This window comes from Achroia grisella, unplaced genomic scaffold (assembly GCF_030625045.1).
Source record: "Achroia grisella isolate CSIRO2021 unplaced genomic scaffold, CSIRO_AGI_Agris_v1 utg567, whole genome shotgun sequence".
NCBI lineage: Eukaryota > Metazoa > Arthropoda > Insecta > Lepidoptera > Pyralidae > Achroia > Achroia grisella.
The window spans coordinates 1649220-1705805 of NW_026712947.1; the positions used below are offsets into that span (position 1 = coordinate 1649220).

A 56586-nucleotide genomic window follows, 5' to 3' on the forward strand; every position below is an offset into this window, starting at 1 on the left:
TTCTATAAGCTGTCAAGCAGCCAAAAACAAGCTGTGCTTAGCTTGGGACTATATAGTAGTGTTTGATTTGCCCTGAATTACTATTATTGTATACATAAACAGCACGTGTTACAGGTATATGACCTTATCATGGAATATATTTCAGAGGACTAAGATCTCTAGGGTCTTACCCTATAATTTCACTGCCTAATCACAACTGTTTTTTTTTGTTTTAAATTGTGAGGGAAGTTACCTCCGAATCGTTAACAGAGTAACTATAGTGGTGTTCAAGTAAATAACGTAGAATAAGATAAACAAAATATATTTCTAATCAAAATAAAATAATATAAAAACACATTTAATACAATATACAGATAAGTTATAGATACATCAATACGACGACAGACAAGATGACAAAAACACACTGTCTTTTCAAATATTCAAACATACTTCATCTGCCATACCAGCCAGTCTAGACATCGATTTCGTTCTAACAAAAATAATGTTAAAATAAGATTTCATATAATTGTATATGCAGTGTAGGAATTCATAATGTAACAATACAACACAATGTAATGAAAACTGTGAAATTAGTAGTAGTGTAAGATTTATATAATTGTATATGCATATTGGTAAATCTAATCCTCCTAATAAAGATGGGTGACACTGCATGTTGTCAACTCACCCGGCCGGCCAGCGGTGGTTCTGGACCAGACGGATAAGGTCTGCCTCGGTGTCACTGTTAGGCAAATTGTAACATCTCGGCTGGAGTTGTACAAAAGTGGAAATTAAATAAATATAATAATATTAAAGTAAATTAAAAAAGGCACGGACGAATATGTCTGTGGAAGATTGTATTTAAAAATAAAAAAAATAATCACAACTCATAACCGAGGGGATGGAAAAGGGGAAAGGAGATTGTTAGTGATGTGGACTGATGATCTTATTACTAATAATGGACCATGTCAGGTTGACCTCATCCTGGAAATTATCGTGATAAATTCTCGTAGGGCTAACTGGCCTGAGCTCATGCTCATCTTATCAACCACTGGTGTCCCGCCAGCGTTAACAATTATCGCAGGCATGTGCACCATTCCATTATCCTCCATAAAAGAAACCCACAATCGCAACACAATTTACGAAACAAGTTGCTTGCGGCTGAAATAGTATAGTATGTAAACGCACTAAACCAATCTCCAAAAGAAACCCCAAACATTTATTCCCTTTTTAAATAAATGGGTTAATGGGGTTCCAGCCGTGAAACCATGTCTGAAAGTATTTACCCATACAAATATATATCTGCATTCAAATCAGCCTTATTCCAAATAATTAGAGTTGTATTTCCATTGTGTGGAAATATAAAATGCCGAAGTTAAAAATACGTGTTCGGATCGCATCGGTTGCTTCCGTTGCCGATAGAGATTCAGTGGTCCACCGCCCGCCCGAGTAACGTGCGCGCGCGCATATTTGGGCGGCAAGAATATTTCTACAAAAAAAAAAAACTTTAACTTGTTATACATATACATATATTTACATAAATCATATTATTAAATGTGTTATCGAAACGTGTATACATGATGATGATAGAAAAAAATGATAGCTTTAATTTTATTAGAAAGTACAAACTGAGTTTGTGAATGTGAAAGTTATATATATACATTTATGTGTTGTGTACGTGTTGTTTTATGTTACGTAAATACATATAGTGAATGATTGCATTTTTTATACTAGTTTAATTATACACACCCTATATAATAGATATAAATATATTTATTATATGAAATAGTTAAATATAATAACAGAATGCATTCCGCTATCCCGTACCGTCGATCCGTCGGTTATAATGCACGTGCGTTTATTTTCACACATAAATAGATTACGCCCAGCTGCACCATGACGTCATCAAAAGAAAGTGGTGACGTCATTGAAGTCCAAACCGACGATAAGCAGAACCGGAAAGATGTGCCGAAAGATTTGTCTGAACTCCCACCGAGTGGCACATCCCTGCATAAGAGAAGAAGGGGTGAACCGCCAGCTACTCTATCTGTGAAACCTTCAACCGCTTCAGATGGGGAGGTTTCATCCCCATGCACCGCTGGTCTGTCGTATGATTACCGAGGATTTCCTGATGGTGAACCTCCGGATCCTGAAGCATTATGTGAAGGGATGCTCCAAAGATTAAAGGATCATGACGATCCAGCGTCAATAAGGGCTAAAGAACTTGCTTCTCAGACCAAAGACACTCTTGAAGCTGTAGATCAATTGGAGAAGTTACTAGAACTGCTAAACCAGTTTGTTACCTTAAAAGAACATAACTCTCGTCTACTCAAAAGACTACGAGACGTGAACTATTTAAAGAACCTCCACAATGCTCATAAGAGAATAGACCTAGAGAATGAGAGATTGAGAGTAGAAGGAAGGGAGTTGGATCTAATAAATGAGGCGTTAGATTCAGAGATGGAGTGTGAGTACGGTCAGGCAATATTTGACTCGCTAATGGCAAGTGGCAGGAGCATGAAGAGAACAGGGTCGAAGTGGAAAGGTCACTCGAGGTTTGGGAGCACGCTGCTGAGGAAACAGCGGTCGAGGTCGACCGGTGGTGAGGACAGCGACGTGCCCCCAGGAACCCCGTTGAGAAGACGTTCAGATGGATTATTTTCTAAGGAGGTGGAGAAATCGAAAGTTTCTAAGTGGACAAAAGTGAAAGCTGCATTTAGGTTAGTAATTAAAACAATTTCTAAACGTTTGTTCCTAATTGTTTCTAATTCTAGTCTTAATTGTTTTCTTAGTCCTGTTAGTCCTAATTGTTTCTATTTTCTCTTTCTAATTTTTCTTAGTTCTGTTAGTCCTAATTGTTTCTAATTTCTCCTAATTAAAATCGGTCAATATATTTTGACACAAAATAAAACCTTTGTGTGTCAAAAGACCGACCGACTTTCCCATGAAGGAAGCATCGATATCAAACTAAGAACTAATGCAAGAGACGGCAATCCGTTCACCCCTTTTCTTTACGGTGAGAATTGTTTAAGACAGAGTCCCACAGTATTCGTACGCACCCCGAATGGATGCTGTGAGAGTTTTAACCACCAAAACCCGGTGTTTCCACCTTCTAACCGTGTATAATAGTTGTCGTTCGGCGCGTTTCAGCAATCGTCCGCATGCTGGTCTCCACTGAAGGACTCTCAAATATGACCTCGTAGGAGCACCCGCTCACTTGGAGCTTCGGATGCCCCTACATCCTCCGCTCTGAGTATCCTAGGCTCGCGGCCTGCCACGTTGTATTCAAATATATCGAGTGAAATGTGGACATATGTCATGTACCACATCGACAGTTAACTATGCCTCTGACCCGATCTGGGATAAGGCGTCACCTCCTCGCGGACGATGTCACGGCTAACAATTAGTTAATACAAAACTGGATTAATTAACAACAATCTTAGTTAGTTTAAAAGTTTTAATTAGTCAGTATTGACCACTATAGGTGGTCCACAATTAGTATGTTGCTACAGTATATATATATATGTTAAAGAATAAGGAATTTTACAATTTAAAGGATTTTTTTGACAATATATAATTATCGACTTGAGATATCCTACTTTACTATTATTATTATCTCTCTCTAACTACATTAATCATTACATAGTATAAAACAAAGTCGCTGTCGCTGTCTGTCCGTCCCTATGTATGCTTAAATCTTTAAAACTACGCAACGGATTTTGAAGCGCTTTTTTTAATAGATAGAGTGATTCAAGAGGAAGGTTTATATGCATAATGCATGTACATCCGTGCGCAGCCAGGGCGAGTAGCTAGTTATATATAATTTTTAAACAATTATATTTTGCATGCCATTGCTATGGCAATACACATGATACTATGCTTTGATTATCGTCTTTTCTACTGTATTTTTGAGCAAATAAATTACTATTATTATTATAATCTATACATATAAATAAAATTGGAGTGTCTGTTTGTAATATTGAAATAAACGTTTTTTACTACATGCATATGAATATAAATACGGTACATACAAGAAAAAATCACTTTTTACAATTTTTGTCTGTCTGTCTGTCGGCCTTTTTGTTCCGGCTAATCTCTGAAATGGCTGGATCGATTTTGACGGGACTTTTATTGGCAGGTAGCTGATGTAATAAGGAGTAACTTAGGCTACTTTTAGTTTAGAAAAATAAAGTTAAATTCCACGCGGACGAAGTAGCTAGTCATAAATATATGTAGTAGGTGTGTAATAATAATAATAATGTCTAAAGTCAATTCACACGGCGCCAACTAGTTCCCAGTTAAGTAGAACTTGTATTATGTGTACAAGACGTAATATATATTTACTAGCTGCGCCCGCGACCTCGTCCGCGTAAAATGACAATACTTCCATAGGACCTTTCATATTCCCTTTCAACCCCTTGCAACCCTTTTTTCACATTAAACAGTAGCCTATGTCCTTTGTCAGGGTCTAGACTATCTTTGTACCAAATTTCATTTAAATCGGTTCAGTGATTTAGGCGTGAAAGCGAGACAGACAGACAGACAGAGTTACTTTCGCATGTATAATATTAAGTAAGGATATTATTGTAAAATCTATTCAGTAGTTTGTGTATGAAAGACTAACAAACATCGATCCATCCACACTCACAAATATCCGCGTTATAATATTAGTAAGATATATATAACTATAGAACTATAGGACCGACGATCTGGTCAAGATCGCGGGAAGGCATTGGATGCGAGCAGCGCAGGACCGATCGTCGTGGAGATCTTTGGGGGAGGCCTATGTCCAGCAGTGGACGTCTTCCGGGCTGCGATGATGATGATGATGATATAGAACTTCCTGATCGACATAAATAGTCACAAACGAATGTTTGCACCGTTCGAGTAATCGACAGTCGAACCTGCGACTATCAGAAGTAAGTTAACATTACCGAGAATGAATTTGAACAAAGTCGTCTTGAGTATCACCTAAATGTAAGATTAGCTCTGCCCACGGTTCCCCCACGTTAAATTTCAATCTATGCTAATTTGACAAAGCTAAAAAGTTTGTTTCTTTGAACCCGCCAGAAACTGATATACCATTCTGATCATCTGGATGAATGGCGGTCTTCCACAGTACGGTTTTCTAGAAACTTTTTGCCTCGCACAACCACATTGTGGAATCACCTTCCAGCAATGGTATTTCCGAACCGATACGATATTGAAACCTTCAAGAAAAGAGCTTATTCCTTTTTAAAAGGCCGACAACGTACTTGCAATTCCCCTGGTGTTGGGTGCTCATGGGCGGCGGTAATCACTTACCATCAGGTGAACCGCATGCTCGTTTGCCCCCTGTGTTATAAAAAAAAAATCTCAGAAACTACTGGTTCTAATTGAGAAATTATTTTTGTGTTGGATAGTCCATTTGTCGAGGACGGCTATATAACATTACGATACGACCAATAGAATCGCTTCTATCATCTATCTATCGCATCAGTGAAAAATGTTGCAAATTATTTATGTTTGAGGGCTTCCGTTGCGTGCACTGCTAAACGGTTCGAGTTAAAAAATATGTATGAAGGTTTTTGAATACCACGCGACGTCATGCGCGCAGCTAGTGTAAAATATAGTCTATATTACTGTAGAGTTTCATCAAAATCCGTTCAATAGCATTTGCTTGAAAGAGTAACAAACATCTATATAGCGAACTCCTTGGTAGGTTTTTATACCATTTTTAAATTTTATAATAATATTCTTTGACCTATTCCTTTTTTTACTATATATCGCTGTCATACTAGTCGCATTTTATTTAATCTCCGTATTTTCCTCATTAAAACCCTCAGCACCTCTCACTCATCAGACACATTTGATACCTCCGCTTCAATCTATACTTACAATCTTTTGCGTTTATAATATTATTAAGATATGTTAGAATATAAGAGGAGTGTGTGCACGCAATAAAATTACGATGTAGGTATTTTTCAGTATTCGTTGTATTTCTATTCATAAACCTTCAGTCTCCCCTCATCTAAACGCGATAGCAATACTTTCAATAGAAATTTTGACGCTTTTATTTACTTCTTACACTCTACTTAGATATGTAGCAAGCTAATTCAAATCTGTCATATATTCTATGTAAAAAGGCTTATTATAAAATTGAAGAATTTATAAATGATAATAATGTTTTTGTAGAAAATATCTAACTTAAAATTCATAGCGCTGACAATGTTATCTGATTGAACAGAGATTAAGTGCGTAGCGGTTTCTATGTTAACTGTCGCATGCCTACTCTATGTTAATGTAAATATAATTAAATCAATATTTATTTAAAAGAGCAACACACAAGTTTCTTGCTTATTCTTCTTGTGATGAATCTGCATTCCGAATGAGCGGTAGAATAAAAAAACTTGACTATTCAAAAGTGCTTATATTAAGTTTATTTGAATAAAGATTATTTCTATTTCTATTTATAAGTAGAGTTATTAAAGTAAATATAAAGGTAGTTTTATCGTTATTTTGAGAATTCATTGTAATTTCAATATTTTGTATATTTCTTCCAATTTTATACTGTTTTGGATTTTTCATCGGTCGTTGTTTTTGTATATATATACTATGTAATGATTCTGACAGTGTAAAACGTTGATATTAATGGCGTTATGGACAAAATTTCATAGAGTTTAATTATATATTGTAGAAAATTTTCATAGTAGCACGTTTTGTATGGATAGAGATCAGGGACATGCAGCCTTATGATGACGGCCATAAATTACAGTTACACAAAATTTTGATGTCAAACATTCCTTCACTAATAGAAACTCACTCTCAAATATTCACGACATATGTAATACATATAGGCAATATTACTCACGTAAATTCTAACGAAAACTGAAGATAAAAGGTAGGCGTGGGCGAAGTCGCGGAAAAAGCTAGTTATAAATATACATCCGATATATACTTCTACTAGCTGTGCCCGCGGTTTCATCTGCATGTAATTTATAATCTATGTCTTATTTGATGTGTAAGCTATATTACTGTAAAGTATTATTAAAATCAGTTCAGTAGTGTTTGCGTGAAAGAGTTACAAACATCCATCTAAGTATGTATCCATACTCACAAACTTTCGCATTTATAATATTAATTTATATTATTATAAACATGTTCCACTAATATTTGAAAAAAAAATACGAGCTGAGTTTGTCAGTTCTTCTCACCTCGAAATCTTTCCGAACTGACGGTAGATTTGACATATCATAAGAGTCTGTAATAGACCTACATAAATAAAGATATTTTGAATTTGAATTGAATAAGATAAGTTCTAATTTGAATAGCAAACAAATTGACTGCCCACCTGAGGATAAGTGGTAACTGTCTTTAAGTGATGATAATGGAATGGTGGACCCGCCTGCGCTAACGGTATAACGCTGGCGGGGCATCAGTGGAGGATGATAAGATGAGCATGAGGTCAGGTCAGTCAGAATTTATCATGATGGTTTCAAGGAGGAACCGCGTGGGGTTTACCCTGACACGGTATTTCACTTCAGGTATAACCACACCTAATAAAATTAGTAAAAACAATGAATCCACATCACTAATAATCCCCTTTCCTGATAGTGTGAGTGATAGCTGTCGTCTATATACATGGTATCACATTATCACGAAATTCCTATGATATCAGTCAACGTTGCATTTCCGGAGGACACTACATCTACTTCTTATCTTGCATTTCACTGCCCGATCTCTATCAACAGCCGAAACACAGGCTACAAGGCAAGCTGCTAAACTGCAAACAAAAAAGCTGCAAGAAATAGGCCAATTACAGAGATTTAGTTATCTCCAGCATTCCACTCCATTTTAATATCTCATAAATATTTGACAACCGATTGGCGCGAAAATGAGAACACAACGAACATTCATAAAAGAATGTCAGATTCCAAATTCAAATGTAATATTTGGTTTATTTTTTTAATTATAACAGTATGTATGGACAGAGTTTGTATACCTACTATGTCTTCATCATCATCATCTGCTTCTTCCTTATCCCATTTATTTGTGGTCGTCGTAATATGTTTTTCTCTTCCATTCATCTCTGTTCGCAGTCATCGCGTTATTTACTCCCTTTCTTACCATATCATCTTTCACACAGTCCATCCATCTCTTTTTCCGCCTTCCTCTGCCCTTTTAACCATCCATAGTCTTAAAATACTTTCCTTAAAATATTATCTTTATTACTTATTTATTTATAAAATTACATGCTCTTAGTGAGTATTACAGTACAATACCAATGCACTCACCAAGGAATAAACGTATGCAATACATACATTATTAGGTAGGGAAAAAAAAATTAGAATGTAAAAATTTGACGTTCATAAGCGGCTAAAATGTCCTACATGAATAAATGATTTTTGAATTTGAACATTAATAATAATAACAATGGTAACTATAAGGTCAAAAAAAAACAAAATAAAAAAAGAAAAACAGCAACTATACAAATTGCAATAATATTAATAATCTAGAAATATACTAATATATATACAGTGACTCCACAAAATTTGTTACCGCTCTGTGAAACTCTGTGGCAGTACAATTAAATATGTCAAGTGGAAAAATAGTAGATAACTCATTAAGTAGACGGAGTGCTCTTGGGAGTACACGATCAGCATTTAAGGTTTTACACAGGGGCAGGGCAAATAATTATTATACACCCATTCCATGATAGACGATTACTCTTCAACCTCTCCAACATCAGCGCCACTTTCATACTTCCTCTAATGTACTCATTTTTCATCTTATGGATTGTCACTTCACACATCCATCTCAACATTTGCATTTCAGTTGCAGGCAGTCGCCTTTCACTCGTCGCCTTTCCGGGCTAGCACTCTGCTCCATACAAGACAGCTGGCCGGATCATGTTCTTCTACCTTCAAATTATATAGGAGTACTAGCTGTACCGGCAAACGTTGTTTTGCCTTAAAATAAAAAAAAAATGTAGGGGTGGTCCTACCCCTAACATTTAGGGGGATGAAAAATAGATGTTGGCCGATTCTCAGACCTACTTAATACGCTCACAAAATTTCATGAGAATCGGTCAAGCCGTTTCGGAGGAGTATGGGAACGAAAACTGTGACACGAGAATTTTATATATAAGATATATTTATTAGTTTGTTTCTTGTAACAGGTGGGAGAAAGCACAATGGCCAACTTCTGCCATGGGAGGCGCAGCAGGTGCTGTGGCTGCCGGTGCTATGATCGGGGTAGTAGCTTTAGCTGGATCCACTCCATCATCAGCTACGCTCCCCAACCCTGATACCCGGGACTCCGCCAGCCTTACCCCTGGCAGCGCCTTATCTCTTACACCTAATTCTTCATGTGAAGAGTTGAGGATGGACTCAGGTAATTGTTTTTTTTAATTTCAGAACAAATCTCTTCGAGGAAAGAGGATTGTTAGTAATATGGACTCAAGTCCTTATTGTCCCTAGTTTCTTGTTAGTTCTACTTGTAATGAGACAGTTTTCCGAATGAGGGTAGTAAAAAAATAATATGACCATTTCTATAAATGATAATGGTATGGTGGTGCACCCACCTGCGCCAAAGGTTTACTTTAGCGGGGCCCCAGTGGAGGATGATAAGATGAGGTCATGTCAGTTAGATGAATTTATCACGATGGTTTCCAGAGGGAACCACATGGAACCTAACATGGTAATTTGCATAGCAATGGGGTTATCAGTCCACATTAGTAACAATCGTCTTTCCCCACTCACTATTCAAAAGTGCTTAAATTAACTGAAGTTAAATAAAAGATTTTCTATTCTATTACTAGCGTACCATGTCAGGTTGGCCTCTACGTGGTTCTCTCTGGATATTATATTGAAAATGTCCTGGAAAATTTGTCCACGATGGCCAAACTGCTCTGACATCATGCTTATCCTATCATTCTTAAACGGTGCCTCGCCAGCGTATACCGTTAGCGCATCATTAGATAATAAAAAAAAAGTAATAAGTCTGTTAGTCACCACGCGGACCACTTTCTTGTGGGCCGTAAATGTTTTATAAATAATACTGTAATTGTTATCAATATCTTCACGACTACTAATATTCTTGAGATGACCACATTTCGCATTTATGGGATCTATCATAACAGCAGTTGAGCCTACCACGTGGCGTTCTCTTCTCTTCTTAGATTAATTTGGTTATTTACCGGTGTTTACATCACCGAATAGTTAGTTACAATTTATAATTTCGTGTATGAAATCATGACTTTTTGGTTCAAATTCGAGTAGTAAAGAATTAAACTTTAAACCATAACACTGATCATCATGTTTGTTAACAGGGATGTCTCGCAAGAGTGGAATATTGAGATGTGACGAGAATGATAACACATTCTTGCATGCACCTGTGCAGGTAACATTTCTTCTTAACTTATTAACGTTATATTTTCACCAAGGAATAAATGTATGCAATAAATACATTAATAATGATAGTCATAATAACAATAAGGTAAAAAAAAAAACTAAGAAATAAAAAGAAAACAAAAACAGCAATGATATATATTATCTTAGGGTTACAGTCACTGGCACAAATACCCTGAACTTCATTTTTCAGCACAGTTACAACTGAACGACTTATGGAGCTACTGAAGGCTAACTCCCGACTGACAGAGACGATTTTAGTCTGAGAGCACCGCTACGGGTTCGAACCTCAGCTCAGGAAGTCGTATTTTCGAGCCCCGTGTGAATTGGGCAGGGGATCGATCGAAGGGGTATACTACGATGGTCGTAAACAAGCATAATGCCCATTAAATAGTAAACGTTAGTTTAGTTACTTAAAAAACCTTAATAGGATGTATCTTGAAAAACCTATATATAAAATTTCATCTTGTTTAATATTTATCTAAATATATATAACTCAAAGGTGACTGACGTAGTGATCTATCAAGGCACAGCCCAAACCACTGGACAGATCGGGCTGAAATTTGGCATGCAGGTAGATGTTATGACGTAGGCATCCGCTAAGAATTTTGATTAATTCTACCCCCAAGGGGATAAAATAGGGGATGAAAATTTGTATGATACTTTATCAATTTTAAACCGATCGGGCTGAGACTTTTCATGCATAAATCTACTATGACGTTGGGATCCCCTAAGAAAGGATTCCACCCCTAGGGGGATAAATTAACGCGAGCGACGCCGCGGGCAAAAGCTAGTTAAAAATATAGATATAATTGAAAAAGATTTATACATTAAGATTGCTACAGATTATAAAATATGTACGTACAATACAAAGAGTGCAATACTCAGCACTCAAAAATAACGGAATGTTATGGCCACATAGAAAATCCAGGAAAATACATATACAACTCACGACGTCGTGTTATTTTCGTTCATAGCTTTTAAAGTTTAAAAGAATTATTTTATATTACTGTAATCTGTATAGTAGAGTATTTTGTTTATAATAACATCTAGCAGTTACGCTATTTTTTTTTATTGGGTTGTTTGGGCTCTTGTCATGAGTTTGTAGCTCCTGTAGCATTGTCACCTACATAGATCTATTGTGCTCGCCCTTTTTCAGAGTTCGCTACCTAAACCCGTTAGGTACAAGAATTGAAGGATATTCTTAGGAGCGATGGTTTTTATCTCCTCGGGAAAGAGTGTAAACTTTCCAAAGGAGATATTTCGTTTCTGCATGAGTGGGCTATAACCACATAGGATGTGTAGTGGCGTTTTCTTTTCAGTTAAGTTAAGCTAGCTAAAGCTTGTGTTATTGGTACTAGAGAACTGATACGAATATATATTTTTTTCGTAAATACATATACATAGAAAACACCCAGACCGATACAAACAACCATACTAATAAAAATGTTTGCACCGTGCGAGGAATTGAACTTGCGACCATCTGCGGTAGGGCGGTGTGCTTATATTTGGAAAAACACGTAATATATACTTGCACGTATAAAGGGTCCCCTTGTTTCCTTTATTCCGGGATTTGGACTATTTTTAAATGCTATGACCTGTAGCACTGCGACCTGTATAGATCTATTGTGCTCGCCCTTCTTCAGAGTTCGCTACCTAGACCCGTCAGGGACAAGAATTGAAGGATATTCTTAAGAGCGATGGTTCTTATCTCCTCGGGAAAGAGTGTAAACTTTCCAAAGGAGATATTTCGTTTATGCATGACTGGCGTACAACCACGTAGGATGTGTAGTGGCGTTTCCTCTTCTGTTTGGCAAAATCTGCAGATTGATGTTAAGCTAACACTTAATTTCTCTATGTGTTTATTCAGTTTCCAGTGTTCAGTAAGGGCCGAGAAAATAACTAGTTACTAATTAATGAAGATCTTTATGAACCAGGATGACAGTTCCACCTCACCATCTCCCAACAAACTCCACAAGAGTCCATGGGACAAGATGCGTGACATCATCCAAACACATCGGGATTCTGTCAAGAAGAAGTCGAGGGGATCCAAGAGTTCTCCCGACGTGGTCCCCATCAGGAGAAGGTCGTTCAGTGATGGCGGAGACAGCGATGCTCCACCTGCTCTGACTCTCACCATACCATCTTCTGAAGAACTTGGTAATTGGTCTCGTTCTTTTGGTTTTAAATTTTACTAAGTAAATTTTACTTAGCTATTACGCTTGAGTTTGTCCGCAGTCTTTTTTGTTTTTAATTCTGGAATAAAAGTAGCCCAAGTTACTACTTGTAATATTTGCTATCTGCGAGTGAAAGTCCCATCAAAATCTCTCGGTCAGGTTAACTCACTGAACATTTGTGGTCTCACACATGTAAATGGTTTTTTTTTTTTTTTTTTCTCTAATGCTGTTGGCCGTAGCTGAACAGCTTCACCGGACGTTATGGGGCGAGTGCAGATGGCACTCCAAACCCGCGGAAGGACTTATGGAGCGGCTGAAGGCCAATGCCCGTTGTAAATGGTAGCGATAAACAAAATAATACAAATCCATTAACACTTATACTATACTTCAGTAAAATAACATCAAATTCGATAAAAGCTTATCACCTTGTTTAACATTCCAATTAGATATAGAAAAAAGTTAGACATTTGAAGTTTGTATTAATAAGAATACTAGCTGACCCTCTCAACTTCGTCCGCATCACCCTTACTTGACATTTATTATTATATTTAGCTAAATTTACATAATGTCTTTTTAAATTATAGCCTATATGTTATTCTGATGTATAAGCTAAATTACTGTAAAGTTTCATCCAAATCCGTTCAGTAGTTTTTGCGTGAAAAAGTAACAAACATCGATTACCATTCACGAACTTTCGCGTTTATAATATTAGCACAGATAACATAATAATATTAGTAAAGTTATTGCAAATATTATCCAGTTACTTCCATTTAAAGATAGGATTTCATCCTTCAGAATCTGAACCTTCTCATCCAGTGCTCCGGAAGCAGAGATCACTGGAGCTGGGCGCCCGTCCCCCGCAGCACAGGACTCCTCGCGCATCCAAGTGGACCAAAGTGAAGAGAGCGTTTCTAACATCAGCGTCTGCATCCGTCCCGTCAAGTCCGAGTCGCCATTCAGCATTTTTCACTGACGCTGGTAAGTCTATTTGTATTTCGTTTACTGTATATAAATTGCCAATGTTTTTTTAGTACGGGTCAGGTGCACCATTAAGAACTTTGGGATATAAATTAAGGTGCCCAATCACAAGAACACGACGTCTTTTGTCGATTATGAAAAATGAACTAAAAAAAGTTTATTTTCCAAAAAAAAAAGCAATTGGATTACAATAGTACAGTGTTCGGATTACCTAGTAAGCATAACAAAACCTGTATCAGATACTTCCATATTATATTATAAATACTATATTTACGTATTTACATCCTTCTTCTATAATTACGGTAGTCGCATCCAGAGGTCATAATAAAATAAAATAATTTTTAACTTGAACTGTGCGAAGCAGGGGCGCGTTATTAGTTAACAATATTAATTATTTTTATAATTATTCAATTAAAACTGTCTAACTGTGTAACTGTATTGAAATTGGGACATTTTATTTATTTATTGCAGTATCACAAATATATAATGCACATGCATATAGAGTATGGTTAAGTTTTTAGAATTTTTTGGGACGCTCTGAAAGGGTTTGGCAATAGAACACAACATACTACAAAGTTGTTCCTTCTTTCGATGATGATGGAAAGAATCTCAATTTACTACTAACTCAACAATAGGTGCTACCGTCAAATATTTCTCTCTTAAACTCATACTTGTGCATCTGTAACTAACACTAATAATGTAATACATATTGTTTGTTCTGTATTTTGGTGCGTTACTCATAAACTATTTAAGTGGTGCTTTAGTGTCGATAGCTCATATCGCGTCATTGGGAACCTTGGCATGTGTTATTGTCGGTAATCGATACAGTTTATCGATTCGAATGTTCAGTTACGATTGAAATGGTTGAATGATACGTTACGATCAGACTGTTTGTCTGTTGTTATTTATATCATGTACAGACGAAATTAGATTAATCGTATACAATGATAGGCTTATTTTATTTTAAACCAGACCTTACTTCCGTCTTTGTCCGTGTAGAATTAAACTTATTATTTATTAAAATATATAAAATTTATAAAATAATTAGCCTAAGTTACTCCTTATTATATTAGTTATCTGCAAGTGAAAGTTCCGTCAAAATCGGTCCAACCATTTCAGAGATTAGCCGGAATAAACAGACAGACAGACAAAAATAGTAAAAAATATTATTTCGTTGTATGTACCGTATTTATATTCATATGCATGTAGTTAAAAACGGTTATTTCAATATTACAAACTGAGACTCCAATTTTATTTATATGTATATGTATAAAATAAAATTATTCGTGTCAAGACCCGGTTTAATAATATAATAATATTAATAATGTCGTCCAGTTATGAAGTCGGTTATAATTGAACTCTCAACAAGGGCATAATGTTAACATGTTGATCAACACGAGTTGCGCACGAGTGCAAGGATGCATGCTTAGAACGACTATTTTCGTAAGAGTTTCCCTGAAATCTGAAGTCTAAACGGGTTTTGCTTATCCTGGTATATATCTATATGTTATATATCTATATGTTATATAGCTATGTTTCCTTGCTTCCAAGAAATACACTTGTTTTAACAAAGAACGTTATTGTTACGTTCTACTTCATTAAACGCATTTAGAAATGAGCATAACCGTGAATGAATATAATTTGTTAGCCCTGTGGTAGAAAAGGTTTGCTTTCGACGGTTGCGGGTTCGATTCCTCGCACGGTGCAGTTTTGTATTCATGAGATTGTTTATATCGGTCTGACTATTTTCTATGTATATTATGTATGTATTTATAAAAAAACTAGCTAAGTATTGATATCAGTTATCCCATAACACAAGCTTACTGGGACAATTTACACAGTTCAGATGGCGCTGTGTAAATTGTCCAGGGTTTTTATTTTATTGTAATAGTAATTTTAGTTTATTAGTGGATAATAATGGTACGGGACGGGAACCCAATCCATAATCATCTACTGCCTTAACTCGTATAACCGTACTACGTACCGCGTATAACTGAAACAGAATATTTATTTATGGTTTTTTTCATGGATGATAATGAATTGGTTCACCTGCCGGCGCTAATGGTTTACGTTGGCGAGGCACCAGTGGAAGATGATAAGATAAACAGGTCAGGTCAGTTGGCCCATCATGATAAATTCACCAGGAATATGGTTGGTGATTTCCAGGTGGTAACAGCTTATTTATGTTTTTTTTTCATGGATGATAAGGGATTGGTTCACCCGCCTGCGCTAAGGCTTACGCTGGCTAGACACCAGTGGAAGATGATAAGATAAACATAAGGTCAGATCAGCCCATTGTGATAAATTCACCAGGAATTTATCACGATAATTTCCAGGGGGTACCGCGTGATCAACCTGACATGGTACATTGTTAGCAATGGAGTCATCAGTCCACATTCCTAACAATCTCCTTTCCACAATTTAAAGGAATTTACTTTTACCATACCTTATCTGTACTTTTAAATAAACAATCTTGATCATTATGTTATTAAATGACACTATATATTAGGTCAAACATGTATACCAATATTTGAAAACTGGATCAACCTACTTACCGATTTGCGGAATACGCAATACGCAAATAAAAACGAAAAAACTTCAGTAGATTCCCCACTCTACTTATACATTGGCGAGAAGCCAGACGAACAAAAATGAATAATTAAAAAACTAACACCAGTGGGGGCATTAACCTCTGTTATCTTTTTGACACAATTACTACAGGAAAACACGGAGAGTTAGTCACTCTATTCTCCCAAATTTGAATTTCAAAATGAATCCGTACTATTGCATACATTATTTGAATACGAGCTGAGTTTCTTGTCAGTTCTTTTCATCTATAAATCATTCCGAACTGACGGTAGATTTGACACATCACAAGAGTCTGTAATAGACCTACATGAATAAAGATATTTTGAATTTTAATTTGAGTTGCTAACTTTACGTAAAATAACGTCAAACCATAGAATGAATATATAGGATATTGGTGCCATGCAAACTGTTTTAGCCGATCCTTCAGATAGTGCGGATAAGGCAATTTGTTCATCAAATGGAGTAATTAATTTTAGAGTACAATAGGACTGGCATGTACTCTTAGATTTTACAAAAGTCCCTAAATTTTAAAAGATATAAAAAATACTTTCTTGTTTTCACAGGACATGTCCTTTGTAGTATCCTCAAACGTCCTGAATAATTCTTAGAAAGCGTTCTGGATTTTATAAATTTATAACTATATACAATTACTTTTATTATAAATAATTTAATTACTTGAATTTCATTTCTATTTTCACTACATATTAATTTAACTATAGCAACTCTATTACTGTGTCCTGTTTTTAAACTGGACACAGTAATATTATGTTTATTTGAATAAAGATTATTTCTATTTCTATTTTCGTAAAAATAGCTCAAAACTAAAATAGAAGTAATATCATTATTACATAGTATAAAACAAAGTCGCTGTCGCTGTCTGTCCGTCCCTATGTATGCTTAAATCTTTACAACTACACAACGGATTTTTAAGCGGTTTTTTTTAATAGATAGAGTAATTCAAGAGGAAGGTTTATATATATAATATATGTACACCCGTGCGAAGTCGGGGTGGGTAGCTAGCACATCTATATAAACAAATCGGATAATGTCATAAAACAAGAAACAGATGATCCAATTCGCAATAGATGAAAACATAAAATTGGGACACATAATAATAGAAGCGAAAAGTAATACAGTCGGACATAATGTTGATATCTACGAGACAGACAGACAAATAGATATACTGAATATATGAATTGTTTAATTAAAACTTGTAACAATTCTGTGCCAAGGTCTATATAGATAGAATATGTCGTGTATTATAGAATAATAGAAGATAGGTACAACTATTAGTAAACTAAACATATTTGAATAAATACAAGAAGGCGGTCTAATTACTGAAAGCAATTTTGTCAAGGTAACCTTAGGGTAAAGGACACAACTGTAGGAAAGGGTAGCTGACATACAAATAGGTATAAGTAAAGATAATTATATAAATAACAAGGAAAATTATATTAATTAGAATAAAAGTATAAACATTAAATATACATCTGGTAACATTAGTTTTATTTTTGTCTAGACAATTTCGCATTTTAAGAGTAAACCTTTCTTTCCAAGATGCAATCGTTTTAAAAATTCTTTACCGACAGTTAACGTTTACAGACAGTTTTAAATTGAAAATTTCCAGAAGTTTCCCGAAGAATTTGAGACAAATCAATAAATCTTAATACCGTTAATTAAATAAACTATACTGCTTTCTATTGACCAAGAACAGGGTTACACTATTTGTTCATTGCAATAAATATACTACATAATGAACTTTAGATAATGTTCACTCTTTATCTGTCTTAGTCTTATCTTGTTATACCAAACATCCGTCTACATATGTCAATTCTATCTAAAAAGACCTTTATAAATTAGATGCACATATAGTTATTGAGTCTATTGTTCAATGTTTATTTCTCTTGAATATAGTCCTCGTGGCGATTCGCCTACCCCCTATTCACTAAAAACTTTAAGATGTCCTTCGTCCAATGCCTAATGCTTGAGTTGTGGGAATATAATTATTATTTTTGCTTTATATTTATATATCTTTTTTTTACATTTCTCATTTATATTAGTGCCCCGCCAACAATCTTTCTCTGCACCATTCATTGTAAACTGGTAGACAACGCTGCAATGTATTAAGTCCGCCATATGTACACATTGTTTTTGTGCATTAAAGTTAAATAAAAAAAAAAAGTAGAAAAAGCCCCTTCTAGCAGCGGGCCTCTTCTCTGCGGGTTCCCTGTGCGGTATATATAACTCACTACTTCTCTACCCTGGAGGTGCGTAACATCTTTCGGCTAGAGCGGTGGGGTAGGCTCCCCTCGGTCATCACCCCGACTTGGCACTTATCTCGAAACTATTTGGGCCGCCCCTGTCCGTCTATTATTCAACCTAGATCAGGCAAGCTGGAACTACTAATGTTTATAAATATAGACAATAATAATAAATAGTTATATATAATTAATTGGAATACAACTGAAATATATATCTATAATATTATAGAGTCTGCCAAAATACTATTACATCTGTATATTACATTTATTTCGATGCACGCACCAACCATTACAGCGTGTGCTCGAAACATATTTACGATTGAGTAAACAGAAAGAGTAATGTAAACAACCCGGAATGTTATCTCTTCCATCGTAAACACACTCAGTTTTTCGTAAACGCGGCCTCTTTTGAATATGAACAAAATAAATTGTACGATGTTGAGATCTAAGACTAAACAAGATCAATTCGTTTCGAATTCAAGGTGAAATTTTCATGTGTTGTAGTTAATTTCTATTCAACAATGAGGCCAAATTATATCACATTTTAACATTGCAAATAGATTTTATTTATCAACATTTACAGTATCTTTAGAAATAACATTAGAATTTAAACCATCTTCTTTATTTTTACTGGCTACCATTTTTCTTATTAAATCTTTCATATTCACTTTCTCGTCTTTGTTATCGTACGTTTCATTATCGTCAACTTCTAGTACTGTAGCATTATTGTCTTCAAGATATTTATTAACATTTTCCAATACAACCGTATTATTACCATAAGTACAACTTCTAACTTGTTTAACTAGTTCAAAAGCTTCGTCCTCTGCGGTTTTAATGACTTCAATAAGACATGCCTCATGCATGGCGCCGTGAGCCATCAATTTTGTCAATCCCATAACACCTTCAATTAATTTGCTTGTCAGATCCATCATGACCGTTTTTATTAATGGTGACTGTGCGAGAGAGAAAGAAGGAAACTTTAAATAAGCAAACGTCATCGTTTCAGATAGAAATAATGTTTGTTTAAGAGATATTAATTCAAATCGTGGTATAACTTCGCGGAATACCATCATACGGGTAGCGATAACTCATAAATGTTGATTTCTTTACTTCTTCGATTATTTATAGGGTTACGTGCTGTTTTTATGTAACTAGAATAGCAAATATAGCTTATTTAAGGGCCTACAGGATGGGAAATGGCCCATCATCACTTTCCATCTGATGGACCTTCAGTAGTATCACCTATTTGTATATACATGACAAATACCATAGATACCACGTAGTCACGATATGTTCGTGCTACCTTATACCTATCTTTTTTTTCATTTTTATTAATCAGAACAATTCACACAGCGCCATCTAGATCTAAGTTAAGCTAGCTAAATCTTGTGATATGGGTACTAGATAACTGATACAAATATCTATATAAATATATATTTTTTTCGTAAATACATACATAATAAGCATAGAAAACATCCAGACCTATACAAACAATCATACTCATGAATATAAATGTTTGTGCCGTGCGAGGAATCAAACCCGCGACCATCGGAAGTAAGGCCGTCAAAATCTATTCTTGAGCACTGTGGTATTTGCGAAAATTTTTAATATAATTTCGGGTAGTATAGTGTACAGAAAATATTCCATATTCATCCTGCTTGGTGATCCCTAGACTCTAAACTACATGCAATGTGTTTCTGTATTCCATCAAGTTTATAAACATTAAATGTAAACGGAATTTCTTTTCGTTCAGTTCTAAAACAAAAACCTAGATTTGTTAGGATGAACTCCATCACACATCATCATATAAATATCAGTGAAATATGTACATTGAGAAAGCGCAGGAACTCCAATCAAAACCACGAGATACGGTGTGTTCACACATTTATTTTAATTCTAAACAACGGATATGAGTAATTCGTTGCGAAGTCTTCAGATTTTAGTTTCGGTCTGAATCAAACGTGTATAGACGGCCTCGGTGGTCTAGCGATTTAGCAAAGACTTTCCGAAGGTCGCGGGTTCAATTCCTCAATCAGTGCAAACATTTGTAATCATGACTATGATTGTTTGTATCGGTCTGGGTACTTTCTAGGTATCAGTTGTCTAGTACCCACAACTAATGAAATACAAAATGATGGAAAGTCTCAATATTTTTGCGAGAATGCTAAATATTTTCTACTATTGTTTAATTAATTATATCATTGAATTAAACAGTCTCAGTGCTCTATTGGTTTAGCACGTCGATTTACTTACGATGGTCGGGAGTTTGCACGGTTTCTGGCACGGTACAAATATTTGTATTCATGAGTATGATTGTTTGTAGGTCTTGATGTTTTCTATGTATGTTATTTTTCACAAAAAAATGTGTGTTTGTATCAGTTGTCTAGTACACAAGCTCTGCTTACCGTGGGAGTAGATGGCGCTTCGTTAATTGTCCAGGGTTATTTATTTAATTTACTTATGTCAGAATGGTGATAAACAAGGAAATAATCAGTACGATGATATAATTTAAAATGCTTTAAAGAAACTCTAAAGGCTACCAACAAAGCTACCAACGCCACCAACCTCTAAGAAAATTTGATCACCGATTTGATCTTGTTGACCTACATATGTGACAAGTGTAATAAATATTTATTACTGCTCAAACCTCACCTTCGATATGACGCACTTTATGACCTTCTTCAACGAGTCGTGCTCATGACCGCAAACTTTCAATAAATTATATACCTCTTTCTTTTGTTCATATACCTGGAATGAAAAAAATCAAATTCATATACAAATTCAGAAATTATTTATTCATGTAGGACATTTTAGCTTATATATATATTTTTTTCCCTAACGTCCAGTTCAGTATATAGATTCAATTGAGAAGAACTGACAAGAAACTCAATTGAATTACTTTTTTTTAAAGCCAACTTATTTACAATGTAGAAAGAAAACAAACAAAGCTGTATTAACAAAGACTTAAGAGGCCTTTCACATTTTTTGGCCTAAAAGCAGTGTCTTTGGGGTTCTGTTTCTAAGAAATTAAGAGTCGGATATACATTTTGATTCCTGAATTATATAGATAGATATCTAATCTTAAAAACAACATCTTTGAAATGTTAATTTTCTCTTTGTTAGTTTTAATTTCTAAAATAGTTTATTCAAAAACGCTAAATGACAGAAGTTTGGGGTCGTCGTTCATTAATAAACAAACATAAATTGATATGATATCTTTACTAAAACTTGATAATTACTTTATAAATTGAGACAGCATCGTCCTTTTTTTCATTTTCAACTTAAATATCTAAAAAATTGATCATAATTAAACCCGAAATTTCAACAAAACTTTGCCATAATCATTTCTAATTTTCTCATAAATACAACGAAATTCTTGCATAAAAAAAACATAATAATAAAGTTAATATACTTATAAATTAGAAATATGAAAAAAAAATATAAGTTTCTAAGAAAAAAATAAACAATAATAATAATTTAAAGTTGTATAAATTCCGTTGCGCCAAAAGTAAATTCTCAGTGCTGCGCTAGCGCTCGTTGGGACCTATGCCATTTTTTACAACACCGCTAAGATAGACATTGGTCAGTGAACATTAGTATAGAGCGACTAAACAATTTTGATAATTTAAGTAATATTTAATTAATTTTGCTAATATATACTTAACGAATATTAATTTATGTTATTAAATATATATATATATAATATTTATTTTAGCATGCCAAGACAAAAGTACAGTTATGCTACAAATAAAACCTACCTACCCTGCTGGACTATGAAAAGCACAAGAGCATGGTATTTCGTCACACTAATGGCAATTAATTGTTAAAATTAAAAAAGAGAACATTTTAGTATTTTTTAAAATAACGCTTATCTGAGAGAAAAATGTAAGAAAATGTAAACCAATTTTACTCTATGTTTAATTTGTAGTTTTTTTTCTAAATTAAAATAGGGTTATTGTTTATAAAAATACCATTATTATTTTTACGTACATTTGTCTTGTGTTATATAGTGTATATCATCTAGTATGCAATGTGGATTGTAAATAAATTACCAAATTATATATAAATTGTATTCCTTAATGTTTAGAGATATTTTATCCAATTTTATTTTATTTTACACAATACAGATATTTCTAAATTGCAGGTATTCTGTTATTATACTCGTTGGACTTTCATTACTGTACAGTTATGTCAAATAATTATGCGTGTTTGGGTGAAAAGTCAACAACATTATAAATGTTTTTATTTAGAGAAGCTTTTTCGCGGCTTCGCCCGCGTGAATATGGGATATATAGGTTATCGCGCGTTTAAAGATCCGTGTACAGTATTGGGACGTTATATATAAACCTTCCTCTTGAGTCTATCTATTCTGTCTATTAAATAACAACGAATCAAAATCTGCGTAGTTTTTTAAGATCAAAACATACATAGATCTATTACATGTGTAGATGATATTTTAACCGGAAATTGAAGCCGTTAAAATGGTATTGGCAGATCCGTTGGAATCATCGGTATTCTTGGTATATAAGCTGGTTGCCCAGCTAACGTACCGGTTATAATGGTCTACAATTAAATTGTCTTTCAATTCTTTAGTAAGCAATATATCCAATGGGACGCCATTGCACATGTTCGGCGGGCTTAAATTTCATGACTGGATCATGCTTTTGAGAAATTCCTTCCTCAAGTTTGAGCATTTAGTGTGGGAAATCACTATCTGTGCTTCCATAAAAATGAGCTCTCAAATTTGTCAGTAGTTTTAAACTTTCAATTAAAGTCCATAAGGGAGACGATGTTAATGACACAGAGAGTCTTTCAGAAATCTCCAGCAAAAGTATAAAAGTAATCCCGCCAATGAGAGCAGAGGTGTTTCTAAGGTCTTTTAAGGATCTGTCCAAAATCTCTATAGCTCATGGTGATTTCATTACATATAATCAATGAGGCGTCTTATAATAATTTATAAAAAGGTTTGACATTAACAATTAATTATTTATCAAGAATCAAGAATCGGCCAACCAAGAACGAGAAGCTGCAATATCAGCCAATATCATGCGGCGACGTCAATGATGCAGGAACAGCAATGATAGCAGTTGAAGGTTTTTTTTTACAACTTAGAATGGCAAACAAGCTGACGGCTCTCCTGATGGAAAGGGGTAACCGTCGCCTATATACATGAGCAGTACCTGACATGTTCATATCAGCACATTGTTTCCCTCATGCGTTGCCATTCCTGAAAACTCGGGTGTTATTCCCCTGTACCTTGTAAATTCACTACCATATATATACACAGGTAGTCTATATAGATAGATATACATATACACAGATAGTATACCCTGAGAAAGGTCATAGACTACTTTATAGTGCGAAAAAAGTATTGTAAGGCATTAAAAGCGGAGATGAAAGGTTGTATAAAAGCATCGTCATTGTTTAAGTGAAACAAAGAAACTTTTTTAGGTTATAATCTAAATATATTTCCTTTATTTGGTCAATTTCATTATACCACGCTGACGAAGTCGCGGACACACCTAATATACATATAAGGATGGGACCTTTACATCAAAACAAAGCCTTGAAAACACAACTATTATATATAAATAAAATAATTATTTGCTAAGTATAATATTTAGAACAAGTGAATATGGCAATAATGTATCCGACTCTTATAATAAATTATATTGTATCTATTAATAAATAAACTGAATTAATACGTAAGAAGAATTAATTAGTAAATTTATGTTATAGTAATTTCGTCTTCCTGTCCCAATTATTTGTTACTCATATTACTTAAGGTTTTGGCTTTTAGTTGTACAATCGGCCAGCATCCTGACATCAACCCTCTAGGAATAATATAATAAAAAAATATGGTCATTATTAGCACTTTGATAATTAAGATAAATCACGTTATTTAAAAAAATACAATAAGTAGTTTATGTTACTTAGTTAAGTAGAAACATATCACATTATTAATTAAAATATTACAAGGATCAAAATGGTTCATACTAAATCCACACCGATTGAGCTACACGGTTATTTGCGTCTGTGTGCGTGTACTACTGTGTGTGTGCGTAAATCCATGCGATTAAACCTAAAGTTGAGCGGCATCATTTTGTAATAGGCCTCTTAAGGGCTTGATAAATACAAGTTGAAAGAAATCTTGACAAATCGTTTACCGCGAGTTTTGAATTTCCCATCGTGGACAAGAATAAAAAAACGATTATTCTAACGGTCATATCAAGTTAAGTAAATTTATTAAGTTTATTTGAATAATTATTATTTCTAGTCTGTTCTATATCATATCAATTTATGTCAATTTAATAAATTTATTTAAATAGTGATTGTTTCTGGTCTGTTTATGTGGAAAACGTCGTTTCGTTCATCTTCGATTGAATTTCGAAAAATCGTCGAGTCCTGACTGATAAGTACCTTTTTAAGGTAATTGTATTCACACTAAATTTATATATTAAACTATTATGAAAACAATTAATTTCTAGTCTGTTCTAGAACTTTTGCTTGATTGAGAAGATCAAACTAAAGAAGAAGTAAAGACTAAAGATTGAAACTGCCTAAGAAATAAAAACCAGTTGAGTTTCTTGCCAGTTTATCTCAACTGTAGCTAGAAGAATTGAAATAGTAATAAAAATAAGACATGCAGAGGAGTCCAGAAAATATAACAACTTTAAGAATAAATAATTGTTTATAAATTTGCGATTGACTGTACTATGATTATAAGTGTTTACAATATCTACATGAATAAAGTTATTTAGAATTTTTAGATGAAATATTGATGGCAGATTCAATTCAGACTATGATGTTAATCATTCAGGATTTGTAATAGCCATACATGAATAATATTTCTAATTGTTAAATTAAATATTAGACTTTAGATTAAATAAATAGTTACTTACTGGTTCCAGTCCCTTCTTGATTAAGTCCTTAAGTTGCATGACCTTCTTTACAGCTTCAGCTGGGTCGTGGCCAATGAGTGCGTATCCACAGACTACCATCTGATGGAGAGCTTTCTCCGCCAGAGCTGATGTCTCATTTTGTTTCTCCACTAAGCAGGTTTCCACCTTTATTGTAAATGCCATAGTCAGTATTTAAAATTTCGACAATCTAATTTTCTTAGTAATAAGTATAGTATAAGTGGTATAAGTAAGGAGCCAACAGAATATCAGCGCTGCAGAGTTATCTGTAGCATTATGCTGAGTTGGCTACCTTTTCACTTTTGCGGCACATAAAGTCACCTACATTTCTTTTATTAATTCATTTTTTTTCTGTATCTCATGTATGTTATGTGTCTGTAATTGTGAATAAAGAATTTATTTATCTATCTATCTAATTATAGCTAGTGGAAATCTGAATTGTGATATTAAATTTGTTGATTGAGTTTGCACGCAATCAATCAAAATATATTATATTATTACAAAATATTCAAATAAAATTGATGTCATTCTCGAAGCATTAAGTAATTTCGACTTCCGCAAAATATATGGAAATTGCGGTTTTACAAACTGCCGTAAGGTTTTACAAACTGCCAGAGTCTGTACTCAATTTGCCAGAAAAAAGATTCAAATGTCTTATAAAGTATTTTCTGTATAAAAATGCTTATTATAAAATTGAAGAATTTATAAATGATAATAATGTTTTTGTAGAAAATATCTAAATTAACATTCATAGCGCTGACAATGTTATCTGATTGAACAGAGATTAAGTGCGTAGAGGTTTCTATATTGATTGTAGCATGCCTAATCCTTGTTAATGTAAATCTAATTAAAACTACTTATTGAAAAGAGCAACACACAAGTTTCTTCCTCTTCTTGTGATGAGACTGTGTTCCGAATGAGCGGTAGAATAGAAATGTGACTAATCAAAAGTGCTTATATTAAGTTTATTTCAATAAAGATTATTTCTATTTCTATAATAGTCAATTCCAAATATATTACCTCTTTTTCCGAATCCCTTTTCATTACATCGAGAAGTCCTTGTAACTCCACCACTCTGTCTTGTATATGCGCCGTCCCATTTTGCAATAATAGTTTAATCTTCATCAGCACCGTATCTATAGATCTAGGGTAAAACTATGTATAATTTCAACAGCATAAATGTTGTAACTGGTTAATAAGAAATGTTTTATATTCTAAATTTGTATATAAATTTATAGTTCTTTTATATTACATTCCTGTTCTGCTACTTCATTCTATTCTGTTTTATATATATGTCAGTAGACTATCCCAATATAATTTTTTCTCCGTATACCAAATCCTTTTCTTATTCTTACCTGTACATATATAATAAAATAGACAATAAGTTTGTTCATTTGTTCCTTGGTAACTAACTACTAATCTTAATAATATTATAAACGAAAAAGTTTGTGAGTATGGATGTTTGTTACTCTTTCACGCAAAAACTGCTGAACGGATTTTGATGAAACTTTACAGTAATATAGCTTATGCATCAGAATAATATATAGGCTATGAATTTCATCACGGGTGAAACCGCGAGCAGTAATATTATAAAAGCGATAGATGAGCTAATAAAAACTACCCAACAGATTTTAATGAAACTTTACAGTAATATAGCTTATGCATCAGAATAAATGAATTTCAATGAAATGGAGTACAAATCTGTGTCTTTTTTCTATTCTATTCTATTCTAATCTCTGAAATGGCTGGACCGATTTTAACGGCCTTTTTTTGGCAGGATGTAATAAGGAATAACTTAGGCTACTTTTATTAAAAAAAAATAAAGTTTAATTCCACGTGGACAAAGGCGCGTGTACAGCTAGTTCAAAAATTAAAAATGTTTGTACCATGCGAGGAATCGAACCCGCGACCATCCGATAGGCGGTGTACTTAACCGCTAGACCACCGAGGCCGTTAATGTCTATTTTAGAAAAGTACTATATCGTAAATATACTGAAATAGTGCAATTAAGAGAGCGTTGTTTTTAAAGAGATATATTATGAGATTCAGGGATGTTATGGGAGGCCTTTGAACTAGCGTGTGCTAGTATAGAAATATATTGTCTATGAGCTTACACTAACAAGAGATATGACTGTATTTAGATCACTATAAACAATTCAGTTACCAGCCAATCATACATCAACGGATTTTAGAGACGCCGAGATGCTGCCAACTGTATGTATGGGTTTATTAGATCTAATACAGGAAGCTCCGTAACCATAACCGACATTATCGGATATCTATCCGAAACTTTTATTTCGGATTCGGTTATGGTTACGAATATTTTTTATATCGGACTAGCTGTACACGCGAATTTGTCCGCGTGGAATTAAACTTTATTACATCAGCTACCGTACCATACAACTATTCCTTATTCCATCAGCTACCTACCAATAAAAGTCCCGTTAAAATCGGTCCAGCCATTTCAGAGATTAGCCGGAACCCACAGACCGACAGACAAAAATGTTATTTTGATGTATGTACCATATTTATATTCATATGTATGTAGTAAAAAACGGTTATTTTAATATTACAAACAGACACTCCAATTTTATTTATATGTATAGATATAGTTCTTTTCTATAGTATATATTGACGGCCTCGGTGGTCTAACGGTTTAGCACATCGTCTTTCGGATGGTCGCGGGTTCAGTTCCTCGCACTGTACAAACATTTGTATTCATGAATATTATTGTTTTATTGGTCTCGATGTTTTCTATGTGTAATATGTTTCTATGTATTTGCAAACAAAATGTATTTATGATTTTATATTATAATACAAACTCTTATCTTTCCAAACTAGATGGCGCTGTATAAATTGCCAAGTGATATTATTATAAGTGTCGCGTACAAGCAGCAACAAAACGCAACGCAAAAGAAGCGTTGTGACTGGAGCGCACACCCATCCAATTTAAATTCGCTACGTAACGTAACAGACTTAAAAAATCAACCGATCGATCTAATCCATAATTTGTAATTAATAGTATATTTGCTATTAAATATAGTTCGGAAATAATTTTCCACTAGTAAATTGAAACTTACCTCTCAAGATCTACTTGGAACTTCCTTTCTATACTTTGAAGTAAATCTTCACTCAATTTCTGTGTTATTTCTTCTTCGATCACTTTGTCGACATCTTCTTTCTCTAATTCTAAACAACTAGCCACCTATAAATGAATTTTAAGAATTATTTTTATTTTACAAATAAATGTAATAAAAAATTGATATTATAATTCGAGAATTTTAAATTTTTACCGTAATAAAACTCTAATGAAATGTAGTTCTTTAACGTCATCTTTTAAATAAAAAAACCGCATCATAATTGATCTATTCGTTTAGGAGCTAAGATGCCACAGACAATAAGATGACACTACACGTCAAACATCTATCTTTTTAAAAACTGCATAAAAAAATCAATACAATTTAAACCATAACATTAGAAATGACGAAAGAAGAAGATAGAAGACGTGATCTTCGTCTGTCAGAATGAGAAAAATAGATAACAAAAGTGAAAATAGATTGACTATGAAATCTTAAAGAATTAGGGACTAATATGAGTGTATACTTTTGAATTTGTTTTTGTTTCAAATCGTTTAAAAAAAAGAACAGAGCTATGAAAGAACCCCTCTTTTTGAAGTCGGTTAAAAATTAAAATTTACATGCTATAACTTTCTATACCACAGAGACGAGTTGCCATCAAAAAGAAAGCATTCCATACAACACTCAATTGACCATAAACAATCTTTATAGAGTGCCAGTATTTTGTGCAATAAAAAAAATTGTTCTCACCAAGAAAACTGATAACATAACATTAAATATCAGCCATACCATCCTATTAATGTTACTCCTGAAAAAAAATGCAACGAAAATAGTTGGTTGGCGTGGTGTTGATCGTGTTTATTTTGGTTTCCTATAAAAATAAAGTGTTTACAATGAAATATTGTCGTAAAATTGATTTTATGGTTATTGGCGTGAGTTTATCATATTATTTTGTAAAATGATTTTCTTTTGACGAACAATATATTGTTAACTAGCTGTACCCGCGACTACGTCCGCCTGGAATTTAACTTCATTCTTCTGAAATAAAATAATTTTCTAAAATAAAAGTAGCCTAAGTTACTCCTTATTACATCAGCTACCTACCAAAAATGGCTCGTCAAAATCGGTCCAGCCATTTCAGAGATTAGTCGGAACAAACAGACAGATAGACAAAAATGGTAAGATTAAATTTTGGTGTATGTACCGTATTTATATTCATATGCATGTAGTAAAAAACAGTTATTTCAATATTACAAACATTCCAATTTTACTTATATGTATAGATATGTAATACACTCAGTAACAGACTGTATTTGTATATATATAAAGATGTATTCTGATGTATAAGATGCATGACTGTAAAGTTTCATCAGAATCCGTTCAGTAGTTTTTTCCATAATTATTATTCCATAATAAAATTTGATTTGATAATGTAGGACTAAAATAATTAATAACATTGTATAATAAAATTTGATTTGATTTGATTTGATTATGTAGGACTAAAATTGATTTGATTTGATTTGATAATGTAGACTAAAATAATTCGTTATGTTGTAATAAGTACTTTATTTTCGGGTAACTAAAACAAATCACAACATCACGCTCCACGTCTACAACACTTGGTTTTACATTTGCAACTAGATCGAACTGAACTATATCTTTTGATCCCAGTTTCTTCATTCTCCTGAAAAAAGAAAGAAAGAAAGAAAATCAAAGTCCGATCCATATGTCCCATTTTTCATTAACCCTGCCTGCCAGTTCAGTTAACTACTTGAGTAGAATAGAATAGAATAGAAAAAGAATAGAAAATCATTTATTCAAATAATATCTCAGGACAATTCACACAGCGCCATCTAGTCCAAGCTAAGCAGAGCTCGTGTTATGGGTACTATACAATTGATATAAATACATGGATACATTTTTTTTGTAAATAAATACATAATATACATAGAAAACACCCAGACCGATACAAACAATCATACTCATGAATATAAATGTTTGTACCGTGCGAGGAATCGAACCTACGACCATCGGTTAGTAAAGCGGTGTGCTAAACCACTAGACCACCGAGGCTGTCGGTAAACTTACATTGAAGCACTTTTTAATAATCATCACATTTTTTTTAATCTACCGCTCATTCGGAAATTTGTCTCATTACAAGAAGAACGAGTAAGAAACTTTCGTGTTGCACATTTAAATAATTTTATTGTTAGTTTACATTTTAAGTTGAAGTGTGTGAATACAAACTACCAGTTATCACTAATTCAATTAAATACTAAGAGAAGAACTAACAAGAAACTGTATTGGTACGTTTTTTAATCAATAAGAAAATACATTTATTTGGGACATATCATATATTATCTGTCTTGAGGGCTGTCAAATGATGTTAGGGTAGAAATATCGTAGTGCTTCTTTTCATCCTTTGGACATCCTTTTTTTATTTGGGGAAAATCCTTCTCTTGAAAGGAGAGAAGGATTTTGATGGACTATTACCGTCTAAAAACTCCAAGTTGTTCCTTCTCTTTACCTTTTGCCGTAGTTATGGAACTGCACGAGCAGTATTTCGCAACATCCTTTGGTCATCCTATGAGTCTACTATGGGATCGATGGAGTTACGTAAGGAACTATTATACATGAGCAGTTTTCCGCAACATCCTTTGAACATCTCTACTATGGGATCCAAGCAGAAAATGCAGATGCAAGATCCAATAGTGCGTCTATGAAGATTATTAGACAAAACTCTAAATTTTTTTTTATGTAACTGTATTGGCTATCAAGCTAACAGTGATAACGTGATGTCTGTAGTGCTATGTATATATGCGACATATACCACTTACCATCAGGTAGTTTGTTATTCCTATCAAATAAAAATAAATACAATTTGCTGGTAAAAGCTGGTAGAAAGTTTATACTCACTGTTTCAGGACAACATCCAATTCGACATAAATCGTATTGATCTATTTTAGCCACAAAACTGTAGACCTTAAAGGAAATATATATATATGTATCTTAGGAATTATGTTTATTTATATATTTATACATATAAATAAAATTGAGGTGTCTGTTTGCAATTTCAAATTAGATAATTTTTTTTCACTAAATGCATACTTAAATAAAACGTGATTAAAAAAAAAATATCTGTCTGTTTATTCTTGTTAATCTTTGAAACGGCTGGACCAATTTTGACGGGACTGTTACTCGTAGATAGCTAATGCTATAAGCTTTGATTATAAGTATGTGTTAACTTAAGCTACTTTTCTTTTAGAAATTTTATTTATTTTAATTCCACGCGGAGAAAATCGCGGGTACTGATTTTGATTGGACTTTCACTCGCAGATAGCTAATGATATAAGCTTTGATTATAAGTTTGTGTTAATTTAAGCTACTGTTCTTTTAGAAATTTTATTATTATTTCCAAAGAATGTCGCAGATAATGTGAAACATATAATTACAGATACAAATTACTGAAAAGATTAAACTCCTCGATACGTAATATTAACATTGTTTGTATAGTATGTTTGTTTTATTTGCAGTTTCAACAAATATGAAATGTTTATTTAAACAAACGTGCGTGACCGAGTCATGAGCGGAAACATAAATTTAATACAAAGAATTCAGGGCAAAGCTTATTCCTTCTTAAAAGGTCGGCAACGCATTTGCAAGTCCCCTGGTGTTGCCAGTTGCAGGTGAGCCGGAAGCGCGTTTGTCTCCTATGCTATAATGTTAATAGGCGGTAGTAATCACTTACCATCTTAGGTGAGCCGCAAGCTCGTTTATCCCCGTTTGTGTTTTATGTCCATTGTAAGTAGTTTTATATATACATGTGCTATAAAAAATCTGAAATTACCTTCAACTTCATTTCGTATAAGAAATCCATTAACTTGCACGACAAAAAGTCGAATGTATACAATGTTTTCGTAGCCATTCTGTAAAACAAATATATATATAATAAGTATAAAATGCAGTCGCTTGCGCTGTCTGTTCGCTTAGATCTTTTAAACTACGCAACGGATTTTAATGCATTTTTTAGCAGTAGAGTGATGAGGAAGGTTAGTTATTTAACTGGAATGACAAATAATCTAATCTGACGACCTCGGTGTTCTAGCGGTTTAGCACACAGGATTACTTACGGTCGCGGGTTCGATTCCTTGCACGGTACAAATATATGAATTCTCTCATGTGTATGATGTTTGCATCGGTCCGGATGTCCATAGAAAATGTATGTTATGTATGTATTTAATAGAAAAAAATGTATCTATGTATTTATATCAGTTTAGAGTCCATTACACAAGTTTTGCTTAGCTTGAGAGTAGATGGCGTTGTGTGAATTGTCCTGTGATATTATTATTAGTAGTCGATATTCGAGCATAATAAAAAATACACAGAGATCTTTGAACCATCAATAACAATCAAGAAAACAGTATATATGCGTGTGTGTGTCAAATACACGATAGTCTGTGTAAGGATTTTTTTTTATTTTATGTATTTTTCTTGCAAAGTAACAAAAATATTAGTGTTCTATATAATATATAAATAATATCACTCCTTCTCTATATAAACTACCAGCTGTTCCCGCGACTTCGTCCGCGTGGAATTTAACTTTATTTTTCTAAAAAAAAAGAATTTTCTGAAATTAAAGTAGCCTAAGTTACTCCTTATTACATCAAGTATCTGCCAAAAAAAGTGCCGTAAAAATCGGTCCAGCCATTTCAGAGATTAGCCGGAACAAACAGACCGACAGGTAGACAGACAAAAATTTTAAAAAGTGGTTTTTTGATGTATCTTTCGTATTTATATTCATATGCATGTAGTAAAAAACGGTTATTTCAATATTACAAACAGACACTCCAATTTTATTTATATGTATAGATAAGTGTGCGACATTTACTTATGATACTTCTGTGGCTGCGCAATTTTCAGGGGTAAAAAGGGGTACAATTTTTTTTTCTTGCGTATTAATGTAATGAAGTTTAAATACATACTGGGAGACAAAGTCATGGGCATCACATAGACAACACAAGGCAATTGGGTCTTGAAAACAATTAAAATTATTGCAGTACGTCTGTGGATCACCCAATGGTAAATACTGAAACAATAATGTCATAAATAATTATGGAAACATTCATAACATCACATTATTTTCGCAGACCATAATAATTCTTTAAGATCTGCTTTAAATTAATTACTTTTAATTGATATATATAATATATGTAATCTGTTTTCTTATGCGACTGGATGAAAAATAAACTAAATACAGAATAAAATAGAATAGAATATTCTTTATTCAAAAAACTTAAATTTTATGCACTTTGGAATAGTCATTACTTTTTTCTTAATCTACCGCTCATTCGGTATGCTGTCTCATCATAAGAACGAGCAAGAAACTTGCGTGTTGCTCTTTTAAATAATTTAGTAGTAACTTTACATTTTTTTTATATCACGTAGGTGGTAAACATGCATACGGCCCATCTGATGGTAAAAGGGTACGTCTTTGAAACATCAGGGTTGTCACTTATGCGTTGCCGACCCTTAAGAAACCTTAATATACCCTTCTTGAAAAACCCCATGCTGTAGTCTCTCGAGAAACCTCTGCAGGTAGTTCATTCCACAATCTAAGTGTACGCGGGAGGAAGCTCCTCTGAAACCGCACTGTCCGAGACCATTACATTGCACTAATCATTTATTAAATTAATAAGGACACAGCCAACTGGTTGAGTAAATAAATAAGAGAAAGTCAGAAGTAGTGATTCACAGACCAGTCCCTACAAGCAGCACTCGTTCACGAGCATGACGGTTGAGCGAGTCATCACTGCACTCGACCAAAGCAAGGTTTTAGAAGTAGTTTTAGAATTTACAAAAAATATATCTTTGTATCAGTTGTCTAGTACCCATAACACCAGTTCTGCTTAGCTTGGGACTAGATAGCGCTGTGTTGGTTCTGGGTAAAAAAGAAAGAAAAGATAAATACTAAACTCACCAGCACAAACATAGTAATAGTTGCAAACAGAAATAATTTTGTTATACTCAACTTTAAACATTCATCAGGACCTGAAAATGGTGAAACTTGTTTCTTTTATGGATGATAATGGAATGGTGCACCCGCCTGCGCTGACGGTTTACGCTGGCGGGGCACCAGTGGAGGGTGATAAGATGAGCATGAGGTCAGGTCAGCTAGCCCATCGTGGTAAATTCACCAAGAAATTAGAGGATGGTTTCCAGGTGGAACCAAGTGGAAGTTAACCTGACATGGTACATTGCTAGCAATAAGATCATCAGTCCACATTACTATCAATTACCTTTCCGCCCTATTAAACTAGTTTAGTTTATAAATTATTACTTACATTTAAGCACTTTTGAATAGTCATTACTTATTTTTTTAATCTACCGCTCATTTGGAGAGCTGTCTCATATCAAGAAGAACGAGCAAGAAACTTGCGTGTTGCTCTTTTAAATAAATATTGTAACTTTACATTATTTAGTTAAAATGTATGTATACAAACTACGAACTAGCACTAATTTAAGATAGGTAAATACTTTTATTTACCATACATTTTACTGGTTTTAGACCGCTTTAACAATATTAATAACCTATAGTGAAGAATGATTCGTTTTGGGTGACTGTATAAGGACGTAAATCAAATTATTGCATTAATATACATGTACGGTAAATAAATTTACAAAACATATAAATACAAGCTACTACCCGCGGTTTTACTCGCATGATACTTGTAGCCTATGTGCTATTTTGATATATAAGCTATATTACTGTAGTGTTATCAAAATCCCTTCATTAGTTTTTGTATGAAAGAGTAACAAACATTCATCCAAAAAAAAGACATCCATCCATACTCACAAACTTTCGCGTTTATAATTTATGCTACGTTTACATTCAGCCGCTTCTCTTGCCACTCGCGCTGCCGGAAATATTGCCGGGGGACAACTGAGTGAGAGGGCTGAATGTAAAAACACGCTGCCACTCGCGCTGCCAGTCCTTTGGCTCGCGCACGAAAAACCGACAATCGAGGGAGCGCCGGGCAGCGCGAGTGGCAGCGCCAATGGCATGGGAAGTGTTTCCACTCGTGTTTACACTCTCGCGCTGCTCACTTCCCTGCCCACTCGGGGTGAGTGTAAATTGGGCATTATGCCTATTTGTAAGATTCTTACCAGGTGGCATATTTTTACAACCATAAAAAAATTGCACAGTTTATATCACAAGCATAGTTTGTAATATTAAATTCTTTGATGTTTTTGAACTATTTTATTAACGTGTTACATGAATCGAATTATTACGCAGTAATTTTTTTGTATGTTATTTTTTAGAGTTAATATGTAATAAAATGTTAAAATTATATTAATTGACGTTTAATGTCTAACTTAGACAGAAGTCTTCATCAGTAGACTAACCTCTTTTGCTAATCTCAAATATCTTCTTAAATAGTATTTATTCCAAGTCTATGATTCAAACAGATATGTAAATATGTATTGGATATTGGAGGAAGGGGGTTGATGGGGGTCACTGTATTCTCCCAAATTTGAATTTATAATGAATCTGTATTATTGTAAACATTTATTTATTTATTTATTATAGCTTTGCATTCATTTTACAGTAGATAGATAGATAGATATATTTTAAAGTAGGTTAATTATGGACCCTGTTGGGCAGCAAGCGGAAGAGAAGAGAGGAGGACGAGTTATTATTTATATAATTATAGTATTGGATATATAATAATAGTAATAATAGTAGTAATTAATAAATTGAAACTGTATATATTTAATTATTAAAATTGTATAATATTTAATTCAATATGTCATTTTTATATTCTAAAATTGTATAATAGCATTTTTTAATCAATAATTCTTGAGATTTCTTATAATTTTTTTTCCTCTATTTAAGAAAGTGGTAAGTGAATATATGTATTTATGGATGACACCAGAGAACATGTACAACATTTATTTGAAAAGAATACGAGCTGAGTTTCTTATCAGTTTTTCTATCTCGAAATCATTCCGAATTGACGGTAGATTTGACATATCATAAGAGTCTGTTATAGACCTACATGAATAAAGATATTTTGGATTGTTGCTAGCAATGTACCATGTCAGGTTCCCACTGAAAACGATTCCACTTGGAAACCATCATTGTGAATTTGCCACAATGGGCTAACTGACCTGACTCAAACTCATCGTCCTCCACTGGTGCCCCGCCAGTGTATACCGTTAGCGCAGACGGGTGCACCATTCCATTATCATCTATTATAAAAAAAAATAGACGTTCTTTTGCTTGTCAAAAAGTCTTATATTTATGGCAAATGTAGTTATTGATATTATATTTAGTAATTCTCATCTATTTACTTAGTTTGCTTTGCAAGTTGTGTTTTGCTATGAACAGTGAGATAAAGTAGTGAAATTACAGTTAACTACTTACTTTTCAGAACAAAGAAACAATCACAGCATAGAAATATTTTATATTCTCTGTGGTGATGTTCATATTTATAGGCGACTGTAATCTTTTTTCCTCTGGTACACCACTAGATTGCAAATTAATTTATAGAAACAAATTCATTATCTTTACTAAATTGAATTAGTTTACTATCTAAAGTAGCGAGACATATTTTCATTTATGCATCTTCATTATGTGGATCTTCATGCCAATTAATTATAGAATAAACAATTTTTTTTTTTATATTATATATTAAATTAATGATATTCCTTCAAAATTATCAATAACAAAAAAAGATCTATCGTTTTTTACTGTTCCTTGCCTTTGGACAATTAGGAATACAGACTCTCCCCTTTTCAACACATTTAGGACAACTATTTAATGTATTTATGGAATCATCTGTAGTCTGCAAAGTATCATCTGATATAACAAGCTTTTGTTCTAGAGGTGTTTTCTTATTATCAAATTCTTTTTCATTATCTACGTCATCATTATTATTTTCTTGTTTGCAAATTTTGTTGTCTGTTTTGTTAGGTACATCAATATTCTTAGATTTCTTGTCAAATTCCAAAATATTACTATTTTTTCTCTTAAGTTTATTTTGCAGTCTTTCGTATGCTGTTGATTTTCGTTTGGACGTTTCAGGTTGAGGGTCAGAATACAATTGATTTCGTTTATTGTCCGTGTCTTGTTCACCGTGTTCATGTTCATGTTTTTTAACATCAGTATTATCATTAGTATCGTAGCTACTACTTTCAATGAACTGAAACAAATAATATTTGTTATAGTATTGTAATGATTGTAGAAATTTGAAATTGTGTTTTCATACTATATGATACTTGTATTTACAAGAATGTGCATATTGTTAAAATGTTAGTATGAAACATTATGATATATAAAAAATAGTGACATTCTTCTGAAACGTTTATTGCAACAGTTATTACATTTAAAAATCGCCATTTTTTTTGGTTCTCAAATTTATCAACAGAGAGATCCAGACAAATTCTTGATCTTTATAGTGCATACAGCTAATGCAAATGCTAGGTTACTATTAATTGTTTAGGAGCCATAAACTGTGCTTAGTTTGAGTTTAGCTGCCAATGAATGAAGTTTAGGTTATATATAACTTATATAGTCTTCCATAACATTGAAAATAACATTATCAATATTAATATTGTAAATATTATCTAGCCAAACTACACTATCGTTTCCAAGTATTTTAATGTTAAATGCATTTATTTTATTGATAACGTCATTGTTTTATTTATTTTCCTTTATTAATATTCCAAACATATTTTATATATACCTGAGCTTGTCTCTGGCACGATGTCCGACACTCGACCACTCTATTCAAGTACATGTACAGATATGTAACCTAAAAGGGAAGTACATTTAACTTAATTTTGTAAAGGTTAATGTTATTTATCGTTTGCGTGGGTTTCAAACGAATTGTAATAAAATCTTTGTATAATTAACCGTTTTTTACATAGGGAAAATGTCTCAGGGATTGAATGGACAGGTACTGTGAGACTTCCAGTTACTATAAACCCTACGGTTTTCCTCCTATGCCTCCACACGGGGTTGTATGTGTTATACCACAAACATGCAGTGCGAAAAACTGAACAATCTGAACATCGCTGCCCACTAGGTCGGAGATTGATCACTACCGGGGTAGGTCGTAACGCTTCTACCATGATAATGGTAGCGGAATTAAACAAAATAATACAAATCCATTAAGTAATTATTTCGGTATACAGCAACGAAATTAGAGGGCTGATTGGAAGCTGTTCTGCGGCCAACGTAATTAGGATAATGGTAGATGTAGACGACTCACTACAAAGGCTAAAAGGCTTGATACAAATACTGAAGGCTAAGCATGATGTTATTTGACATTCAGATATAATTTAAGGTATCAAATATTAGACATGCGGTTGCAATGTTAGCTGATTACAAATTAAAATAAGAATTGTTAATACTGTTTCCAAGTTACGAGTAATTTTAGTCTCCTACCGTATTCACCACATTTTCATAGTAGTTTGCTAGTATTTCTATAATTTGTGAATATACATTAGTAGCGGGACTGCATTTCCTGAAAGAGTAGACAGAAAGGTAGAAAGAGCACAAATAAGGTAGAAAGGTAGAAGACAAAACTATTCGTGCACATAATACTCAATTAAGTACATTAATAATAATCGGAAAGTGTTGGTGATCATCAACATATCGCCAGATTTCTATTTCGTGGCATCTTGGTGACCTGGGCACTAATATATATAACTTTTTTAAATCATTGGATAACTCTTCAAAGGATCGATCGTACGTCAGAGGGTTGATGAGGGAGTGTGTGGAATTCTTACCCATTAAAAAACCATATGGTGTATCTACGAGCGCCAATGTTGGAGTCATTAGGTCGCGCCATCATTCTACCGCAGCTCCAGCGGCCTTTATACTGGCTTGTAGATTGTTTAGGACAAGCCCTAAATCGGTTGTTAAGGCGACCTATTTTGCCCTATTCAGGTGTGTAAGAATATGAGTGTACACGCATGTTTCCGGCCACTTTGATTGGGCCGCTGCCTCATCAAGGCAAGCATCTCGGACCCTAATATTTATACCCACTCTAAGCATGTACGAACCTGAGAAAGTCTTCAATAAGTGCACAAGGACATGATTCACAAATACAATCATTACTAGGACCAGGAACACTATCTTCGTCGATGGTATGATGGCCCTGGGCCAGGCCGCTCAGTCCGCTCAGGGTACTGCACTGACTATGTCTGCAGGACAATCGGCAACTGCCGGACCAAATCTGCCGAATAGCAGAGGCAGTTGCCGTGAATCGACTGTTTCCATTGGTCTGTAACATTTAACTTCACGTCTTTCACAATGAATAGATAAATTATTATTATTTAATTTATTATATTAGTAAATGTGAATTACATATTAAATAACTTACGCTTAAGCTTGTATAAAGTACAAATGAAAATACTACGAAAACTAAAATACAAGCAACCATTTGGACCTCCGAAGTCCCCGGTACCACCTACAAAAAAATATATAATTTAAGTTTTTTAGTTCAGCATGTATGTCAAGCTAAAACTAAATATTTCTTAGCATTATATCTTTTTAAATAGTTATTTTTAAACTTTCTTATTTAATATACATTATTTATGTTATTAACCGGGTCTTAACACGAACTAATTTTATGGCAAATAAAGGTATTTACCTTTCTCGTCTTTTAGACTAGGTTGCACTAGCCGTTTGTCTTGAGAAAGGTTTTTTAAAACCTTTATCTAAATCTATATATATATATATATATAAGGTGACTGACACAGTGATCTATCAACGCACAGCCCAAACCACTGGACAGATCGGGCTGAAATTTGGCATGCAGGTAGATCTTATGACGTCGGCATCCGCTTAGGAAAGGATTTTGTTTAATTCTACCCCAAGGGAATAAAATAGGGGATGAAATTTTGTATGAAACTTTGTCAATTTAAACCGATCGGGCTGAAACTTTGCATGCATAAACCTACTATGACGTAGGCATCCTCTAAGAAAGGATTCTGGTAAATTCAAACCTAAGGATAAATTACCGCGAGCAAAGCCACGGGCTAAAAGCTAGTTATTTATATAACAATATTGGTGATATTATTTATATAACAATATTACTCCTATTATACCTTACAAGTATACGGCCAATCTGATGGTAAATGTTTACCACCTATGGAGGACTGAAACCCCAGGTGTCACATGCGCAATGCGGACCCTTATCATATGCACATTAGAATAAAATACTTACATTGTTTTGAATTGAACGTATTCTATTATTATTAAGATCTTTTTCTACATATTTCTATTCAAAAACTCAAAATAAATTTTCTTTAATAGGTATTATTACATTCAAAATGTCATTGCGTGTCATTTTTTTTTTTAATAGAGATTAAAAAAAAACGATATCTTGTAAAGTTTACAAGATATCTATAGTATAACTTGAAGTCTAGGTGATTAACATGAATAAAAATTGGAAAATATGGGTACTATCTGTGGTATATTTTATTTAAAAATGTATTTATAAATACTAGTGGTTGACCAGCGGTCGAAATTCAACCATAATTAATTTAAATTTTAAGTTTGAACATTATTAAGCATCTATTGTCAAAGTCCTATTCTAGACTTGTTTGTGTCAAATACATGGTAATGTCTTCTTTTTTATTTAATTTATTTTATATGCATTACTTAAGAAAATATTAGCTTTCTGCACTCTATATAGAGTTTATATCATTACATAGTATAAAACAAAGTCGCTGTCGCTGTCTGTCCCTATGTATGTTTAAATCTTTAAAAATACGCAAAGGATTTTGAAGCGGGTTTTAATAGATAGAGTGATTCAAGAGGAAGGTTTTTATATATAATACATATACCCGTGCGAAACTAGGGCGAGTAGCTAGTGAATTATAAAATTACGTGTGCGAAATTTCATACTCCTCGGTCCGTGCAATTTTCTTAAAACTGAGTACAATGTTTTTGCTTTACGTATTAATATAAAGTTACTTGATAACTTTACTTGATAATCCTTATTAATATCCTTACTAATATTATAAATGAGAAAGTAACTTTATAATCTGTCTCGCTTTCACGCCAAAACTACTGAACCGATTTAAATGAAATTTGGTACACAAATAGTCTAGACCCTGAAAAAGGACATAGGCTATTTTTTAAAGCAAAAAACGGGTTGTAAGGGGTTGAAATTGGGGATGAAAGGTTGTATGGAAGGATCGTCATTTTTGAAGCTAGAAGTTTGAAACTCATTTTCGTGCTAATTAAATGTAAATAAATATGAAATTAAAGGAGAGTTAAATGTTTATATGGAAATATCGTCATTTTTGAAGCTAGACACTTGAATTTTAATTTTTAGCCTAATTTTGAAATATATACTAAAAAAAAAAGATATTATAAATAAAGAGATAAGGGGTTGAAAGAGTTATGAAAGATTGTATGGAAGTGTCGTCATTTTTGAAGCTAAAACGATAAAACTTTTTCATTTGGCTTTTATTGAGTTAGGTCAATATTTTGGTCAAGGTCACTATTTTACGCGGACGAAGTCGCGGGTACAGCTAGTTAAAATATATATCCCCACTATTCCAGAAACTGAAGGTCTAAGCAGTGGATGTGAAGCGAGTGGAGTTCGAGAGGAAATCGCCAGAGATTACGCAGCCCTGCAGTCTCGTTTGAGAAGAGAATTCTCTGATCGACGAGGGAAACTCAGTAAGTTTAATAATCATGTCGTACTAAATAAATAACTAAATATATTGGGGCAATGTGGAGTAATCCCAAAGATACAATGTCAGGTCTAAATGTAATATGGACGAAAGAGAATAGGCAAACGCCTGTGCTCTTACGGTTTTCAAACGAATTAACATACGAGTAGGTTATTATACCCATGTATTATTATATACATATTAAAACTTAAGTTTTGGGCGAATATAGTGACGACCAGCAAATATGCTATTAATAAAGTTAAGATTATTAAATAAAAGAAATTTTTCGTTTATTATTTCCTCACAGAATTTCCCTCGAGAGCATCTAAAGTAATTAAAAAATTTGTGCTATGAATCTTATTGGAAGTCAATTACGGTTACGAGGGTGGGTTTAAGAGAAACCTTCGCAAATAAAAAAAATATATTTTGCTAAATTTCCTCCTGGTCCAAAACATGTATACACACATATTTTGGACCGGGAAGAAATTTGGCACCTTGACCTGTTCCTGGTTCGTGGGCCACACTTAGAATAGACTAGCTTTAGCAAACAGCACTTGTATATTTAACGAAATGATGAATTAAATCACAATCGATATATCGAATCCTAAACTTGCAGCATCACGACCTGTGGCGACCGAGGAACAATTGTCAGCAGATTTTAGAAAGAAACTAGCAGAATGGCAACTTATGAAAGGAGTGAAGCAACCGCCCCCAGTACCGGCCAGACAAGATCTGAGCGAAGATTTCTTGAAAAAATGGGGTAATGTGTTTAAATATTTATCTACTTCATTTTGACGACCTCATTGATATAGCGATTTAGTACAATGTCCCTTATTTCCTATAGACCCTCATCTATTGGCATGTGAATTTACAGATTAAATTTACTGGTTTTAAGTGATCAAGTCAATCTAAATAAACTTTAAAAATGGCGGTATATTGATTACTGTGACAAGAAATTCAAATATTCTCACCGAAATGTGGGTATGTCAAGTATTACGTTGATAACAATGTCCATAGTTGACCTAGACCTCAGACTTACGTCTAGAATTATAGCGTGATATATGCTTATTGTTGTTTACACTCTTAGCAATTCAAAGTTAAGAAATTTTGTTACAACAATCAAGGGAATTTCTTACTTTTATTTAAATTTTATTATTGACAATTTCAGATGAATGGAAACGAATGAAAGAAACGAATTCTGTACCAGCTTGGGAAGATCAAGCAAAACCAGATGAAGTATTAGTTCAAACCTCTACAGGTCTCTTCAAATTTCAAGGTATTGTCATAATTAAGAATAACAAACCACCAATGAATTCAAAACTATAAAGAATTATTTTTTTTCAGCTTCTTTTCAACATCAAGCACTGAAAAATATTACAAAAACTAAATGTATTCTACATATTTCCCAGGCATATCCCGTTCTTTCACACGCAAACTCCACGAATGGGAAAAGTCCCGTGGGATAGCTCCTGAAGCTTCCACGTCTGCCCTTCTCAGAGCTGCTCGTGCTCGAACCAAAATTCCTCCAACAACCCTCACACGTACGCAATCTGATGGCAGTGTTGCCCCATCAGCTGGTGGCTCTGGACGTCTTCACGCATCAAGTTTGAGTGTCAATGATGCTGATGATTTCGAATCGGAGTATGAGGGAGAACAATCTGTAAGTACTGATTTCAATATAAATATTGGTACTCATGGCACAGTCGAATAGATAACATCAGCGTATCAACTATAAACTTCATCGTGAGGTCACAGTGTATTCTTAATTAAATCCTATACACTTCATGTATATACTATGTCTTAATGTGGTTACTACTTTATGCCATGTCTTAACAAATATGATCCCACGTGGAATTATTTCTAATACTATGTTATTACTGTTATACTAACTAATAGCTCATTAAATAAAACCTAAATATTTACAACCTTAAAAACTTAAACTATACTTATTAAATCATCTATAGTAAGAATAATAAACGTTTCAAATAAAATTTGTAAATAAAAGTAATCAACATTGATATTATTCTCAGGTCGACGGTATAGATGAGTGTGAAGAAGAACACACGCGAGGAGCGGTATTAGTTGAAGTTGAAGCTGAGGAGGTCTGTACAGCAGCACCATTGATGGCTGTTTCCCCACGTCACACTCCTCAAAAACCAGTTTACACATATGGTCAGGCTGAAGCAAGACTTCTGTGTGAAACTAGTTCAGCTGTAACTGGCACAGCTGTGTTACAACCTAATGGTGCTGGTGAGATTTTTGTTTCCTTAATTTAATATGTAATAGACTTTAAAAAAGTTGTGTATTTCTTACATAATATAAAGAGCATGAACACTAAATTAGAAGTTTTATTTGACCTTGTCATTTATTTTATATTTTTTAAATGTTATTCATATATGTGTTATTTTTCAATTTCAGTAGTTGCACTTTCAGATTCCCGTGGCATTAAACAAAAAAAACAAGCGGCCGCTAATAATAAATCAGTACGGGAACAGGTAAAATAGTAAAACACTATTTAATGTTAAAATATTTTATTTTCTCCATAAAAAGTAATAATACTTATTTTTAAGGTAAATGAAACTGAGAGGAATTCTAATCCAAGAAGAAAGGTTTCTCGACAACCTAGCATAGAAGAAGATGCCATGTTTATAAGAAAGACGATAGAAGAGATAGAAAGAGGAAGTTCCTCACGTTTTAAAGATGACAAAGAAATAATAACTGAAACCGATGTTAATATTTGTGAATTGGATGATGTTGATAAAGAGGCACCATCAACTAGTAAAGGACTTGGTCAGAAAAATTCGAAATCTAGTTCAATAATAAAAGAAAAAGATCGAGAGTATATAGATATGAAAGAAGAAAGCAAACGAAAAGAAATCGATAAAAGTAATGGTAAAAAGAAAAGTAAATCGAGATCAAGATTAGAAAGAGAACAATCGAAGCCTTCCGAGAGTGATACAGAGCAAGATGTAGATACTGTTACAGTTGAGATTCCAAGACGTAGAAAAAGGCCAAGACGTGCATCAGAAAGACCAAGAACTCCACCAACAGCACATTTCCACTCGGATTCTGAAGGAGAGGTAAGAAAATCTAAAATGAGATATAAATGCTAGTTCTTTTAAAACCAAATATGTAATATCCTGGTTGCCATTCAATACTTAGAATATTTAATCGTGATTTTAGGTATATGTTCTTAAATTAAAAGCTCCTGAACTGCGAGAAGGCTCACCTGAAGTAATAGTTAAAACAACACGAAAAATATTTTCACCTGTCGTAAGAAGTGGCGAATCAATACCAAGAGCTGTTATACCTTTAAACGTTGAAGATTTGGCTGAAGTAAGATCTCCAAGAGATCATCGTATAAATTATAAGAATGCAGACAATGTAAAACGAACAGAAGAAAGACAAGGAAAACCAAGGTATGAAATTGATGCAAATACTAAAAACTCTGGAGATCTTCAAGATGAGGAACAGCGAACAAGATCAAGACCACCGTTACCATTATCACCATCTTCACAACGAAAACCACAACCAAAAGAGACTGCACCATCTATTCGAATTATGATTCAACGGTATAATAAGAAAATTAATGAAGAAGGTATATTTTATTTCAGTGTTATGACTACCAATAAGAAATCACATACAAATAATAAAAAATAATTTACAATCCCAGGTCATACATCTGGGCCCAGTAGTGGTGCATCTTCACCAGCTTGGCGGTCTCCAGCTGCAGAAAGGCGACGCCCTCTCGATATGCCTGTTGGGGTTAATATAAGGTAAGTTTTTTTTAATAAAATAATATATTTCGATTCTCTGTGTTGTATAGAAAGAAGAATTAAATGTTTCTTAACACGATATTTCATTTTTAAACAGTCATAACAATCACAATATAATACTGCACGAGAAAATAAGCTCTAACTGTACCAACATTACCTAGCTACCATGCTAAGAGTAGCCTAGTCTTCTTATATCATGGGAAAAATTGACTAGCATTAATAAATATTATAGTATAGATGTTTCCAATTATGCTGTAACGAGTTATACGATACGTCTTACTATTATTATATAAAATTTATGAACTAATTATAAATAATTTTACAAGCAGGAATAACCCGTTTCTTGAAAGGGAAGTCCAGAAGTCCGCCAGTGCATGCCAGCTCTCCAGACGCGACCAAACGTCTGCTGAAAAACGCCTTGTACCAACACCTTCGCAGTCTCTTGATGGGGTTTTAAAATCACAAAGTGCAAATGCTCTTCACCCAGAACAATTACCAGTTGAATCTCCTTGTGCATTGGAACAAAAGAAAGTGGATAGTGAAGAAACACTAAGATGTAGAGCAAGTACAGACACAATAGTCCCGGATATAACAAAAAACCTACCCGAATTTCAAAGTAACCCAAACAACGGCAGTCAACCTGCTCCTGTTATTAGACAAATGTCTGAAGTAATAGTACCAAGTCTAACAAAACTAATATCAGAGAATCCTTATTTATATGAGAGATCTATATCTACTGTAGAAACTACGTCCTCGGCTGAAGCTGATGTAGCTACAATGAGGTTATCGGAAAGAGCAGCTAGGATTAGAGCAGCAAGGGAAAGATTTTTATCATCACCCGGACCAATCAGGAGAGAAGGGACTAGCTCTACCAGTGATTTAAGACCTGGAGATAGGTAAGAATATTTTTTAACTAAATAAAGCAGTAACATATTAAATACTAGTACTAATTGTCTGCAGCTTCGCATGTGGCCATCGTTATGGCAACATCTAAAATCGTTTATTTATTTAAAAATGTGTTATATGTTATGTTACTTTGTATACTAGTTCTATGTTCCAAATTTTGTCTCACTAGTTTTCTTGTCCATAGTAATTATTATATATTTGACGACCATTCCCACAGCGCCATCTAGACCCAAGGTAAGCTAGCTAAAGCCTGTATTATGGGTACTATAATATATAACTATCTTTTTTGATAACTGAACTTTTTTTTCGTAAATACATACAAATTATTCATAGAAAACATCCAGACCGATACAATCATATTCATGAATACAAATGTTTGTACCGGACGTAAAGCGGTGTACCAAACCGCTAGACCACGAGGTCGTCAAAGAGTTGCTTGTATTATTCTAATACCGTTTCACATTTATAGGTCCAGCCGCATCAGTTGCGAGAGTGACGTCACTGAGTCACAGAGTCATGGCAATCAAGAGTCAGTCTTAGGCCGGAGCGCGTCCACCGGAATGGTGAATGTTGACCGAGAAGCGTGGCAGCGAGTTGCTGAAGGTATTTATAATTTACTAGCTACACGCCATGGCTTTGCATGTGTATATACGTATTATGATAGAATCACTCTGTCTTGCTCGAAACTGCATGAAAATCCGTTGCGTAGTTTAAAAGATCTAAGCGAACAGACAGCGTGACTTCATAATTATATGTAAAGATAAAATTTATTATAGCTATATCATGGATATGACTGGATATTATCCTAATTACAAATTAGTATCTATTCCTACAAAATATTTAACATACAAATTTGTACAAGATTTAGTTTAAAAGAGCCTTTTGCTCTTTTAAACTTTTATCTTTTTTTTCTTTTCATTCTTCTTTTAAACTAAGCTTCTCACTAGTTTGTTGGTTATATCACTAGTTTGTTAGTTGTACATGCTATCTGTGGTTATTACCTATCCTATCTTTTATATCCTATCCTATTTATGTCCTATCTTTTATATGCTTTCAAGAATTTATAATTCTTACATGGAACGCATTACGGATATCACGTGATCATGATATGGCTCATGAGTTGCCATTCTGGAAGATACTACGTCAGTCTTGCCTTTTATCCTGTACTTTAACTGCCTTTCAAACTTCCATTTTCTCTTGCCTTTACTCATATGATATATCAAACGAAATACAGCTCAGAAAAAAAGCTGTTTGACAGCTGTATTTTAGTGGGACTGATGTACCCACTGATGTGTAAAACGACTTTTTGGACGTTACATTGGAATAAAATTAATTAATCATATAATATTTCTTATTTTTGTCATTTTAACGTAACTTACACGCTAGCTTTTCGCGAATGTTCATGAAAGAATGAGCATGTAGACTAGAGTTGCCAGATTTCTCTCAGCCTATATGGGGCCAACGCTCAAATAGGCAAAAAATATGGGAATTTAGTTTTTTACCCGGGACAAATTATCAAGCGTAGATCGATTAATTTAATAGTGAAAAACGGAGCACGATTCGAATAGGGGACAGTCAGTCCCGCAGGGACATTTTAAAGTAATCCTAAAATAAGGGACGTCCCGGGAAATACGGGACGTCTGACGTCTGTTGATAGAGAGAAAGAGAAATATAGCGCGCGCCGCCAACTCGAGTAATCCTGCGTCCGTCATTCATGCGAGCTGTAGCGTCTTTTTGAAATAAATCATTGCAACATCTGACTCATCATTGCCTTGCCTTTATCCCATTATTTGTGGTCGGCGCAGTATGTCATTCTCTTCCACTGCTCTCTATCGGCCGTCATATCTGAACATACTCTTCTTTTATTCATATCATCTTGCACACAATCCATCCATCTTTTCTTAGGGCGTCCCCTCCCTTTACAAACATCCACATTCATATTCTGCACTTTCCATAAGACATGGTCCTCGTTCCTTCGCATAACATAACATCTGACTATAGAACAAAAATTGTTTGAATATATATTTTTTTTGTAATTATTAATATTTCATATATTTGTATAATTTTTCCTAAGTGAGCATATTGGGAAGCTGTAAGGCTCGCTTAGTTTGATGTCAATAAATAAATAAATGATTATAGAATTATTGATAATTTACAAAACTTAAACGTGGTTTTGGATAAATATAATCTGTGGAATAAAAAAAAAATTTTTTTAAAGAAAGTGAAATGACAAGATTCAAACGGAAAACGCGCGAAAGAGTAAACATAAAAAAATAGTTCAACGACTTCTATTTGTCACAATAGCGTGCGCTGATTTTCCCGCCCAAAATCGCGTGCACTTCTGATCGCGCGTGAAATAACATATCGTCTAAAGGCAGGTAATGTTATGTTTCTTCTTTCTTTGGTCTGTCCCAATTTTAAAGTTATACTTAATTTGAAACAGGTCGCCCCGAGAGTCGTTCCAGATCTCGGTTCAGCCTGGCGCGGCTGGCTGCCAAGCTGCGACGCAAAGACGAAGGAGCAGTTTCCCGTCTCTGCCGACAGAGTCTACTTGTTCAGTTGCGAAACAAACAATAAATTTGTATTAATATAATATTTTGTTTAATTTCTATTTGTTTTTAAACAAACCTAAAATTATGTGTTTTTTTTATTATATCATTGTGTTTTTTTTACTACGATGTTGGCAGACAGGCATTCTGCCCATCTGATCGTAAACGGTTACGTAACGTAGCCTATAGACGCCTAAGGGTTGGTCACATGCACTTTATCGACACTTAAAAAACCTGTATATCTTTAAAAACCTCATGCTATATTCTCTAGGGCTAGTTGTATTCAAAGGATTTCTAATTCTTAAAGCCTATTTCCGATTCGATACTTTATTGAAACCTTCAAGAAATTTATTCCTTCTTAAAAGGCCGGCAAAGTACTTGCAATTCCCTTGGTTCGTTCTGGTTCTTCCGGCATTCTTCTGGGGTGAACCCTTGAACCACTACAGCATCAGGTGTTGCGGGTGCTCATGGGCGGCGGTAATCACTTACCATCATGTGAGCAGGAAGATCGGTTGTCCCTTATGCTTAAAAATATTCGTTGTCTTACCATAGTGCTATGGGTGATATATTTTAAAAGGAAATCAAATAAAAGTCTTTTTATATACTTTCAAATTTAATATCGTTCAATCATGACATTACCTTTACAACACCTTTGACCTTGCATTCAATATGTTTGGTAACAATAATTACCATATCAAAAGGGGATGTTGGAATTAATAATAACTTTATTATAAAAAACACTACAATTCAGTTATTATTAATAATAATAATAAGACTCAAAAGAACACTTACAAACAACATTAATGGGTAATTTGGTTGAGGTAGATTCAATAAATTTATAACTAATCGTTTGTGGGAACATGGATATTGGTTATAATTATAATTAAAAATGGTGACAATTAAATATTAATTAAATGTATTACTTCAATAGTATTATATTTTGTATGAGGAATAATTAATTAACACTGAATAAAACTAATTCTCAGAATCTATTCTCCAAAATTTAAATTTAAAAATGAATCTGTATTATTGTAAAGAATGTAGGTATAACATTTATTTGAAAAGAATACGAGCTGAGTTTCTTGTCAGTTCTTCTCATCTCGAAATCATTCCGAACTGACGGTAGATTTGACATATCATAAATGTCTGTAATAGACCTACATGAATTTGAAACACTTTATTTATGTAACTATTAATTAAATTATACAGAGCGAATAATAGATGGAATCGTAGACCAATATCAAAAAGTTTTTATTTTAATTAAGTATTTTTACGGCCCTGGAAATTTCCTTTCAGCCAAATAATTACTGTCAAAGAGGTGTGGTTATTATTGCCATAATCTAACATAGAATTAGTATTGCCAGTGGTAATATAACAAATAGCTTATACAGATTTCATATTTCTATATGTGGCATGTAAAACTACATAAATGTACATTCAACTCATCAGTTACAAAATTATAAGTCAAAAGTAAATGTTAAGATAAAATTAAATTTCATACAATTTTTTTGTTACCATAATAGAATATTATTAATTTGATGCATGTAACTTTAAAATCTATTATATTACTTTCATTTTCAAACAAATGTTCATATAAAATCAATTTAATAAAATTTTGTAATATTTAACAATTTTGAAGATTGCCTAAAATGTATAGGTAGGTAGGTAATTCCATATCATTCTCATATATGGTTGATAAGCAAGTAAATTGCATTTATTCATAAGTAATTCAAATATTTAAAAAGTTTCTTCATTTCTTATTGAAACTTTCAGTTTTATATATGTTACAAGAGGTAATCAAGTTCTGATTCAAATTTAAAGTTTAACATAAATTAAACAAAAAATCTGTAGATCGAAATTAAATCTTTAGGTACGTTGTTCTGTAATGTGACGATATTTATCGTTACTAATATCATAAATGTGAGAGTAACTATCTGTCTGTCTCGCTTTGACGCTAAAACTACTGCACCGATATAAATAAAATGTGGTATACAGATAGTCTAGACCCTGAGAAAGGACATAGGCTACTTTTTAATGTGAAAGGCGAGATGAAACGTTCTATGGAAGTATCGTCATTTTTAAAGCTAGAAGTTTTTTTTATGCTTTTGACTATCAATATGATATTCAAAGTTTGTACGAATTGTACCCTTAAGAGAGAAAAATAAAATAGGGGATAAAATGGACATTACTCATTAGAACGAAGTCGCTGGCATAGCTAGTAGATAATATAGTTATTATGCAATAAAAGTTTCCTATACATTAGTATTGTGTAACTACTTGAAACAATAGTTTATATTCGTGGTAAAGTATCAATTTAATATTTAAAACAAGACTCAAATTATATGCAGTGGGTACAATATCTTAGATGAAATGTCTGCCCAGAATTCTCTTTATTTGTGTTACATATTTTGGTATTGAATATATTTATTTGTAGACATTTATGGAATTGAATAAACTATTGAAGTATATACATTTGCTATACAATAATTAACTGTATAAAAAAAAATTACAACGTTTAAATTAATATTACAAACATGTCCCCACAACACTTTCGAATGGTATCTTACATTAAAAATAATAAAAAAAACACGAAACTGAAATATTTTAACGTTAAAACTAAAGAGAGAGAGAGAAGAAAGAATTTTGTTTGTTAATTAATTATTAATTAGTTTAGATTATGAGAAAAATAAATTTCTTTATTCATTATCCTAGAAATATATATTTTTATTAATTTATAGTTTCGTATGCTTTGTTTCATTTTTTTTTCGTAGTTTATTCAGTGTTGCAAGTGTATATATTAAAATACATCAGTTTCGTGGACACTAACATACAAATATTTCAATTTATAAGGGGTTGTGGCTAATAATAGGTACCTTATATCCAAAGTTGAGCCACCACACTGGTCGTTATGTTATTTTTATTAAATTATTAATAAATTTTTAAAACACTCTTCGTTTGCTATTGGTGTTTGCAACGATTTCCATTAAAGTTCAGCTCCTGTATTATACATATAACAGTTGCGAACAATTATCGTTTGAAACAGATTACAATTTACGGTTTTGCAATTTATTAAGAGTTGTAACTTGTACGAATCATTATTGCAATTGTGAAATAGTTTTTTTTTTGGACTACTCTAATGCTGTTGGCCGCAGCTGGCCTTTACAGCTTCACCGGACGATAGGGGGCGAGTGCAGATGGCACTCCAAACTAAGGAAGGATTTATAGAGCGGCTGTAGGCCAACTCCCGCTTGGCGGATACGACTTTAGTCTGGGCACTGGGGATCGCAAAACTGTCTATTTTAATCTGTTTCAAATAAGATTCGTTAGCAACAACGTTATATAATTACGCCTGCTAACAAATTACATTTACTGAAATTACCTATTTGTGTTCACGATGTTCAATAATTCTAATTAATTATATTAGATTTAGTTACTAATATTTACGTATTTAGCCAAACTTACATGGATTCTCGTTTCGTCATCATACCTGTACATGTGACATACATCTACATGTGACATTGTCACACGCATACATCGCTACAGAGGTTTGGTCCCCTGATTTCTTTTTAAACTTGAGAAACAGATTATTAATGTAATTTGTCTAGGCTTAATATCAATAATTTAATGGTAAATCAAGTATTTACGTCACAGTGTTGTCCTTACAGAAACTAACGTCAAATATTGATGTTAAGTTGGTGGCCTATTCACGTTTGCGGCACATAAAGATACCTCTATTTCTTTTATTTGTATGTTAATTTAGTTTGTACATTTTAGGTTAAGTGTTTGTAATTGGTGAATAAATAATTTATAAATCTATCTATCTACATGTTAGTAGTTTATACAAACTACTGGCGCCAGTACTAGTGTCAGTACAGCGCAATCGAAACTGAAACTCGAGTGATGTAAATACTTTCCTTCCATTACATTATAAGTGATAAAATTTGACAAAATATATCAACAATGTGTACTAAACGCGAAATTTACAAATAACTATTGCAATAAGACATTTTATTACTTAATCGTCGCAAAACTTACCAATAACAGTGTAATAGTCAAACTAAACAATAGGAAACAACACATAATATATGCAGGCGACTTACAAACGAAATTGGTGATAAAGTAAAATCTGTCGTGTACCCATTTGTACTATATTGGTTCGGATTTACTAAGTACACGCTAATAAATGTTAGGTACACTTAAATGAATCGTAATATACAATTATCAGAGTAGAAATTCCTTTAACACGCCTTAAAAATTCGGTACAAATTCAACAGGTGGCGCCATCTTGAGTTTTCGATAAAAACAAAATGGCGGACGTAATTATAACGACTTGCAACAAAATTAGGAGACAGTTCTAATTAAATATCTAAATCTATTGCTTTCTATTTAATCACGCATGTAAAATACTTATAAAGGTATAACGAGACGTGTAAAATATTAATAGTTATGGTGTATTTACATAAAAAATCTGAATCTGGGGTGTACATATGAAAAAAATCTATTGCAGCAAGCATGGAATGTGTGTGTGAAATGTGCTATTGAACAAAATGGAATGGTTCACCCGTTTTTATAATATCGGATGTATAAAATAGGCATTAATCTAATGTTAAATTGGCTTTATATATTATGTTTACAAGCAAAATGATTTCAGTACAATTTCTTTGGTCTGTCGCTTATTTCTTCTTGAAATTTTTTTATGAAACTATAAACGGATTTGTACATATATCAATTCTGGAAAGATTTGAGTTGAGTTCTTGCCTTTTGATTTTAACTTTAGTAGTGGTCGCTCAACGGTCGAAATTCTATTGCCATAGTCTATTCTTCTATGCGTATGTGGCAATACACAGTAGTATGTGTAATTATTTTTAATGGATTTAATAATTAAATAAATATTATTATTCAGTATTCTTCTCTATATAAACCATAAATGTGCGAAATTTCATACTTCTCCGTTCGCGCAATGTTCGTAAAAAGAGGTACAATATTTTTGTTTCTCGTATTAATATGAGCTATTACATTTGAAACTGTGTTTCAGATTTTATCTGATCACCTATGTACTTGTCATATGAAATTTATTGCATGTGATATTTGAAATATTTAGTAAACAATTAAAAATATATGATTTTTATAATATAGTAGTAATCGCCGAAAGTTGTAAGAAATAATCAAACATAGCAGACGACAGACTCGATTTCATTGAATAATCGGTTTCCTATAACATAGGAATCATAAGAAAATAATCGTTGCATTTATATGTCGATGTATCGATATTTATATGTACTGAAATCACGGTTCTTGTATTCTATGTAGGTTATGTACTAGCCCTGTTGCATTTGAAAGTTTTAATATACCGCGAAAATTAAATTCCAAATTACAGGCACAATATCAGGCTTCTCTTAATTCACTCCAAGGACGGACAAGCCAATGTAAATGTGTAGGTAGAACAAAATGTAGACACAACGTTTAAATTACAACTTACATCTATCATTCTCAAAAAAAATTTCAGGTGTTGCCATAAGAAAAATATTTTTTCTACCGTAGTTTTAAACAGTGCTGTTTATATGACTATTCTTAACCAAAAAAATGGATTTCATTATAGTATAATATCAATTATTAGCAGATCTACTTTAATTAATAAATAGACATTATAAATAAGTGTCGCAAACATTGCATTGTACATCATTCAGGTATCAATTATTGCGATGACATTCAATATTGGTTCCATAATATTAATCGAAAAAAAAAAGTAAAAAAATCAACAATGGCGGAATAGTGTTCTAAAATACATAATTGTATTATTAATGCAATAAAAAGTGAATAATATAAACATATAGATTAACACAACCGCGAGTGAACATGCACTATCAGACTGTATTTTAGATTAAAGAGAAAAAAAAGTTATAATAAAGTTACCTACATTGTTTATGGTACCTACATTACATAACTACGGTATATTTGAACATATATTTTCAATTTGTAACATTATGGTTTTAATTTAATTCACTATTGCGAGTTAACATTTCTATGACACATGTTTTTAGCTTAATAATATTATGTTAAAGATTATATACCTTTCTCTTTCGTTGCACCATCCACATACGATGTGCGACAAAGACAAAAACTCAAACAATTGACACGCAAAAGAGGCACAATTTAACAACATAGGTAATCCTGATTTACGCTTATATATTATACAATTATTTGTTATAAATAAAAATACAAAAATTGGTAATTATTTTCACTGAACTTATAAAAGAATAATTAAATAAACTGTTACATGTCCAGATAAAAACTTAGTATTTGGCTAAGGTAAGTCCTCAATGATAGCGATAAAACAAAATGTTAATTCAAAACAAGCATAGACAACAGCGAAATTCTCCCTCCAATAAAAAAAATACTGTGAAGCATAATAGACTATTACAATGTTCCACTATCTCTTTACATTGCCCTGCAAGTCAGAAGCTTAGACCCTGTGACAAAACTTAGCGTCAAAGATAAAACTCTAGACTTTTTAAGACCTAACTCTACGCCTAAGTCTATTTAACTTAGTGTAATTGAAGATTCAGGTACATAGTCGGCGTTATTTATTTAATTTTAAATTTTAAACTGAGTTTATACTTTGTATAATATAATATTTACAGCGGCGTGTGTTTTAAAAAGTCAACGTGCAAAGAAAATCTTTTCCTGTGTAAAAGATTCGTGATTTCGTGTAAAAATAGAAAAAGAATCCTATTACATTATATAACAATTGGTCGACTTATTAAAACACATTGCCATCAATACTTAATTATATAAATTGTAACTAGGTGCAATATTTAATTCAAATACGGGAGAAACTAAAATACTTCACGTGCTTTGTACCTAATATCCGTATTTGCGCAAGTAGGTAAAAAAAAACAAAATTAAAAAAATACGATAGTAAGGTACTATGATGACTGGACCAACATTGATTTAAGATATTTTAAGACGAAAGTTTGTTTTGAAATACTATTTTTATTTAATTTAAATTTTAACTTTAGCAAATATAATAATTTGTACAAAATATCCTTAATCGCAATCTGCTCTAATTATACAACGGATATTGCAAAACAATGAAACAATTTTTATTAAATGTAAATGTACATTGTTTAAAGCAATTAAACCATATGCATTTATATTTACACCATATGTATTTATATTTATTAAGTTAAATATAAATACATACATTGTTTAAAACGATTAAACTATATGCATTTATATTTAATAAAAATTGTTTCACTGTGTTTAATTTATTGCATAAATATTTGTTTATTAT

At 33.2% G+C, this 56586-nt stretch overlaps 3 protein-coding genes across 6 annotated transcripts; 1 reads left to right on the forward strand and 2 right to left on the reverse strand.

The window, feature by feature from the left end:
* The first annotated feature begins 1528 nt into the window (after positions 1-1528).
* LOC131848641 (uncharacterized) lies at positions 1529-49320 on the forward strand. The gene is made up of 17 exons (XM_059198563.1): positions 1529-2696; positions 9134-9348; positions 10286-10356; positions 12302-12524; positions 13337-13519; positions 41949-42068; positions 42678-42821; positions 43230-43337; positions 43471-43721; positions 44092-44311; positions 44480-44556; positions 44626-45141; positions 45245-45659; positions 45735-45837; positions 46167-46733; positions 47213-47346; positions 49187-49320. Exons 1-17 carry the CDS (start codon positions 1873-1875, stop codon positions 49318-49320), a joined length of 4305 nt encoding a protein of 1434 aa, XP_059054546.1. The 5' UTR covers positions 1529-1872.
* Positions 29943-37018, reverse strand: LOC131848662 (uncharacterized). Of its 4 annotated transcripts, none has more exons than XM_059198585.1 (6): positions 36792-37018; positions 34344-34414; positions 33349-33452; positions 32214-32292; positions 31283-31348; positions 29943-30050 (listed from the first exon to the last, which is right to left on the reverse strand). In XM_059198585.1, the coding sequence occupies exons 2-6, from the start codon at positions 34353-34355 to the stop codon at positions 29964-29966; spliced, it is 348 nt and encodes a 115-aa protein (XP_059054568.1). In that variant the 5' UTR covers positions 34356-34414; positions 36792-37018; the 3' UTR covers positions 29943-29963. The 4 variants fall into 4 exon arrangements, with proteins under 4 accessions (XP_059054568.1, XP_059054569.1, XP_059054565.1 ...); XM_059198586.1 differs by lacking the exon at positions 36792-37018 and adding an exon at positions 35531-35721 and having other exon boundaries at positions 34396-34414; XM_059198582.1 differs by lacking the exon at positions 36792-37018 and adding an exon at positions 35531-35721.
* LOC131848661 (uncharacterized) lies at positions 37074-39837 on the reverse strand. Its single transcript, XM_059198581.1, has 5 exons — positions 39757-39837; positions 39437-39657; positions 38817-38895; positions 38113-38181; positions 37074-37569 (listed from the first exon to the last, which is right to left on the reverse strand). Exons 1-5 carry the CDS (start codon positions 39814-39816, stop codon positions 37105-37107), a joined length of 894 nt encoding a protein of 297 aa, XP_059054564.1. The 5' UTR covers positions 39817-39837; the 3' UTR covers positions 37074-37104.
* Positions 49321-56586: the final 7266 nt, after the last annotated feature.

Bases quoted from the DNA above. Each gene is read 5' to 3' on its own strand.
- LOC131848641 (XM_059198563.1), top strand. From the start codon at position 1,873: ATGACGTCATCAAAAGAAAGTGGTGACGTCATTGAAGTCCAAACCGAC. The intron at 12,525-13,336 runs GTAATTGGTCTC...TTCATCCTTCAG, and splicing joins ACCATCTTCTGAAGAACTTG to AATCTGAACCTTCTCATCCA. The intron at 47,347-49,186 runs GTATTTATAATT...AATTTGAAACAG, and splicing joins GTGGCAGCGAGTTGCTGAAG to GTCGCCCCGAGAGTCGTTCC.
- LOC131848662 (XM_059198582.1), bottom strand. The intron at 33,453-34,343 runs GTGAGTTTAGTA...TTATTGTTTCAG, and splicing joins CTATTACTATGTTTGTGCTG to TATTTACCATTGGGTGATCC. The intron at 31,349-32,213 runs GTAATTTCAGAT...ATTTCCTTTAAG, and splicing joins TATACGAAATGAAGTTGAAG to GTCTACAGTTTTGTGGCTAA.
- LOC131848661 (XM_059198581.1), bottom strand. From the start codon at position 39,816: ATGGTTGCTTGTATTTTAGTTTTCGTAGTATTTTCATTTGTACTTTAT. The intron at 38,896-39,436 runs GTTCGTACATGC...CTACTCTTTCAG, and splicing joins CTTATTGAAGACTTTCTCAG to GAAATGCAGTCCCGCTACTA. The intron at 37,570-38,112 runs GTATATATAAAA...TATTTGTTTCAG, and splicing joins CGTGCCAGAGACAAGCTCAG to TTCATTGAAAGTAGTAGCTA.